Genomic DNA, 72,089 nt, shown 5'->3' with positions numbered 1-72,089 from the left:
TCTGGCTGGAAAAAAAACCCAGAACTAGTGGGTTGTGAGAGGAGTTTTTCAGCTGTAAAAACGCACTAACTCTGATAAAAGCTTAAAAACACTGAAAAACGCCAAAAAAATGCAGAAAAATGCAGCTATTCAGTGTTACTCAGTGTTTTTGAGCCATAAGCTCCCATGGGAGTATAGTTTTTGCTAAAAAGAAAAAGCTAAAAAAAAAAAACGCTACAGCTGAAAAACGTTAAACGCTATTGCAAAAATGCTGAAAAACTCCTTCTACAGCTACAGCTTTCTACTGGCATTTTGATAATGTCCAGTGTGCATGAGGCCTAAAGATCCATTGCATCCCTTTGTTAGTCTACCATACACAAGGTGGATTGCTAATATCTACCCTGTGAAGTGAATGTAGGTATGCCATAATTAACCTATAACTTTTCATTACAACTGCAGAATATTTTTTCATGCAACTGCCTGATCAGAATATTTACTTCTACGTATTTATTGCAAAAATCAAATTCTCTTCCCTTCCTTTTTTTTTTCATAAAGGAGTAATTTATCCCAATGCTCTTTGAAAAACACATTTCCCTTACACTGGGCTCCATTCAGAAAAGCATCTCGCATGTGGTATGTAGGTGTCCAGACACATTTTCCCCAAATACTGCATGCGATCCTGAAACTGGTAATTCACTCTTCTGTTCTGTGGTATTTACGGCAAAATGCTGAACAAGAAATGAGTTGTCAGCTGTCAGCGAGATTCCTCTAAGAAAAAAATGGCGTGGGTTCCCTCAAAATCCATACCAGACCTTTATCGGAGCATTTAGTCTGGCAGATCAGGAAAGGGAGGGGATGAGGCAGTGTCCTTCCTCCTGAACCATACCAGGCCACATGCCCTCAAACGGGGGGGTGCTTTGGGGCAGGGGGGGGCTCTGCCACCACTGGCGACCCAAAAAAAAAAAAGAAGCACCGCTTCTGACGAAAGCTCCCACCAATCAGTGACATCACTGGGTGGCAGCACCCCTTTGTTATTTAAGAACTGTCAGTGAGTGGAGCAGTCATATGGCAGGAGCCTTTGTCAGGAGGGGAGCTTTTTTTTTTCTTTGGGTCGGTGTTGGCAGAGAGCATTGCGATTAAAAATGGATCTACACCAGGGGACATTTTTTATTTTTGTTTTTTAAATAAAGGACTTGCCTACTGTCTTTTTACACTACACTTTTTTGGGGGTGAAAAAACACAATTTGCACACCAATTGCAGGTCAGGAAAGGGAGGGGACAAGGGTGTGCCCCCCTCAAACCATACCAGGTCACATGTGCTCAACATGAGGGGTGCTTTAGAGAAAGAAGTCTCTGTCCTCCAAAGCACATTATCCACTTGTTGATGGGGAAAAGGGACTCTTCCCCACAACCCTGACTGGTGGTTGTGGGGTTCTAAGGGTTCTTGTCAGAATCTAGAAGCCCCCTTTAACAAGAGGGCCTCCACCCCCCCCCCCCCATGTGAATGAGTATGGGGTACATAGTACCCCTACTCATTCACCAAATAAAAAATGTAAAATAATGTAGTGTAAAAAAAAAGACAGTAGGCAGTTTTTGACAAGTCATTCATTTAAAACGCAAAAATAAAAAAAAGTCCCACTGTATAGATCCATTGTCAATCATAATACCCGCTGCCACTTGAAAAAAAAAAAAGCTCTGCTTCTGACCAAGGCTCCTGACATCTGACTGCTCCACCATCTTAGTTCATAACTAAGGGAGGGTGCCAACCAGTAGCTGGTGGCGGCGGGCATCGTAATTGATGATGAATCTACACCAGGGGACATTTTTATTTTTTAAATAAAGTACTTGTCAAAAACTGCCAACTGTCTTTTTTTACACTACACTTTTTTGGGGGTTAATGAGTAGGGGTACTATGTACTCTTACTCATTCACATAGGGGGGAGACAGGATCAAGGGGCCTTCCAGGTTCCAATATGCCCCCCACCCGCAAACCCACACAACCACCCACCAGGGTTTTGGGGAAGAGGCCCTTGTCCCATCAACATAAGGACAAGGTGCTTTGGGGAGGAGAGCCCCCCTGGCCCAAAACATGCACCTATGTTGAGGGCATGTGGCCTAGTATGGTTCGGGGGAAGGACTCTCGCTCATCCCCTCCCTTTCCTGACCTGCTGGGCTGCATGCTCGGATAAGGATCTGGTATGGATTTTCGGGGGACCCCATGCCATTTTTTTAAAAATTTGGCATGAGTGTTCCTCTCAAAATTCATACCAGGCACTGATAACCTGCACTGATGACCACTGTTACCTGCACTGATTGGCCCTGATGGGGCTGCACTGATCATTAAAGCACTGATGATGAGTGTAAACAATGTACTCACTGTGCCCTGTCAGCTTTGCGTGTTATTGGCTCTTCTTTCCTCACACAGAGCCACCATGTGGGGAAAGGACTTTCGATAACTGACAAGTCTATTTACATGTGACTGTCTGTGATTGGACACAACTGATCACATGGTAAAGGGATGCTTTGATTGGTCCTTTACCGCAAACTGTGATTAGCTATATCCAAAAGACACAGCAGTTACAGAGCGTTGCCGATGCATGCCTCAAGGGGTGCACAGGAGGCAAGGTTCTGGGAAGACTTCCATTGACGCCCTCCCAGAACTGGAGAGCCTCTCTGTAGCCATCTTTTGGCTATAACACGGATGGGAAGGAGTTAATAGGAACACAATGGGAACATCTGAAAATTGTGGTGAATAACCCCCATGAGGGTACATGAGGGAGCTAAGCAGGTGACTTATGGGCAAGAGCAAATTTAAAAATATGTTTGTTCAGCTCTAACAGGCACATCTCATGGCTGTCTATAAAACTGTGCTTTTTAATCCAGCCTAACAAAAAAAATAATGTTTAAAGTAATAAGTAAATTTTCTATGTAGTTTGCTATGTAATATGTGCATGTAAACATGCTCAATTCTAGTAATTACAGTCTTTATGGTATATGTAAAAGTTGGCATTTCTTTTTAGATTCCTAATGACACCAGTAATAGTAACTGATTATCAAACTGAGGGAGTTAATCAGGTGAATCTCGAACAAAGCAAATTTAAAAATGTTTGCTCATCTTTAACGGGCAGGTCTCATAGCTTTCTATGCAACTGCTCATTTGAATTGACACTAACACATAAGCACATTTTCTTTAATACACATTCTGTGTATGTACTGTATGTTTCTATACATATGTACTGTACATGTATAAATGGCAATTTTACTAATAGACTTAACATTATACATAAACATTTGGATTTCCTTTTAAATTCATCATAACAATAGAAATAATAACTAAAACATTTCTAAGGCATACTTTTAGTTCTGACACTCAGCCTCACTAACTACCCAGTAGAATTTAGGATAGATCATTTAAATAATGATATAGCTGTCAAGATTCTGATGTGATCTTCTCAAGCTATTCATCTTCTATTACAGGTTTTATTGTACTATATATTGGGCATCTGTAAATCAGAGAACCATCTAAGCTAACTAATTTAAAAACGTAGCACGTAGTTTATAGCCCAGTTTAACTGACTTACTTTAGAAAGATCCTCTACTGTTGCTAGGAAACCTTTCTGTGATCTTTGCATTTGCTATAATGTAGCTCTAGTGTTTCTCTCTGAAATCATTCAACTTTCGGTAACACATCATTTAAGCAAATTCATGCCATAAAATGTACAAATAATATCAATATGACAATTAAATGTCCACCTATATACTAAAAGCAATTATTAGTTTTTCTATATTACCCAATGCCTGTTTAACAGGTTCCTGACCACCCGCCGCATTTTAATCGTGGCAGGCTGGCTCCCCTGCGCAAACTGACGTAGCCCTACGCTGGTACTGGTGGGCGAGCGCGCACCGCCGGCGGTGCGCTCCTGCATCCACTAGGCAGCGGGTATGCAGACAGGCAACCGCGATCTCTGTAAACACACCCGACTGTTCTTCTCTCTGAAATGATCACAGAGTGCCTGTGACCCCTCTATATAGGATCACAGGTCTCTGTGGTCATTTCACAAGCCCATCCCCCATAAAGCTAGAAAACAGTCCCCTAGGCTTTCACTTAACCCTTTGATCACCACTGTGTTAACCCCTTCCCTGCCAATGGCATTATTACAGTAACAGTGCATATTTTTAGCACTGATTACTGTAGTAACGTCACCCCAAAAGTCACCGCCATTACTAGTAAAAAAAAGAAATAAAAATGACAAATCTTTTACTTAGATTGTAGACATGATAACTTTTGTGCAAACCAATCAAAATACGCTTATTGCAAATTGTTTTTTACCAAAAATATGTAGCAGAATACAAATTGCCTGAAAGGATGAACAATTTTGATTTTACATTTTTTTGGGGGAATATTATATTGCAGAATGTGAAAAATATTGTTTTTTTTTCCAGAATTGTCGTTCTATTTTGTTTATAGCGCAAAAAAAAAAAAAACGCACAGGTGATAAAATACCACCAAAAGAAAGCTCTATTTGTGGGGAAAAAAAGGACATCAATTTTATTTCGGTACAGTGTTGCACGACCGCACAGTTTTTCGTTAAAGTATCGCAGTGCCGAATCACAAAAAATGGCCTGGTCATTAAGGGGGCAAATCCTTTCTGGCCCAGAACTGATTAATAAAACTAATGTTTAATTTTGTTTTATTTTGGCAGTGTTGTACAGTGTTCAGACAGTGTAGCTTTAATTTATGGATTATGGGGACTTGGCCAAAAAATTGACCAGTGGTGATGATTAGGGATGATCAAACTTTTCAAAAGTTTGGTTCGGCCAGAACATCCGAACTTCCCGAAAGTTCGGTCCGGATTTCAGAACCAAATTGAAATCAATGGGACCCGAACTTCAGTAATCAAAAAAAAAACATTTTGAAGCCCTAAAACCCAATAAATGCCCCTAAAAAGTGCCTAGGGTTCTGGGTCATGCCCCAGGAACTATTAATCACACAAAAAAAGTTCTTAAAAATTGTCATTTTTGATAGAGAGCCAATTATTGAAAAAAAAAAAAAAATTCTTTGGATTTAGTGTCTGGGGGGTCTAAAAAGTGTACCTGTGAAGTTTCAGCTCTGTAGCATGTCCAGAACCATAAAAAAGATTGTTTGTATTAGGTCACTTATAGAACAGGGATATGGCTCCGCTATTTTCACACCTTGCCGGTTTAGTAGCAAGCGTTTTTTTGGGCATTTTTTGGGGGACTTTGGAGGCAGGCAAAACATCTGAACTTCTGTGTAGGGGTATATATACATACACCCATGTCTGTATATATACACATACACATATATAGGTGTGAAAATAGCAGAAATCTATGCTTGCGCTAATTCACACTAATATGGCTTCTCTCCTATAACACCTATATATGTGTATGTGTAAAATACATATAAGTGTGTGGGTATATATAACCCTATACAGAAGTTCAGATGTTTTGCCTGCCTCCAAAGACCCCCAAAAAATGCCCAAAAAAACGCCTGCAAGAACACACCTGGGCATTTTTTTTGGCGCAGGCATTTTTTTGGGGTCTTTGGAGGCAGGCAAAACATCTGAACTTCTGTATAGGGTTATATATATATACACACACACTTGTATATATTTATACACATACACACATATAGGTGTTATAGGAGCGGAGCCATATGCCTGTTAATTATTTAATTAGCGCAAGCATATGTTTCTGCTACTTTCACACCTATATATGTGTATGTGTATATATACAGACATGGGTGTATGTATATATATATATACCCCTACACAGAAGATCAGATGTTTTGCCTGCCTCCAAAGACCCCCAAAAAATGCTCCAAAAAATGCCTGCGCCAAAAAAAAATGCCCAGGTGTGTTCTTGCAGGCGTTTTTTTGGGCATTTTTTGGGGTCTTTGGAGGCAGGCAAAACATCTGAACTTCTGTATAGGGTTATATATACACACACACTTGTATGTATTTATACACATACACACATATAGGAGCAGAGCCATATTAGTGTGAATTAGAGCAAGCATAGATTTCTGCTATTTTCACACCTATATATGTGCATGTGTATATATACATACATGGGTGTATATACAGAAGTTCAGATGTTATGCCTGCCTCCAAAGACGCCCAAAAAATGCCCAAAAAAAACGCCAGCTACAAAATCGCCCAGGTGTGTTTTTGCAGCTGGCGTTTTTTTTTTTGGGTATTTTTCACACAAATAGGTGTGAAAGTAGCAGAACCCTATGCCTGCGCTAATGAAATTATTTGCAGGCATAAGGCTCCGCTACTTTCACACCTATATGTGTATATGTGTATATATACATATATGTGTGTGTGTATTTATACCCCTATACAGAAGTTCAGATGTTATGCCTGCCTCCAAAGACGCCCAAAAAATGCCCAAAAAAATGCCTGCAACAAAAACGCCCAGGTGTTCTGGAATCCGGACCCAAACTTTCAAGAAGTTCGAGTGTTCTGGTCGAACCAAACTTTTCAAAAGTTCGATCATCCCTAATTGCTACCACATCAAGGACCAGATTCTCAGGGCCACCAGTAGTATTCCCACACTTCCGCTCGCATATGCAGGAGTCACCCTTTACCAGGACATATTGCCAGCCACGGCTCAAAGGAGGAGGGAATTTGGACTAGTTAGTAAAGTTTTACAGGATAATAGGCTGACATACAGATTGGGGTTTCCCCACGAAGCTACTTGTTACGCACCAGGGTAAGCAGGTCACCATAACCTCCCTGAAAGAGGGATACAAGCAACTCCATAACTGGGGCTTGGTCCCCACCCGACATCGCAATCCACCCGCCAGCAGGTGCCGCACAACCCAAAGGAAGCCAGAGGGCCACCAGAATGAGGAAAACAACGCTCTTCTCCCCCTTGATCAGCATTGCCAAATATAACCACTGGGCTTCCCACAATGGGAGATCCGGCACATACATCCTCCCTAGAAGCATGGCCATATCACATAGTTTCTTACACACCCCAAGTAAGAAGTGTGGTAAGCAAACGACATGCTGTTCTTTTTATCTGCTTTTTTGTTATCTGCTGTTCGAATTTACTGTTATACATCTTCTAAGTTTGTTCTCTACGCTGTATTTTTTCAAAAGGTAATACTACCTTCACATTGTTATACCAGGTATCCTTCATTCTCTACGCCTGATTGATTCTGCACTATTAGGACCTTTGTCCTGGGTTTAGCGGGCAACAGCAGTCCCTTGCCATAATGTCCCTTACCATCACCACTATCAAGAGAAAGGGCTCAATAACCCCTTCAAGCGATCTACATTCTGGAGGGGAACATTCACATGAGATAAAGCTCCCTCATGCAGCCACAGACTCTTGCTGCACCAATTCTTTGCTAACGCACCTAATAAAACAAAAGGGGTGATAATTACTATACGAAGCTCAATTGCATTCCCACTCACCATGTAAAAAGCTGACCCCATGGGCAGATACCTCATTGTCTCTGCTTCCTGAAGGTTCTTTAACTATCATAACCTATGGTTCCATGTTTTATGTTTCTTATATTTCACAATTCAATATCCCCACCGTTGGGGTACAACATCCATAGATAAGTCTTATCTTTAGTTTCGTAACTACATAGTTATTGAATATAATCAAGTTTGCATCCACTACTGTGTAGATGTTGATCGGATTTAACCAGCATTTTATTTGACTAGATATGTAAAATCCTATGTTCATTTTCATTTGTAATCTGTCAAAAGAAAATCAATAAAAATTCAAGTACAAAAAAAAATGACCTATATATTGACATTTTGTGTACATTTCTATGGACATATCCATAATGTTTTGGAGGCAAAAACAAATTGTGTGCCATTTGTTCATGTTTTAGCTACCAAAACATAATCAGGGAACAATTATTTATTTTTTGTAGTAAGATTTTTTTTTCTTGTTTTGTGCATTTCCTTTTAAATACTATTCAGGCATGGCATTATTTAAATCCATGACATAATTTCACCATTGGGACTAAAAAGACACATGCTGGCTTGTTAATGTTTGTAAGCTAAGGACCCTGCTTTTTATGGCTTCAGGTGACAGTGTATGATTGATAACATGACAGCATGCTTATATGAGATTTGTACTTTAAAAGCACTGACTTTGGCCTTAGTCTGCTTGGTAAGTTACCATCAGCTAACAGCTCCAGGGTTGCCATTTAAAAGCTATTTACAGCATTTAAAATCCTTAACCAGTACCCCTAGGTATAAAGCATTTTAAATGAAATATGAAAATATATGTTTTTGTTATCTGGTTTGAAAATGTGTTCTGCAAAAAATAAAAATGATATTTAAAGCTTGCAGAAGAGCATTCAAGAAATGCAGAGATATTGCTATAGTAAGCAATCAGATTTTAGCTGCATTTTTGTAGTGTACACTAGCAAACATCCAAATATTTGTTTGGTAGATTGTGTCTAAGCCCCGGTTCACACTTGTGCGAGTGCGGGGTTCGCATGTAATGTCGGAGCGCACTGCTCCTTCATTACATGCGATCGGCTGTGCGCTGCGAGTTTAGCCATACACTTTGTATGGCTAAATTCGCAACGCACCCGCAGCAAACACGCACAGGGACCCTTTTTGGCAGCCGCATCAGGATCGGATCGCACAGCGGTTCACACTTGTGCGATCCGATCCTGTGCGAGCTGCAAGATCGCACTGCGATATGCGATCAAACTGGGGGTGTCGTTAAGATTACATTGACACCCCCAGCGTATCGCATATGGCAGTGTGAACTGCCGGGGGTGCGTGTGCGATGCGGGAACAGGCTGCGGATTCGCAGCCTTCCCGCATCGCATAAGTGTGAACCGGACATAAAAGTGATTGACAGTTGTTACCGTTAGGGATGATCGAACGGTTTGGGTCAAACATCGGTTCGACCCGAACATTGACTGTTCGAGGTTCGGCCGAATTCCGAACTTTTTGCTGAAAAAATTCATAATTCGGCTACCAGAACCGACCAAAATGCAATGGGACAGAAACTGGGCTTTAAAAGCCCGTGATTGGACCAGAACCATTAGTAAAAGCCAATTGAGGGGGCAGGAGAATGCTAGGAATGTGATTGGAGTGACTAGGGGGTCGAGAGGCCGATCATTAGTGAATACGCCCCCCAGTATATAAGATAGCCCCGCCAAATCTCTACCATTTTAATACAGGGCTGTGAAAGAGAGTGGAAGCAGTTCTGTTACTTCTGCTCTCAAAGTGTCATTTAGCAATTATTAGTGTGAGGAAAGGGATATCTAGTGTAGATAGGGTACTATTTTCCACTATAGTTAGATTTAATAATCTAGTTTCTGTAGGGAAAGTGTTAAGTGTAAGGGGACCGTAGTGTAGTGTAGGGTTAACTGACTCTGACTGCTATGGCAGGGTGACAAAACCCTTCCATGTCAGGGTGACCGCTATAGAGAAAAGATTGTTTCTCTTAGAACACTTATAGAACCAGATAGTGGCTTCGCCCCTGTCACCCTGCTTTTTGTTGCAGGCGTTTATAGGGCTTTTTTGAGGACATGTTTGGAGTCAGGCATGGCATCTGAACTTCTGTGTAGGGGTATATATATACACATACACATATATACTGTAGGTGTGAAAGTAGCAGAAACCTATGCTTGCGCTAATGAAATAATTAACACCCTTATGGCTTCTCTGCTATAACACCTATATGTGTGTATGTGTATAAATACATATAAGTGTGTGTGTGTATATATACCCCTATACAGAATTTCAGATGTTTTGCCTGCCTCCGAAGACCCCCCAAAAAATGCCCCAAAAAAACGCCTGCTGCAAAAACACACCTGGGCGTTTTTGTAGCTGGCGTTTTTTTGGGCATTTTTTGGGGCGTCTTTGGAGGTAGGCATAACATCTGTACTTCTCTGTAGGGGTATATATACACACACACATTTATGTATATATACACATACACATACATAGGTGTGAAAGTAGCAGAAACCTATGCTTGCGCTAATGAAATAATTAACACCCATATGGCTTCTCTGCTATAACACCTATATATGTGTATGTGTATAAATACATATAAGTGTGTGTGTATATATACCCCTATACAGAATTTCAGATGTTTTGCCTGCCTCCAAACACCCCCAAAAAATGCCCAAAAAAAAGGCTGCTGCAAAAACACACCTGGGCGTTTTTGTAGCTGGCATTTTTTTGGGCATTTTTTGGGCGTCTTTGGAGGCAGGCATAACATCTGTACTTCTGTGTAGGGGTATATATACACACACACACACATGTATGTATATATACACATACACATATATAGGTGTGAAAGTAGCAGAAACCTATGCTTGCTCTAATGAAATAATTAACACCCATATGGCTTCTCTGCTATAACACCTATATATGTGTATGTGTATAAATACATATAAGTGTGTGTGTATATATACCCCTATACAGAAGTTCAGATGTTATGCCTGCCTCCAAAGACCCCCAAAAAATGCCCCAAGAAAACGCCTGCAACAACACACCTGGGTGTTTTTTTGGGCATTTTTTGGGGGTCTTTGGAGGCAGGCATAACATCTGTACTTCTGTTTAGAGGTATATACACACACACACATGTATGTATATATATATATACGCATACACATATATAGATGTGAAAGTAGCAGAAACCTATGCTTGCGCTAATGAAATAATTAACACCCATATGGCTTCTCTGCTATAACACCTATATATGTGTATGTGTATAAATACATATAAGTGTGTGTGTATATATACCCCTATACAGAAGTTCAGATGTTATGCCTGCCTCCAAAGACCCCCAAAAAATGCCCAAAAAAAAACGCCTGCAACAACACACCTGGGCGTTTTTTTTTGGCGCATGCGTTTTTTTGGCATTTTTTGGGGGTCTTTGGAGGCAGGCAAAACATCTGAAATTCTGTATAGGAGTATATATACACACACACTTATATGTATTTATAATTATTTAATTAGCGCAAGCATAGGTTTCTGCTACTTTCACACCTATATATGTGTATGTGTATATATACATACATGTGTGTGTGTATATATACCCCTACACAGAAGTACAGATGTTATGCCTGCCTCCAAAGACGCCCAAAAAATGCCCAAAAATACGCCAGCTACAAAAACGCCCAGGTGTGTTTTTGCAGCAGGGGTTTTTTTTATGCATTTTTTGGGGGTCTTTGGAGGCAGGCATAACATCTGAAATTCTGTATAGGGGTATATATACACACACACTTATATGTATTTATAAACATACACACATATAGGTGTGAAAGGAGAGAAGCCATATGGGTGTTAATTATTTCATTAGCGCAAGCATAGTGTTCTGCTACTTTCACGCCTATATATGTGTATATATACATACATGTGTGTGTGTATATATACCCCTACGCAGAAGTTCTGATGTTATGCCTGCCTCCAAAGACCCCCAAAAAATGCCCCAAAAAAACGCCTGCTACAAAACCGGCAAGGTGTGAAAATAGCGGAGCCACTATCCTGTTCTATTGCAATTCTAATACAAACAAACTTTTTTTTCTGGTTCTGGACATGCTACAGAGCTGAAACTTCACAGGTACACTTTTTAGACCCCCCAGACACTAAATCCAAAGAAATCTCATTTTTTTTAAAATAATTTTTTCAATAATTGGCTCTCTATCAAAAATGACAATTTTTAAGAACTTTTTTGTGTGATTAATAGTCCCTGGGGCATGACCCAGAACCCTAGGCACCTTTTAGGGGCATTTATTGGGTTTTAGGGCTTCAAAATGGTGTTTTTTGATTACCGAAGTTCGGGTCCCATTGATTTCAATGGGGTTCTGAAATCCGGGCCGAACTTTCGTGAAGTTCTGGTGTTCTGGTCGAACCCGAACTTTTGAAAAGTTCGATCATCCCTAGTCACCGTATCATTTCATCTGCAACCATGACCAGTCAGGAGAGTAAAACCTAACCAATGCTGCTACCATGGCATTCTTCCCATTGATCTGCTATTATGAAAATGTAACCACTATCACAATTGCATTCTCCTTGGATCAGTGGTAAATAACATTTTACAATGTTAAACCTAACTATGTAACTATGTAAGTCAATTCAGAGTTAAGTAGGAACTGCTGATCTAAATGCTGGTGCTTCATGACTGAAACCATTAAAATTATTAGATCAATGTAACAGAGGGAAAACTGGCATGTTCAGAAGGAGATATCAACAACAGCAGTATAGATATTTCCTCAGTATAGATTTCCTCCAGTTTCATAATTATTTTTAATAGTCCTTAAAGACACATCATGTTTACTTGTAAAAAACAATCTAAACCCATCAACCAGTTAAGGTAACATTTATACCTTCCAAAGAAACTAACATTCTCCCTTTTTTTTTAAATGAAACACCAGATCTTAGCTGGTGTTGTTTATCTGTATAGATGTATCTCTTTGTAAATCATGATACTTTATTTTTTTTCCCTTTTAAATAACATTTTAAAATTTTGACCTCAATTAACTTGCTGTCATCCCTGGGAAATAAATCCAGCTGTTTTCAGTAAGCAACATTTTAAAGGCTAAGCAGCCACAAAGAAAGTACATGTACTATCCCTGGTAAGTATACATAAGCGAATTAATAAAAGGCAGTACCTTTATCTATTGTTTGTGTAAAGCTTCTTTTGAGCTTTGTTAGGCGCATAAGAATATAGTGTGTATATATATATATATATACATGTATTATAGTAAGACATTGATTCTCAATCATTGTTGAGAGAATCAGATACCTACCCTCATCGTCTAACTCACATTGGTGTAACGTGAAAGAGACAAATGAGCTTATAATAATCATGACACCTCTTTTCTTTTTGGGAGCACTAGTAAAAAAGCAGTGTGGGTATAACTTATGTGAGCATGCAGGGAGTTTAGTCTAAGAAAAGTGTGTCTCCTGGCCGCAAAGTACATCTGCTTGTTGGTTTAAAGCTTCATTCCATAGAAGGCTTTGCTTGAATAAGGAGTTCAGGCCTTTAGCGTTAAGTAATGTGATTGTGATGGCCATTATGCTCAATGTTATCTTAAGATGTGAGCGAAGGGGGCGAGATCACACTTCACACACTTGTCAAATGAACACAGTAGGGGTACCAAACCTGTCTACAAATTACTGAAGAGCACAATATATGCAATAAGACACTGAGTAAACAAAAAACAACCAATATAGCTTGTCAGAATATATAACGTAGAATGTCTCTGAATAATACAATCAACAAGTTAGAACAAGGAGGCGTAATCAGCACACAGTAACCTGAGGAGGTGGATCAAGAAATGTAACATCGCTGGATCATAAATGGGACACATGGCATTAGTAGCATTTACCCTCTGTCCTTATCGGGTGTCATATTCTGTGAGGTGGGATGTGTTGGTTGGGAGCCCTTACCTTCAGTTGCATTGGTAGCAACCCCCAGTTGGTCAACTTTTTGTACCCATCCTTGGGTGTGAGGATGGGGACTGACTGCTGTTGATAGGTGACCAACAATTTGGCAGGGAAACCTCATCTGTAGATAATTTTATGCTCTTGGAGGATAGACGTGATGGGAGTGAAGGCTCTATGCATTGCCATCATAGCCAATGAGAAGTCAGTGCAAAGCAGGATGTTGGTGTATGGTGCTGGAAGAGGTTTAGTGGCCTTGGCAGCAGAGATGATTTGTTCATTTACATGATAAAAGTGTATCCAGGACAGGACATCCCTTGGAATGTCGGCGGGGAAATGATTGGGCTTATCAATTCTGTGGGTCATTGTAAGTGAGATCATGTGCGTTTAGGCAAAGGAAGTAATTTCGAGAAAAGTTGCTGCATATAAGGAGTGAGCTCATTTGCTCATGATGGCTACAGAGTGGTTGGTTTATTCTGGGAGGGTGTACAATGATGTCCTCCCAGAATCACGCTTTCGGCGCCCATACAGAAGTGTATGTGCTCGCTGGGTTCACCGGACCTGGGACACCATGAATTGTAGCAAAGGGCCAATTACATTGGCCCTTTAACACATAATCACTACGTCCAATGACAGAGTGATCAGTTGTCAACAAACCAGTTCGGTTCAGCTCTCTCCTCGCACACTTTACACACCGATTGGTACAACGTGTGAGGAGAGGAGGGAGACTTCAGCAGTTCTCACCCCTGCCTCATCTGTGCATCATTCATGTCTCATCCATGCCTCATTCATTCCTCATCTGTGCCTCATGTATTCCTAATCTGTGCCTCATTCATGCCCATCTGTGCCTCTTTTATGCCCAGCCATGCCTCATTCATGCCCATATGTGCCTCATCCATGCCTCATTAATGTCCATCTGTGCCTCATCCATGCCTTATTCATGCCCAATGCGTGCCACATCCATGCCTCATCTGTGCCCCATCCATGCCTCATCTCTGCCCATCCATAACACATCAGTGCTCATTTGTGCCTCATCCATGCTAAATCAGTGCTCATCCATGCCACATTAGTGCTCATCCGTGGCTCATTTATGCCACATCAGTGCTCATCCATGGCACATCCATGCCACATCAGTGCTCATCCATGCCACATCAGTGCTCATCCGTGCCACATCAATGCCACATCAGTGCTCATCTGTGCCTCATCCATGCCACATCTGTGCCTCATTAATGTTCATCTGTGCCTCATCCATGCCTTATCCATGCCCATCCGTGACACATCCATGCCTTATCTGTGCCTCATCCATGCCTCATATGTGCCACATCCATGCCACATCAGTGCTCATCCGTGCCTCATGCATGCCACATTAGTGCTCATTCATGCCTCATCCATGCTACATCAGTGCCCATCCGTGCAACATCAGTGCTCATCCGTGGTTCATATATGCCACATCAGTGCTCATCAATGCCACATCCAGGCCACATCAGTGCTCATCCATGCCACATCAGTGCTCATCCGTGCCACATCCATGCCACATTAGTGCTCATCCATGCCTCATCCCTGCCACATCAGTGCTCATCCATGCCACATCAGTGCTCATCTGTGCCTCATCCATGCCACATCAATGCCACATCAGTGCTCATCCATGCCACATCCATGCCACATCAGTGCTCATATGTGCCACATCCATGCCACATCAATGCTCATCCATGCCACATCAGTGCTAATCCATACCATATCAATACCACATCAGTGCTCATCCATGCCACATCCATGTCACTACAGTGCTTATCAGTGCCCATCAGTGCCTCACAAAAGTGTAATGGGTAGTCAGGAAATTAGAGCTGTAATTGTATGTTCCTAGAGCACCTGACAGTGCTCCCTGAATGTTGGGCCTCTGTATGTGGCTAGGCTGTGTAAAAGTCTCACACATGTGGTATTGCCATACTCAGGGGGAGTAGCAGAATGTATTTTGGGTTGTAATTTTTGCTATATACATGCTATGTGTTAGAAATATCTTATAAATGGACAAATTTGTGTACATTTTTTTTTTCATTTTCTTTCCACATTTTCCAAGAACTTGTGGAACAAAAATGGCACGTTCAAAAGACTCATTATGCCTCATAGAATATACATTAGGGTGTTTGCTTTCCAAAATTTGGTCATTTTGTGGGCGTTGTGGTATTGATATACTCAGGAGGAGTAGCAGAATGTATTTTAGGGTGTAGTTGCAAGCATGCCTATACAGTGTGTGAGAAATAACTTAGTAATTTGACAATTTTGTTAAAAAAATAAAAAAATAAATAAAAAATCTTCAATTTGCAAAGAATTGTGGGAAAAAAATACAACTAAAAAAACTCAGCATTCCTCTAACGAAATACCTTGGAATGTCTGCTTTCTAAAATGGGGTAATTTGGGGGGTATTTGTACTTTCCTGGCTTGTTAGCGTCTCAAGAATTGAGATAGGCCATCAGGTGTGATCAATTTTCAATGATTGGCACCATAGCTTGTAGACTCTATAACTTTCACAAAGACCAAATAATATACACTTATTTGGGGTTTTTTTTTACCAAAGATTTGTAGCAGTATAACTTTTGCAAACATTTATGAAGAAAAACTACTAATCTGCAAAAATGTATAACCAATGCGAAGAAAATTGCATTTTTTAACAAAACTTTTGGTCTTTTTTCAATTATAGCGCAAAAAAAATTAAAAACCCATTGATCATTAAATATCACCAAAATAAAGCTCTATTTATGTGAAATAAAGGACAATAATTTTATATGGGTACAGTGTTGCATGACTGAGTATTTGTCATTCAAGGTTAGGTTAGGAAGTAAGTGCCCAGTGGGTAAGTGGTTAACAGACTCTGGGATGCCCCAAAATGTAATATTATTTTGCCTGAAGCAATCTTCTAAATCAGAAAATTTTAATGTCAACATTTATTTATTGAAGCAGAATAAAGTATTACAAGAACAAAAAAATTGTACAATAGATGTTAGAATACACTATGCGATACAAACAATAGCATAAAAGAATAGTCAAAAATGTGACTTGCTAGTACAAACATAAAGAGAGGGAAACCATGCAAGGCACCTGTTATATAATTGGAAATGTGTATTCACCATAGATTAAAAGAGGGAAAGGAAAGGGAGAAGGGAAAAAGAGAAGGGGGAGAGGGGAAAAAGTAGAGAGAGGGGGAAGAAAGGAGGGAGAATTCAGGCCAGTCACTATAATGTAATCCAATAGGGCAGAGCATAGACTAGATTATGAAATACTCATAAACAACAAGTTATCAAATGTTAGTTGTACATTTAGGGTTGGATAGCCAGATTGCCCATTTGTCTCTAAAAGCTTTCACAGTGGAGTCAGTATTTGCCAACAATTCATCTGACACTGATAGTTGAGGGTAGAAATGGCATCAGAGGGAGATGGGAAATTTCATGCGTTTCACAATCTCACAATCACAAATGAGTTTTCGCTGCTAAAAGAAGTTGTGTAATCACTACTCGCATTTTGGATGAAAATTCATGGATATTAGGAGTAGGATGGCTAACTCAGGGTTAGGCAACACACTTTGGCCACATATTTATGATAGGATAGAGAAGATTTAATTTAAAAATGATCGTATAGATTTGCATGACCATAATATGTGATACAGTGTGCCAGTTCCTCTGCAGCTTCTCCAAGAAAGAGCTGTCTGGGAAGAATAATACCTAGAAAAGCTTGTACAGGGTAAGATACCATGAATGCCCCATTTTCTGAAAAGGATCCCAGGGATTTACACATTTGGATGAGGCATATGTGATAGAAAATCTGGAAAGATCATGCCCAAGGTTTCTTCCCATCTGAGAATAGTTGTGGACTTGGAGAAGGAGTCTTGGGCATTATGTATGTTGTAGAATAGTGAATTCCCCTTAGTGGGAAGATAGGATCTTGAAAGAACTTATATATTGAGGCTGGTAACTATAGTATGTAAGTATAGGGGCAATGGATTTTTCAAGATAAAATATTGGATTTGTATATTGGTAAAGTGAGAAAAGGGGGAGATTGAAATAGGAGCACAGATACTCAAAGTTGTAGAGGGAGGTGTCGTAATAGAATTCCTTTAAGAGGGAACTTCCAAAGGTTTAGGTCAATATAAGGTATGAAAAGTTGGAGCATAAAAAGGGGGTATGAATCTTAAATAGTGATCCAAAATGTGAGGAGGGGATTGGAGAACTCCAGCCACAGTTTAGTAGAGATCTGTATCGTTGGAAAAAGGGAGGTAGGAAATGAGGCTCCCAATTTAATGACTATAAGGCCCGATGTAGGGTCTTTAAAGGGGACGGTTACAGATTCCATATGTGCCCAAGTTTTATGTTTAGGGGGGTCCACCAATATCTAAGCTGGACTAATTTTCTTGGTCAGTATAGGCATCAACAAGGTCATTATATGCAGAGTACAGATCTGCTATTTTAGTTTCTAAATGATGGATTTTTTTAGTGTGGGTTTAAACAGTGTCACTCAGGGATGTAAACAAGTTAAAAAAATCCATGAATAAGTATATGATCGAAGCATATTGTTCATAGTGCTCTCTTAAATCGACTGGTCTGTGTCTGGGAACATATATCAATGTCAGGCTCTGTGCCTGTTTTGCATGATACCAGAGGAGATGGCAGCCTGCAGCCCAGGGGAGAGCATATCCTCCCTCCTAAACTGCCTTTATTTTGCTGGGTTACGTGTAGTGGGAGTGGAAGGGGGGGGGACTCTCCCAGCTCCTCAGGAGGATTAATGGTGTGTCTTTCTGCATTGTGGTGGCCAGGATGGGAACGGGCCATGCTGCAGGAGGTGGGGCTGGCGCCATCTTGCTACCTTATGAAGCTGTCACCAGGTAGAAGTCTGTGAGGCACGGGACCGGTTTGTTCGTCTTCCTCCTCTTAGACATGGTTACCAGAGGTGAATGTGGGTATAATGAGCAGGAGTAGGGCTCAGTGGATCTCTCCCTCCTGCTGCTATATCGTTGCTGAGAGCGTGAAGCTCAGTTATGTGGCCATCTTCTCTGCTGGCTGGACATGCTCCCAGCCAATTTTAATTTAATGCACTGAATTTCATCCTCCTGGTGGTTATGGGCTTCTAAGATCCCATTATGTGCTTTGGAGTATTCATGCATATTCTCTTCCAACACATCAGCCCTCTCTTTCAAACAGTCCACTGTATGGTATATCTGAGAGATGGAAATTTGCAGTTCTCTGTGTAAATCTTTCTGCAATGTGAGCAGCATAGATTTAAGCATTACTTCAGAGACAGTTGAATCACGGGATGGACAGTTGCCATGGGTTACTTTAGATCCGAGCAGTGGAGCGGAGCTTGTGACCTAAGCCTCCATCTTGGTCTGCAGCAGGCAATGCCCCCACCTTTATCTACCGTTTATGTGCCCATTACTGAAGAATTAAGTACATCATGTACCAAATGTTTATAAAGGGAAAAAAAGGTGCTTTACTATGTAATTGGGCACAAATCTAAACTCCTGCATTGCTTTCATTACATCATTTGGATTAACAGTTTGTCCTCACCGATCGGTGCTTACTGGGTTGGTGACATCACATGGGGGGTGATCTCACCAGGTGGTCCTGCCCCTTACCTATTTAAAAACTGTCAGATGGCAGAGCAGGCAGATGGTGGTTAGCCTTCCGCGCAGGCTGAGCATTTTTGTTTCTTTTTTCGGGTCTGGTGGTGGCAGCGGCGTCGTGATTGACGATGAATCTACATCGAGGGACATTGTTTTTTATTTTTAATAAAGGAATTGTTAAAAACTGTGCATATGTTTTTATTTCTTTTTGACACTTTCTTGGTGAATCGGTAGGGGTACCACATACCTCATACTTATTCACATAGGGGATCTAGGAGCCCAGTCTCCGATAAGCCCCCTGCCCGCAGACCCCCACAATCACAGCCCAAGGTTGTGGGGAAGAGGCCCTTGTCCCCATTCCCCATTAACATGGGGACAAGGTGCGATAGGTTGGGGGGTTCAGAGCCCCTCTACCCCAAAGCACCCCCCATGTTGAGGGCATGTGGCCTGGTATGGTTTTAGGAGGGGGGTGCTCACTTGTCCCCCTTTTCCTGGCTTGCAGATCCGCATGCTCGAATAAAGTCTGGTGTAGATTTTGGGGGGGGGGACCCTGTGCCATTTAAAAAAAAAATGGGAGTGGGGTTCCCCTTAAAGTTTATACCAGGCCATTGGGACCCCCACCCATTTATTTTTCTATTGCCAATGTTTTTTTTTTCTGTTCTTAAGGATGCAGCGGCCAGCTTCCCAGCCCATTCCTTAATAACCAGCTACTCACAATGTCCTTAATAGGCAAAACTTTGCCCAATCAGGGCTTAGAATACTCTTTGCAGCATGTGTTGCATTGTAAAGTGTTCGGTGGGCGCACATCCTGCCGAGAAACCTGCAAATTTGGGTATTCACTGAATGGGCGAACAGGCAATGTTCAGACCAAACATTTGCGCAGCTTGAACTGTTCGCTCAACTCTAGTTGGGGGCATGTTAGTCAAACTTTGTTAAAAAACAGGTGCTGAATTCAAACCTCATTAAAATAAATAGGAAACAAATTTTAGAAATCAGTAATGGCCATTATCTAGGATAATAGGCAGAGGATTGTCAAACAAATAGCATGGGAGACTGGGCACTGGCCTGGGGGACATGTATCAAAGCAAAATACATTTTTGAAAATAACATTTCAGTGGGGAGAGGGCCTCTTCAGGCAAAGTAACATTAAAATATAAAATCTCTTTGAATTACATTCTTGGGGAATACCTTAAAGCTCTATGTTGGTTTACAGAGCATTACAATTATGAGGAACATCAGTGACAGTGTATTATGGAATCAGATAAATTGCATGTATGACATTTAAGTTTACTTTTACATCTATGTGGAAGTATAACAAAATATAAAACCAGAGTTCACAATGCACCTCAAAACCACAACCCCCTACATTTCAGAGATGAGGCAGTTATTAGGGTGAACTTTGATGAACTTTACATTTTTATTAAGACCCGATGTAGCAAAGTAAGTGGGATCAATTTGTGCTTTTTACGAAAATAATAATCAGAGTATGCTAGTTTAAAGACATCAGCTATGAATATTGTATTGGCTCGCTATACATTATGTAAGCATTTATACTTGGCCACTATGTTGGAGGAAGAAATGAGGCATGTTTTATTGTGAAATAAAATTCAATTTATTATGTCACATTCAAGAGCCAGAAATATTTCATGGACATGCTGCACACAATAAAATATATATTTTTACAAGTTAAAAAAAAATGGAAGACAGAAAGACTGGTCAGGTTTTATCATGCAATAAAATAGTGTGCTTTTTTAGAGCCACAAGCCTGAAAAACTCAACTGATTTGCTCAACAGTATGTACTCCTTTTTTGCTAAAAAGCAATATCAAAGCAAAATAGATGGATTTTAACTGGAATAAACAAATACAGTACCAGTGCCTTTTTTTGAGATTTAAGACTATGTAAATATACACAGCGGAGTGTTTGAAGACTTTTTGATAGTCTACTGTATTAGATGGAGCAGACATATATTTTCTCCATCAGCCCATCCCCCTCAGATATTACCTCTTGTATCTCTTGACTGTCCCTCTTAGATTGTAAGCTCTTATGAGCAGGGCCCTCTGATTCCTACTGTATTAAAGTGTATTGCATTTGTACTGTCTACCCTCAAGTTGTAAAGCGCTGCGTAAACTGTCAGCGCTATATACAGGGAGTGCAGAATTATTAGGCAAATGAGTATTTTTGAGGATTAATTTTATTATTGAACAACAACCATGTTCTCAATGAACCCAAAAAACTCATTAATATCAAAGCTGACTATTTTTGGAAGTAGTTTTTAGTTTGTTTTTAGTTTTAGCTATTTTAGGGGGATATCTGTGTGTGCAGGTGACTATTACTGTGCATAATTATTAGGCAACTTAACAAAAATCAAATATACAGTATACCCATTTCAATTATTTTTTTTTACCAGTGAAACCAATATAACATCTCAACATTCACAAATATACATTTCTGACATTCAAAAACAAAACAAAAACAGATCAGTGACCAATATAGCCACCTTTCTTTGCAAGGACACTCAAAAGCCTGCCATCCATGGATTCTGTCAGTGTTTTGATCTGTTCACCATCAACTTTGCATGCAGCAGCAACCACAGCCTCCCAGACACTGTTCAGAGAGGTGTACTGTTTTCCCTCCTTGTAAATCTCACATTTGATGATGGACCACAGGTTCTCAATGGGGTTCAGATCAGGTGAACAAGGAGGCCATGTCATTAGCTTTTCTTCTTTTATACCCTTTCTTGCCAGCCACGCTGTGGAGTACTTGGATGCGTGTGATGGAGCATTGTCCTGCATGAAAATCATGTTTTTCTTGAAGGATGCAGACTTCTTCCTGTACCACTGCTTGAAAAAGGTGTCTTCCAGAAACTGGGAGTTGAGCTTGACTCCATCCTCAACCCGAAAAGGCCCCACAAGCTCATCTTTGATGATACCAGCCCAAACCAGTACTCCACCTCCACCTTGCTGGCGTCTGAGTCGGACTGGAGCTTTCTGCCCTTTACCAATCCAGCCATGGGCCCATCCATCTGGCCAAACTGGCGGCAAGTGGCATCTTGGCAGCTGCACGCTTGACTTTTCTCAGTTCATGGGCTGTTATTTTGCGCCTTGGTTTTTCCACACGCTTCTTGCGACCCTGTTGACTATTTCTGAATGAAATGCTTGATTGTTCAATGATCATGCTTCAGAAGCTTTGCAATTTTAAGAGTGCTGCATCCATCTGCAAGATATCTCACTAATTTTGACTTTTCTGAGCCTGTCAAGTCCTTCTTTTGACCCATTTTGCCCAAGGAAAGGAAGTTGCCTAATAATTATGCACACCTGATATAGGGTGTTGATGTCATTAGACCACACCACTTCTGATTACAGAGATGCACATCACCTAATATGCTTAATTGGTAGTAGGCTTTCGAGCCTATACAGCTTGGAGTAAGACAACATGCATAAAGAGGATGATGTGGTCAAAATACTAATTTGCCTAATAATTCTGCACTCCCTGTAAATACTATATAATAATAATAATAATAATAATATAGCTTTTATGTATCAAAAAGCACTTATTGGGATTTATTTACTAAAACTGCAGAGTGAGTGCAAAATCTGGTGCAGCTCTTTATAGAAACCAAGCAACTTCCATTTTTTTTTTTTTTTTTGTCAAAGCTTAACTGAACAAGCTAAAGTCAGAAATCAACCCCTTGTCTGTTTTCTATTAAAGACTGAAAAGTGCTGTGCAATTCCTCAAGAGCTTAGTAAATGAGGGCAAGCTCTGCTGGCTTCCATCATCCAATTAAGTGCAAGCTAAAATTCTGTTTTATTTTCCTTGCATATGATTGGGTATTCTTTGCAAAGCGAGGCTTTACCTCATTTACTAAGCTCTGGGGCAACTGCACTTGCAAATTGTACAGTCCACAGTAATTGCCTTTAGTAAATAGATCCTTATATTGGTCAGGGCACAGTCAAGTGATAGAGAAAATATATTACATCTGGAAATAGAAAGCTGAAGATGAAAACATGTTACAGATTTTCACCACAGCTCCCAAACCTTTTGAGTCAGGTGCCATTTTCAGAGTGATTGAGCAGGCAAACTGCATATAAAAATGAAACATAGAGCTTGATTTACTAATACTGGAGAGTGGAAAGACTGGTGCAGCTTTACATGATAGCTAATAAGCTTCTAACTTCAGCTTGTTTAATAAAGCTTTGACAAAAAAAAAAAAAAGGAAAAAATGGAAGCTGATTTATGTCTATGCAGAGCTGACACAAATTCTACACTCTCCAGTTTTAGTAAATCAACCCCATAGGGTTTTATTACTTGAAATTGAAAACATAAACATTTTACACATTTGCACCACAGATTTTAAGCTAGTATGGACAGGCTGACATTTCTGATAGAAGGAACATGAATTTTGCATCTGGAACAAATAATAATGTCTTGATTCAGAGAATGAAGATGAAAAAAAATTTACAGTTTTTCACCACAGCTATTGACCCTGTATAGACCTGTATAGACAGGTTACATTTTTTTTCAATAATTGAGCTGGTAATTTATTGGTTTGGAGAATGAAGATGGAAATGTGGTGCAAATGTGTGAAATGTTTATGTTTTCAATTTCAAACAATAAAACCCTATGGGGTTTGGAGACTGAAGATGGAAAAATGTTAAGGTTTTGCACAACAGCTATTGATCCCTTATGGACAGGCTGCAGTTTCTGAGCATGTTGCATGTTGCATCCTGAAAAAAAAAACAAAATAGATATTTTTTTTTTTTTAAGTAAAAAGAGAAAAAATGTACAGATTTTCGGTATACCATTAAAGCCTTTATTGAATAGGCTACAATTTCCAAGGAGGAGAGAAAAGAAATTGCTCCTGGAAATAGAAAATGTGTGCTTTTTTGAAGAAGGTTACTGCAGCTATTAAGCCTTTTTGGACAGGCCTCGATTTCTGAGGAATTGAGTAAGCATTTGCATCTTAAAACAAAAAATAGTTTCTTGATTCAGAGATAGATAAACATTTGTACTGCAGCTCCTAAGTGTAACACGCTCCAAGGTAAGGCCTAGGATAGTTAGGTAAGTGTTGATATGTGGCTGTAATTTGGGTTAGGTAAAAGCCTAATTTGGCTCACTGTACCCAGCAAGCTATGATTGTTTAGTAAGGTCTGATCTGTGTGCTCTGCTGCTGCTAGTCTTCTGGATAGCTCCCTCTGTATCCAGGTAACTTGAGAAGTTTCTGAATGATAGGTGTGGAGCTATGCAGATAGATAGAAAATTCCTGAGGGGAGCTGTCTGCCATAGATCAGTCTCGTATCACTGGAGGGCATTGCTTGGAAGATTGGAAGGGGGCTCCATCTGTCCTTGGGCCTTGTGAGTACAGACATTCAAAGATCTTGAGGACCTTGTGCTTTAGCTACCCATCTGGTGCCTAGTTATAGTCTACTGTGGGTCTGTAAAGGGGACACCAGCTGGTGTCCTGAAGAGCTCTGTCTAGACACTTTCCTACTTAAAGGGACTTTGCTCTAATTGTTCTACTACTACTTAAGCTGAAGTCTACTGTTGTACATAGTTCTTATCTTTAGACTATTCCACCACTTTTCTCATCCCTATCCAAGTTCTCCAAAAATAAAAACAACAAAAACAACATCCCCTAGACTGGTTTTTGAAGAAAGAGTGAATGAGCCTGTTTGTAAATTTCAACAGATTTACACCACAGCTTTTAAGCTTGTTTGCACAATTCACTGTTTAGCTTCATTCACATGTGTGTGCTTATGCATACACCTGAGTAAGGGGCCATCTTTGCATGCATGGGATGATCAGGTGTTCCATGCATCAATGCGCATGCAGTCCCATTCATGACTATATATGAATACATGCTGACACAGGTGCTGATTCTAATCTTACAGCTATGTGGATGTGGGTGTGGGTCCCTGAACCCACACTGACTGCATTTGGGGAAATGCACCCACACCCAAGGATTTCCTGCATTCAGATGCAGGAAATGCTTATGCATCTGGAACGGGTAAAGATGGACCTTCACATGGGTGTAGGCATAAGTATGCACAACTTAGTAATAAAGACCTTTTTAAGCTAGTGATAAGTAGTGATAAATCCATCAAGCAACCTAAACTTGCTCAGAGTTAGAGGAAAACAATGAGAAAAAGTTCTCACCAGAATTGATGCTAAATTGTACCTCCTTCCTATAATGGGATGGGTGCAGGAGGACAGTGAGGCAGGTTTCATGGTCATTACTGAAAAAGACATCAACAAAGAATCTGCTTATCTGTATATGGTTATAGTTTACTGAACAATAGCAGTGTACACTGGATCACAAAGGATAAAAGGCAGAGTGACAAGTTCCAAGAATAAACACACAGTTTTTATATGGTATCAGTTACATATCGTAACACTAGAGAGCAAGTAGAATGCAATTTAACATTTTTTATTTTTTTCAAAGATAGAAGAGGGAAACAATGGACAGATTTGAAGCACAGCTTTTATACTCTTTTGTACAGACAGATAATGTTGAGGTAGAGAGCAGGTAAACTGTATCTGAAAAATAAAAAAATCTATTTGTCACACTTTGAATGACATTTGCACGGTCATGCAACACTGTAACCATATGAAATTGTTATACTTTTTTTTTCCACACAAATAGAGCTTTCTTTTAGTGGTATTTAATCACAACTGGGTTTTTTTTTATTTTTTGCTCATCAAACTAAAAAAGACCAAAAATTTTGACATAGTTGATTTTAAAATTTTGCAAACAGGTAATTTTTCTTCTTCACTGATGTGCGCTGATGAGGCTGCACTGATGGACACTGATAGGTTGCACTGATGGGCACTGATGATGTGCCACTGATAGGTGGCACTGATGGGTACTGATAGGTGGCACAGAATGGCACTGATAGGTGGAACTGATATTCAGAACTAATAGGCAGCACTGATGGGCACTGATAGGTGGCAATAATATGCGGGACTGCAGGGTGACACTGATGAGGAGGCACTGATGGGCACTGATTGGCAGCACTGGTGGGCACTGATTGGCAGCCCTGGTGGGCACTGTTGGGAGTGCACTGATAATCAGGACACTGATAATCGGTGCCCTGATTATGATTGTAGATGTCCCTTCAACACAAGCCAGGTATCGTCTCTCTTCTCCCTCCCTCATGCTGTCAGAATGAGGAAAGGAAAGCCAATAACCAGCTTGTGTTTACATCCATGATCAGCTGTCATTGGATACAGCTGATCACATGGTAAAGGGGCCGCTGTAATTGGCCCTTTACCCTGATCTGTGATTGCTTGCAGTGTGATCACGGCAGGACATCATTGGACACCTTCCCGGCAAAGTAAGCCTGCACTGTAGCCATCTTTCGGATATAGCATGGGTTCGGAAGGGGTTAATGCAGACGCCTACTAATGATTTTGTGTTGACATGACATGTGTTGTATGGCATGTAATCAAATCCTTTATTTCAAAATGTTCACCATTAGCCGAGGAATAAAAGGAGGTATAGCCTCGCAGATGGGTTCGCACTTGCTTACAGGCCTTACAGCGACGGCATGCAAAGAAGCCTGTTCTATTGTCCTGTTCTATTTATGTGAGTGTAACCTTTGAAGGGTCTGGTTTGTTTGGGATGATCAATAAAAGTTTGAAGTTATACAGAATTACGCTATGTGGCTCTATTAGTTTGTTTACATGAGCCACGGCTATACTGAGATACTTCTGTATACCAATATGAGGAGAGTATCCCATCCAGGGTCCCAGGGTGATTGAAGATCTGTCATCCCTCTTTTTGAGGCAACATTTGGCCTGTATTAAGTGGCCTCTGGTAAGCGCATTACCTTAAGGCGTGCACAGCGGTGAGGTGGAGGCTTTCTTGGATCTGGATGCACTATTAGGGATTACTCTTTGGAATTTCACCTTAATTGGGACTTTTTGCATGAACTCTTTTCATATTGTTGTTCATCTATCATCGAGACTCTTTATTTATTTGACTGTTATATATATTTCTTAATATATTAGCGCTGCTAGTGTATTATTGGAGGTGGTGATATTTATGCTTTTACCTACTTTTAGAATACACCTTTTTGCCATAAGTTCATATTTAGCGTGCGTATGGATGATTTAGACGGTCTCTTCAATCTTTGGAGGGTTAGGACTTTTCCAGTGCCTGAGGAGGACTAGATGGGATGCTAACAGGATATGGATGAGTAGTGGTCTACTTTGCCTAGGTAGCTTTTCTATGCCCAAGGAGCAAACTGCCAAAGGGGGAGATAATCGGGATGGGAGGCCCATGGTGTCACGTATTAGGGTGGAGACATCCCCACAGTATTTCCACACTTTCGGGCATTTCCACAACATGTGATACAAAGAGCCAAGTTCCCCACAACCCCTCCAACATAATGGAGATGCATGCAGAGCAAATTTCGCTATACGTTGGGATGTAAGATACCACCTCAGGTTAAGTTTATGTGTCAGTTCCCACACATTTGTACATTTAGTGGCTGTGTATGTCATAGTTAAGGCCTTCTGCCACTCCAGGGCATAAAACCTCTGTCTGATCCCCTTTATCCACTGAGCTAGGAGTTTCCCCGCCCGATTGCCTTGGGTATAATGAGTCATCTTAAGCCTCCTAAACAGGAACTCAAATCCCTCCAACAAGGTGGACCGGAGCTCCAGCCTAGCGGCAGATTATCTACGTGAGATGTCTGGAGAGGATTTAACCTTATTGTTGGTGTCTAAATCATGAATTTCTTTGGTAATGTCTGCTATCCATTTAGCACGCTGCCTCCGCACTCTGGCCCCCAGTTTGATAAAGGTCCCTCTGACGAACGCCTTATGCGCATTCCAAAGAAGGAAAGGTTGATCGGCAGAGGATACATTATCCATAAAGTAATGTTGCAAACATTGAGTGATCTCTCAGTTATGCTCTGGGTTCTGTAGAAGCTTAGCATTCAACCGCCAAATACGGGTAGTATTGGTGGAGAGTGGATCTTCCAAGGTAAGCGAGACCGATGCGTGGTCCAACAACGTGATGTCATTAATCTTGGAGGACGACACTCTCAGTAGGGGATTACGGTCCAAAAGAAATAGGTCTATTCTGCTATAACTACGGTGAGGGGCTGAAAAAAAGCTGTAGTCCCTTTAAGAAGCATTTAAGCACCACCAAGCATTGTAAAGGTCATGTCTTTGAATGAGGGGCAACAGGCCCTGCGGTTTCCTCTTAGGAGAGGACGATAAGTCCACAGTTGGGTCAGGTGTAAGGTTAAAATCCCCACATAGCAGGAGGGAACCCTGCAGAACTTTCCAGATAACACGCATGAGTTTATTGAAAAAATGAAGTTGGCGGAAGTTAGGGGCATAGGTATTAATCAGGGTGTAAACAGCAGAGTTAATTTCACAAACCAGGATGAGATACTGTCCCTTGGGGTCTTTAATTTCCTTGAGCAAGGTGAAGGAGATGGTATCTCTAATAGTGGTCATAACCCCTCTTTTCTTGACATCTGCTTCCTTTTGAAAGAGTTCATCATCTGGGCAATTTCATCTTGGCTTTTGTATTTTACATTGGCTATAAGGATAATAGGCCAGAAGGGGCCTGGAAAGGAAGCTAGAGGCATAGAGGATGGAATTGCCTGCTGTGGATTTTCAAAAATGTTCACTAAAAAGTTAACCATCTGTGTCCTTGTGAATTTGAACATCCAAAAAGGTGATCTTGAATCTTCTATTTGACATTGTAAATTTTAGATTAAAGTCATTAGTGTTAATGGAAATTAGACTTTCCATCAAAAGGTCCACGACCCATAGAACAAAAATGTCATCATTGATATTTGGCACCATAACAAAATATGGTCCTTTTAAACATTGAAAAATGATCATTCATCAACAACGTACGCTCACACTCCCCCAGGTACAGGTTGGCAAATGAGGGGGCACAGCAGGTCCCCATTGCCACCCCCTGCACTTGTAGGAAGTTGGAGCTGTTAAATGTAAAAATGTTGTGCCTCAAGGTGAAATCAAGAGAGAGTAGAATACATTTGTTACTGCCAGTTCTGTTGGCTCCCCTGAGATAGGACATGGTGTATCACAGAAAGACCCTTGTCATTGGGTATGGAGCTGTAAAGGGCCTCTACATCGATGGTGACAAGAATGCACCCTGCAATTTGAGGGGATGTGGCCTGGTATGGTTCAGGAATGGAGTGCTTGTTTACCCCCCCCCCTTTCCTGGCCTTCTAGGCTACGTGGTCAGATAAGGGTCTGGTATGGGTTTTAGGTGGAAACCAATGCAGTTTTTTTTTATTTTGGCATGGTGTTACCCTTAAAATCCATATCAGACTCAAAGGGCCTGGTATGGACTGGGGGGGGGGGGCACACTCCATTTTCAATTTTTTTTTTATACCGGGGCCAGCTATTGCAACTGCGAGTCAGTTTAAATGTGGTTTAACTCATTTTTTTTCTTTAGAAATGTCATTTTTTCTGCATCAGGTTCTATACATGGTACAGATGCTCCACTTTACAGGCAGACTAAGGGGACCCCCAAGGCACTATATTTAGGGAATTTCTCATTTTTATTGTGTCACTTAAAGTGGAGTTCCCACTTTAAGTGAAACAATAAAAATTAAAAATGTGTTTAAATATAGTGCCTGGGGAGGAGGGCACTAAATCCATACAAGACCTGAATGACCTGGTATGGATGGGGGGGGGGGGGGCAGGCATGCTGTTTTTTTGTATTGCCTGCATTGTTTACATTTCAGTTGTCAGTGGGGAAACCCGCTGACAGCTGATGAGTTGTCGTTTGTTAAGAACGCGGTGGCCTGCTTGCTGTTTACTGCCTAATAAGCGGCTATTTTTCACACAGAATTAGAATCAGTCGATCATTATTTGAGCGATTTGAGTTCTAATGGTTCTGAAAATTTGGAATTTGTTAGAAAACTAATAAATGAAACTAAATTCAAGGAAAAATAAATTTAACAAAATTAATTCCAAAACAAAACTAAATTAGTTACATAGCAAATCTATCCAAAACAAAATATATTTTTCTGTCCTACATATGTCTAATAGGAGATTCAAGGAAACAGGAGGTGTAGCTGATAGAGCCTTGTGTAAAATAGACAATCACTCCTAAAAAGAAGGATTACATAGTTACATAGTTTGTGAGGTTGAAAAAAGACATCAGTCCATCCAGTTCAACCTATGATGTGTGTGTGTGTTTGCTGTTAACCATACATTGTATACCCCTGTATGTTGTGGTCTTTAAGGTGCCCATCTAATAGTTTTTTGAAACTATCAATGCTCCCTGCTGATACGACAAAGAGAATTCCACATCCCCACTGCTCTGACAGTAAAGAACCCCTTACGTATTTTTAGCTTAAACCGTTTTTCCTCAAGTTTTAGTGAGTGGCCACATGTCTTATTGTATTCCCTTTCTCTGAAAAGTTTGTTCTTTATGCTAGGGTCGCCAGTACAGTATTTGTACATTGTCATCATACCCCCCCTCAATCGTCTCTTCTCCAGAGAGAATACGTTCAGTGCTTGTAGTCTTTCCTCATAGCTGATGTCCTCCATTCCCCTAATTATTTTTGTTGCCCTTCTTTGGACTCTCTCCAGTTCCAGCACATCCTTCCTGAGGACCGGTGCCCAGAACGGACAGCATACTCCAGATGTGGCCGGACCAGAGTCTTGTAGAGAGGGAGAATAATCTCTTTATTTCTGGAGTGAATCCCCTTTTTTATACATCCCAGTATTCTGTTCGCTTTGCTTGCCTCTGGTTGGGGGGCCTATAGCATACGCCCAATATTACCTTCCCCATAGTGCCTTCCTGTTTAAGCTCAACCCATATTAATATCATCCCTCCTATTTACCTGTACACTGTTCTTAATGTACAGACATACCCCTCCCCCTTTTTTACCTTCTCTATCCCTGCGATAAAGGGAATACCCCTGAATGGTCACCATCCAATCATGAGAGCTGTCGAACCAAGTCTCAGTTATCCCCAAAAAATCTAAGTCCTCCTCAAACATCAGTAGCTCCAGCTCTCCCATCTTGTTGGCCAGGCTTCTGTCATTGGTATACAAACCTCGTAATTTTGACCAGTTGCCTATATCCTCATTCGATGTTGTTTTTAGGCTGCTCTTGTGATTTTTCCCCATACCCACCCTGGGTTTAGGAGCTCTGAACACCCTATCGCTAATGTCCCCATTTGTTCCCTCTGAATCTTGCTTTCTTCTGGCTAATTCTACATCTGTACCCTCCCCCCATCACCTAGTTTAAAAGCCCCTCTAACTTTTCGGCCATCTTCTCACCCAGTACGGCTGCACCTTCCCCATTTAGGTGCAATCCGTCCCTACCATAGAGCTGGTGGCCGACTGAGAAGTCGGCCCAGTTCTCCAGGAACCCAAAACCCTCCTTACTACACCAGCTTCTCAGTCACTTGTTAATTTCCCTAATCTCCCGCTGCCTCTCTGGTGTGGCTCGAGGTACAGGTAGTATTTCTGAAAATACTACCTTGGAGGTCCTAGTCCTCAACTTAGCGCCTAAGTCCCTGAAATTGTTTAGGACTCTCCATCTTCCTCTGCTTATGTCATTGGTACCCACATGTACCATGAAAGCTGGGTCTTCCCCAGCCCCACCCAGTAATCTGTCCACCCGATCCGCGATGTGCCGAACCCGAGCGCCCGGTAAACAACAGACTGTAGCAGATTGCACTGTCTGTCCTTCTAATAATTGGGTCCCCTACCACCAGCACCTGTCTTTCCTTTCCCTTTCTCCCGGCCTCACTGGAGGAGCTCTTCCCCTGGCAGCAAGGGGCATCACTCTGCTCCAGCAATGCTGGTCCCTGACTGGTTTTCCCAACATCACGCAACGGGGCGAATTTATTGGGGTGCTCCAGCCCAGGATCGACCTCCTTGCCTTTTTCCCCTCTACCCTTTGTAACTGTCACCCCTCTACTCTGCTCTGATGCCTGCACCTCCGTCAATCCGCCCACCTCTGTGCAGGCCCCAGCCTGCACCTGGCGGGTACGATCCCAGCTCTCCTTCAGTATGGACATACGTCTCAGTGTTGCCAGCTGCTTCCCTAAATTCAGGACCTGAGCTTCCAGGGAAACAACGTGCTTACACTTTGTGCATTTGTATTCGCCCTTGATCTCATGATCGAGGAACGTATACATACCACAAGATGTACACCGAGTCGCATCTCCACACCCGCCGGGCATTGTACCTACTAATCTAATCTAATGGGGATTTCATTTAAATCTGTCCTGTGTGGCTGTTTCCTAGCTTCCTAACTCTGCTTTCTCACCCTCTGGTACTCTGTTTACTCACAGATACTTACTGACACTCAAGGTCGCAGAGCACGGTCAGTCGCATCATCCCTGTTTATCACTAGGGATGATCCAACTTTTGAAAAGTTTGGTTCAACCGGAACACCCGAACTTCCCGAAAGTTCGGGTCCGGATTCCAGAACCCCATTGAAATTGAAGGGATTGAAGCCCTAAAACCCAATAAATGCCCCTAAAAAGTGCCTAGGGTTCTGGGTCATGCCCCAGGGACTATTAATCACACAAAAAAAGTTCTTAAAAATTGTCGTTTTTGATAGAGAGCCAATTATTGAAAAAATTATTGAAATAAAAAAATGAGATTTATTTGGATTTAGTGTCTGGGGGGTCTAAAAAGTGTACCTGTGAAGTTTAAGCTCTGTAGCATGTCCAGAACTAGAAAAAAAATATAATTTTTCTTAGAATTTTTATTAGCGCATGGATGGGGTTCGCTACATTCACACCCTGGCGTTTTTGTTGCAGGCATTTATTGGGCATTTTTGGGCGTCTTTGGAGGCAGGCATAACATCTGAACTTCTGTATAGGGGTATATATACACACACACATATATGTATATATACACATACACACATATACGTGTGATAGGAGTGGAACCCCATCCCTGCAAATAATTTCAAGTAGCGGAACCCCATCCCTGCGCTAATGAAATTATTTGCAGGGATGGGGTTCCACTCCTATCACACCTATATGTGTGTATGTGTATATATACATATATGTGTGTGTGTATATATACCCCTATACAGAAGTTCAGATGTCATGCCTGCCTCCAAAGACGCCCAAAAAATGCCCAATAAATGCCTGCAACAAAAATGCCCAGGTGTGTTGTTGCAGGCGTTTATTGGGCATTTTTTGGGCATCTTTGGAGGCAGGCATAACATCTGAACTTCTGTATAGGGGTATATATACACACACACATAAATGTATATATACACATACACACATATAGGTGTGATAGTAGCAGAACCCCATCCCTGCAAATAATTTCATTAGCGCAGGGATGGGATTCTGCTACTTTCACACCTATATGTGTGTATGTGTATATATACATATATGTGTGTGTGTATATATACCCCTATACAGAAGTTCAGATGTCATGCCTGCCTCCAAAGACTTCCACAAAAATGCCCAATAAACACCTGAAACAAAAACGCCCAGGTGTGAAAGGAGCGGAGCCCCATCCCTGCTCTACTGCAATTCTAAGACAAATGATCTTTTTTCTCTAGCGGTCACCCTGACATGGAAGAGTTTGGTCACCCTGGCATAGCAGTCAGAGTCAGTTCACCCTAAACTATACTACGGTCACCCTGACACTTAACACTTTCCCTACAGAAACTAGATTATTGAATCTAACTATAGTGGTATATAGTACCCTAACTACACTAGGTATCCCTTTCCTCACACTAATAATTGCTAAATGACACTTTTGCAGCAGGAGTAACAGAACTGCTTCCACTCTCTTCCACAGCCCCTATATTACAGTGCTAGAGATTTGGAGGGGCTATGTTATATACTGGGGGGCATATTCACTACTGATTGGCCTCTGGACCCCCTAGTCACTCCAATCACATTCCTAGCATCCTCCTGCCCCTCAATTGGCTTTTACTGATGTTTCTGGTCCAATCACGGGCTTTTAAAGCCCAGTTCCTGTCCCATTGCATTTTGGGCGGTTCTGGTTGCCGAATTCCGAACTTTTTCCACAAAAAGTTCGGAATTCGGCCGAATTTCGAACAGTCAATGTTCGGGTCGAACCGATGGTCGACCGAACCGTTAGATCATCCCTATTTATCACTTGAAAACACACAATCTGCTGGACTTCACATACAAAAAGGTATTTATAAGACAAAATGAGTCCAGAGAACGGCAACACAATGGTGAAAGGTCTGAAGGATAAAAACATATTTGGAGATACCTCAAAAACGTAATATGACTGAAACCCTTAAATACATTAAGGGGTGAATTTGGTTCAGGAAAGAAGTATTTTCAATATGAAGAAAAGATCAAGAACATGGGGACATGACCTCAAACTAGCAGGAGGAAAATTTAAAACTAATTTTAGAAAGTATTATTTTACTGAAAGAGTAGTTGATACTTGAAACAGACCCCCTGCAGAAGTGAGTCAGTCAACAGTAAGTGGATTCAAACATACTTGGGAAAAACATAGATCTACCCTCAAACAGCAAAAAAAAGTAAAAAAAAAAAAGAAGAAGAAGAAGAAAAAAATAATGTGGCAGACTTAATGGACCGTTTGGTCATTTTTCTGCTGTCACTCTTTCTATGACTGGAATAAACTGTAACATGCATTTTAAGAAGTATTTATTTCTAAAAGAGCAGGTTCCCTTTAACACATAAAAACAGTAAAATCACATAATCTCATACTGCAGTAGTTTATTAGGGAATTTGTCCTAACTACAGCTTTCCTGTAAGTGTATGCCTTTCCTTACAATGAGTCACCTCTTGATAAAACAGTTGATAACATAAAAATGTCGCTGAGTATTAAGAACAATTTACATTGGTTCCATGCTACTTTAGAAAATGCTGTTCTTGCCAATTAATCACTTAAGTAAGTATTGTGGAAAATAAATCAATTTTCCCAGCACACATTTTCAAAATCTATATTAATAAGTATGTCAAGAAAGGACATCTTCCAACTAACACTATGCTTACATCAGATAAATCACTTATCAACAACCTGTGTATAACCTCTGGTTACTCTTCTGTAAAAAATGAATTAGACCATTTTATGTGGAACACCTTCACACATGATGTTGAAATAACAACTTGATAAAAATGGTACATCCCAGGTATATTTCTCTGTTTGAAACTCATCCTTTAATTTGGAGCTGCACACTCAAGTATTTCTTGGATATTTTCAAGAGGTTAGATCTCTAGGTGAAAGTGGGAAATATAGGCCACAGGATACATTACCTTGACTGAAGTATTACAGAAGACACTATATGCCAAACTGTCAATCCAACTCCTTTTTACATTCACATTGCAACTCTCCACTATAAACCAGACTGCACATTACATAGGGGTATACAGTGGGTACGGAAAGTATTCAGACCCCCTTAAATTTTTCACTCTTTGTTATATTGCAGCCATTTGCTAAAATCATTTAGGTTCATTCTTCTTCCTCATGAATGTACACATAGCACCCCATACTGACAGAAAAACACAGAATTGTTGACATTGTTGCAGATTTATTAAAAAAGAAAAACTGAACTATCACATGGTCCTAAGTATTCAGACCCTTTGCTCAGTATTTAGTAGAAGCCCCCTTTTGATCTAATACAGCCAGGAGTCTTTTTGGGAAAGATGCAACAAGTCTTTCACACCTGGATTTGGGGATCCTCTGCCATTCCTCCTTGCAGATCCTCTCCAGTTCTGTCAGGTTGGATGGTAAATGTTGGTGGACAGCCATTTTTAGGTCTCTCCAGAGATGCTCAATTGGGTTTAAGTCAGGGCTCTGGCTGGGCCATTCAAGAACAGTCACGGAGTTGTTGTGAAGCCACTCCTTCGTTATTTTAGCTGTGTGCTTAGGGTCATTGTCTTGTTGGAAGGTAAACCTTCGGCCCAGTGTGAGGTCCAGAGCATTCTGGAGAAGGTTTTTGTCCAGGATATCCCTGTACTTGGCCGCATTCATCTTTCCCTCGATTGCAACCAGTCGTCCTGTCCCTGCAGCTGAAAAACACCCCCACAGCATGATGCTGCCACCACCATGCTTCACTGTTGGGACTGTATTGGACAGGTGATGAGCAGTGCCTGGTTTTCTCCACACATACCGCTTAGAATTAAGGCCAAAAAGTTCAATTTTGGTCTCATCAGACCAGAGAATCTTATTTCTCACCATCTTGGAGTCCTTCAGGTGTTTTTTAGCAAACTCCATGCGGGCTTTCATGTGTCTTACACTGAGGAGAGGCTTCCGTCGGGCCACTCTGCCATAAAGCCCCAACTGGTGGAGGGCTGCAGTGATGGTTGACTTTCTACAACTTTCTCCCATCTCCTGACTACATCTCTGGAGCTCAGCCACAGTGATCTTTGGGTTCTTCTTTACCTCTCTCACCAAGGCTCTTCTCCCCCGATAGCTCAGTTTGGCCGGACGGCCAGCTCTAGGAAGGGTTCTGGTCGTCCCAAACGTCTTCCATTTGAGGATTATGGAGGCCACTGTGCTCTTAGGAACCTTAAGTGCAACAGAAATCTTTTTGTAACCTTGGCCAGATCTGTGCCTTGCCACAATTCTGTCTCTGAGCTCTTCAGACAGTTCCTTTGACCTCATGATTCTCATTTGCTCTGACATGCATTGTGATCTGGAAGGTCTTACATAGACAGGTGTGTGGCTTTCCTAATCAAGTCCAATCAGTATAATCAAACACAGCTGGACTCAAATGAAGGTGTAGAACCATCTCAAGGATGATCAGAAGAAATGGAAAGCACCTGAGTTAAATATATGAGTGTCACAGCAAAGGGTCTGAATACTTAGGACCATGTGATATTTCAGTTTTTCTTTTTTAATCAATCTGCAACAATGTCAACAATTCTGTGTTTTTCTGTCAGTATGGGGTGCTATGTGTACATTCATGAGGAAGAAGAATGAACTTAAATGATTTTAGCAAATGGCTGCAATATAACAAAGAGTGAAAAATTTAAGGGGGTCTGAATACTTTCCGTACCCACTGTATTTATAAAGCAGAGAATATTACTTTTTTTTTTTTTTTGCATGAACATATTTTATTGATAAAAGCATAGAAACATACGAAGGTACAAAGTACTCATATAAAGGGAAGACAGTATAATATGCATTAGAAAAATATGCCGCACAGGGCATGTATTGTAGACATGTGCACTGCCTAAAAATGTTTTTCGTTTTGTTTTTGTTTCTGTTTCATTTGTTTTTGGTTTTTTTTTTGGTTATCAGATCATTTCTTATGATTAGCATTAGTTACTTCAGATCAGTTATATTTACTTTACTGCTGTGCAGCCAATCAGGTAGCATGACCAGCATGCACCACTCCCTTAAAAGGCCCCACCCAATTAACTATTCTTTGTGGGAGTTTAGTAACAGAGAGAGAGGATTTCAACTATTTTAAATAGTACTAATAATTTATTTCATTTTTTTTCTAACAAATAATAAAATAAAATGTAAAATAAATATAAAATAATTAAACAAATTAAATAAATCAATTGTATCAGGAAAAGAAAGGGATAGAGAAGGAGTATTACCACCCGGTCCTTAGAATTAGCCTGACTTAACATGAAAACAAAGATCTACCAATATCATTATCTAGTAGATGACTAACAACAACTAAAAATAATTCTGCAGTACAAACAGACAGCAAAATAAAAAAAAAACACACTGTCTCACAAAAGGAAAAAAAATAGAACTGCAGGAAATCCTATTTTATTACTAAGAAGAAATAGTAGTAAGCTTAACCTCCCTAGCGGTATTCCTGTGTGTGGTTTAGGGTTAATAAAGAGTACCAAAAGTGGTAACTCTGAGCCACACTGGGGACTACCCCACAATAAAACTCACCTTCCCCTGCGATCCCCCGCCGCCCTCCAGGCATCCTCCCGCTGTCCTCCCGCTGTGTGCTCGGCCAATGCCGAGACCTGTCTTCCGATTCCCTTCCCCGCGCGTGTTGCGACGCAGGGGGTGAAACCGGCGGCAATTTCAAAAATATAAATAAACCAAATGACTTAATACAAAGTTGTGATCCTAACGGATTACACTGTATCATGCCATTTCACCCCAGGATTTCACCTGGTGCTTTTTCCAGTGCCCTGTCTGTGCTGTTCCAGTTCTTTGTGTCTGGAAAATTGAGAACGACCATGGCATCCAAAAAGCATTCTTTTTGCGCAAAAGCGCTTTTAGATGAACTGGAAAACAGCGACAGCGAAACGCAGTTACTTGAAGAGCTGAACGATAGTGGTTTGTGGGAAAATTTGTCATCAGGTATGAAAAGTGATAACAGAGACAATGCTGATGTCTCCTTTGATATACTTTCCAATTTTTTTTTTAGTTTTGGTGCAGAATGAGTAGCTTGAAAATAATGAAGAATTTGATGAAACTACACATTCTGCACCAAAACTAAAAAAGTTTGGGAAGTATATCAAATGATGCTTCAGAATTTCCAATGGAGCTATGTGCCAGAAAGAGACATCTGAATCATCGCTGTCGTCACTTTCCATACCTGATAACGTTTTTCCCATAAATCGCTATCGCTCAGTTCTTCAAGTAACTCCGTTTTGCTGTTGCTGTTTTCCAGTTCATCTAAAAGCGCTTTTGCGCAAAAAAAAAATGCTTTTTTGGAAGCCATGGTCATTCTCAATTTTTCAGGCACAAAGAACTGGAAAAGCACAGGCAGAGCACTGGAAAAGCCACCAGGTGAAATCCTGTGGTGAAATGGCATAATACAGTGTAATCCGTTAAGATAACAATTTTGTATCATGTCATTTGGCTTATTTACATTTTTGAAATTGCCGCCGGTTACACCCCCCTGCGTTGCGATGCTCGCAGGGAAGGGAACCAGAAGACAGGTGGCGCCATTGGCCGAGCACACAGCGGGAGGACAGCAGGAGGATGGCTAGAGGATGGCAAGAGGATAGCTTGAGGATGGCAGGGGAGGGTGGCGGGGGGATCGCAGGGGAAAGTGAGCTTTATTGTAGGGTAATCCTGAGTGTGGCTCAGGGTTACCACTTTTGGTACTCTATATTAACCCCGAGCCACACTCGGAAATATTGCTAGGGAGGTTAATTACAAATTATTCATTTTTCTCTCTCCCTCCACAACTCACATGACCATGGGCATTGCACTGCAGGGAAGACTGCTGCAGACAGAAGGGAATAATGGATTAGCTCATTCGCCAGAGATAACACATGACTTAACTAACACTGCCCATCTGGAAGTCAAATGAATTTGAATAAATCCTAAAGAAATACAAATGCATTCATTATTTCTTTATATTCAGTGATAACAAATAGTCAGGAAGAACGAAAATAAGAAAAACAAAATAATCAAAAATTAATCGATTCGTTAAACTCGTAGGTTGAATCGTTTTTCGTTCTTTCTGATTTTCATTCTCACAATTCATTTTTGTACACATTCATCAAAGAGTCTTTCGTTCATTCGGATGCTCCTGAATGAACGAATATGCCGAATTTAGTCTGAAAACAAATTTGTAACAAAACAAATTACACATGTCTAATGTATTGTAGACACTTATGTGAACTGGAAAACCACCAGGTGCATGTTTTTTAATTGGAATGATTGATTCTCCACCAGCGAATGTTTGTGTCAGATTTCCTGCTTTATAAATTGACCCCTTACTTAGCAACCATAGCAGTTTTCTATTTCAAAATATAAGGAATCACATTAACTAAACTAAAATTGAAAACAACAGCCAAAAACAAATTGAGTTAACACACTACACATTTAAAAAGACTATAGAGTCAATAAGGGCAATTTACTGGAAACATATCACAAAACATCAGGTGAAGGCCTTGTAGTAAGAGATGCTAATGGCAGAGTTTGGCAGGGAAGCTTCTCTTGTTGGCAGAGCTGTGCCTAAAAGATGCTGGATTGGTGGAGATTGTGGCTGTCAATCTGGAATGCAAGCTCTTGTTGTTGCTAGCTTAGCAGCTTCTGGGATTGCTACAGTGGCTTGACCAGGATCAGCTCCACCTGGCTCTCCTCGTAGATCTTCAGTGGTTACAATGGGGATCAAAAGTTTGGGCACCCCAGGTAAAAATTTGTATTAATGTGCATAAAGAAGCCAAGGAAAGATGGAAAAATCTCCAAAGGGCATCAAATTACAGATTAGACATTTTTATAATATGTCAACAAAAGTTAGATTTTATTTCCATCATTGACACTTTCAAAATTACAGAAAACAAAAAATGGCGTCTGCAAAGTTTGGGCACCCTGCAGAATTTATGGCATGTACTGCCCCCTTTGCAAGGCTGAGACCTGCCAGTGTCATGGATTGTTCTCAATTATCATCTGTGAAGACCAGGTGATGTCAATCTCAAAGGTTTTAAATGCCCAGACTCATCTGACCTTGACCCAACAATCAGCACCATGGGATCTTCTAAGCAGTTGTCTAGAAAACTGAAAATAGTTGACGCTTACAAAGCTGGAGAAGGCTATAAGAAGATAGAAAAGCGTTTTCAGATGTCAATATCCTGTGTTCGGAATGTAATTAAGAAACGGCAGTCATCAGGAACAGTGGAAGTTAAAGCAAGATCTGGAAGACCAAGAAAAATATCAGACTGAACAGCTCGCAGGATTGTGAGAAAAACAATTCAAAACCCATGTTTGACTGCAAGATCCCTCCAGAAAGATCTGGCAGACACTGGAGTTGTGGTACACTATTCCACTATAAGGAGATACTTGGACAAATATGGTCTTCATGGAAGAGTCATCAGAAGAAAACCTCTTCTATGTCCTCACCACAAAAATCAGTGTTTGAACTTTGCAAATTAACATATAGACAAGTCTGATGCATTTTGAAAACAAGTTCTGTGGACCGATGAGGTTAAAATTTAACTTTTTGGCCGGAATGAGCAAAGGTACGTTTGGAGAAGAAGGGGCACAGAATTGAATGAAAATAACCTCTGTCCAACTGTTAAGCATGGGGGTGGATCAATCATGCTTTGGGGTCGTATTGCAGCCAGTGGCACAGGGAACGTCTCACGAGTAGAAGGAAAAATGGATTCAATAAAATTTTAGTAAATTTTGGATGGTAACTTGATGCCATCTGTGAAAAAGCTGAAGTTAAAGAGAGGATGGCTTCTACAAATGGATAATGATCCTAAACACACCTTGAAATCCACGGGGTATTACATCAAGAGGCGTAAACTGAAGGTTTTTCCATGGCCTTCACAATCTCCTGACCTCAACATAATTGAAAATTTATGGATAGACCTTAAAAGAGCAGTGCATGACAGACAGCCCAGAAATCTCAAAGAACTGGAAGACTTTTGTAAGGAAGAATGGACAAAGATACCTCAAACAAGAATTGAAAGACTCTTGGCTGGCTACAAAAAGCGTTTACAAGCTGTGATACTTGCCAAAGGGGGCAGTACAAGATATTAACTCTCTAGGGTGCCCAAACTTTTGCAGACACCATTTCTTTTTTGTTTTCTGTAATTTTGAAAGTGTAAATAATGGAAATAACATCTACACACAATAGCAACCCATACACATTACAAGGAATATGTATATATGAGAGCATATCACCAGCATTAGGTGCTGATCCAGAGAGCAATCCCTACTTGTTACAGTTTGTTTGTGTGAAGTCCATCCAGGTCGCTGCAGCTCCTCTTGTACTCCACTGGGTGGAGGATACGATGCAGATTCCAAACTATAAGGAAGAGAGCGCAGCAGACCTCGGGTGATAACATTTTATTAGTGGACAAAAACAATACAATAATGGTTGCACTCACATTCATGTCCTAACAGGACAGACACTTCAGTGGTAGCCTCCTGCTCCTCCTGTCCCTCCAGGGTTACATCCGATCTTGCCACTCGCAGCTCATGGACAGCTTGGTGTTGCACGCTGGTGGTAACGACTTGGGTGTTCGGTCATTGCGTCACCTCATACGTGACATTTAATTTGACTTTCTTTGCTTGCGCACAACCTTTCCGGACACGATTTTGGTTTGGTCAGAGATCGTCAGATGCACCTCTTGACGTCATCTAAGGTATGGAGCCCTCTCGTGGATCCCAGTTAATGGTGGTTTAATGGAAAGTTGGTATCTATGAGGCATCGGCGGTAATGTGTGTTTGTCCCCGAGCCGGTGTTGTGCGGCTGGGGACCATTTTAAGTTTAACGCTGGTACCAAATTCTAATTTGGTGTTCGATGCCTCCCAAGATCGGCAACCTGTATATTACAGGTACTGAGTTAGGTTTGCTTCTGTTTGAAGAAATGTTTTTCTTTCCATTGTTAATACATATGGCCTACCCGGCCAAATTTTTTCTCCAATTGGTGTCACGTGTTATTTTGTTAACAAGCAGTGGTATGGGTAGCGGTGGCAGAAGGTAAGAGGTGAGGTGCGTATCTGTAATACCTTAATCAAGACAGTCCCGAAGCAAAAAAAAAAAAATAGGCGTAGGGCCTCATGATAAGGTGTACAGTACACACTTATCACAGAGGGTTAAATAGCCAGGGGTGAGGGGATCATTTAGAGGTCAAGTGGCAGGATTGGTCAGAAGGCAGGATAGGTGGGAGTGTGCTATATGGGTCCAGGGTGCAGGGCAGAAAGTGCGGGATACCGAAGAGAAGGCTGAAGAAGAAGGAATCCCCGCCCACCCCCCTTGGAGTTTTCCTGGGTTTTGTTTATTGATGTTGTTTTTATAGTTATTAAAAAAAAAAACGCATGAAAATGTTTTGTCTAACAATGACGTTATATCTCCATGTGAGTTTTTGCGGTTGGGGTCTTTGGAGGCATTGAGATCCTTGGTAAAGTTCAGAGGGTGACCCATCTAAGTTATGGAGCCCTCTAGTGGATCCCAGGTAATGGTGGTTTAATGGGAAGGTAGTACCTATGAGGTATCGGTGGTAATGTGTGTGTTGTCCCCGACCTGGTGTTTTCGTGGCTGGGGACCATTTTAAGTTTAACGCTGGTACCAAATTCTAATTTGGTGTTTGATCCCTCCCAAGATCGTCAACCTGTATAATACGGGTACTGAGTTAGGTTTGTTTCTGTTTGAAGAAATGTTTTTCTTTCCATTGTAAATAAATACGGCCTACCCGGCCAAATTTTTTCTCCAATTGGTGTCACGTGTTTTTTTGTTAACAAGCAGTGGTATGGGTATCGGAGGCAAAAGGTAAGAGGTGAGGTGCGTATGTGTAAATGTGGGTGTTCGGCCAACGGCCGAACAGGCAAATGTTCGGTCCAATCTCATGCTCGGGTGGAACCGTTCGCCCATCCCTACCTGTAAAAATGTTTAAAGTGTCGCCTATGGAGATTTTTAAAGGGGTTACAAAGGCAGAAGGTTTTTTTTATCTTAATGCATTTTATGGATTAGTATAAAAAAAAAAACTTGTGTGTGCAGCAGCTCCCCTCAGCCCCCCTAATACTTACCTGAGGTCCCTCTAGCTCCAGCGATGTTTTAGGAATGTCTCGGCCATCCAGGACTCCCCTTCTCATTGGCTGAGATAGCAGCATGGTGCCATTGCTGGTGTTAAAGTCAGCCAATGAGAATAGAAAGGGGGTGGGGCCGGGCAGTAGCTCCATGTCTGAATGGACACACGAAGCTGTAACTCAGCTCAGGCGCCCCCATAGCAAGCTGCTTACTGTGGGGGCACCCAACTAGAGGGAGGAGCCAGGAGAGCCGAAGAGGGACCCGAGAAAAGGAGGATCTGGGCTGCTCTGTGCAAAACCACTGCTACAGAGTAGGTAAGTATAACATGTTTGTTATTTTTAATTTTAAAAAACTAGACTTTACAATCAAAAGTTTCAGAGTTTATTGTCATTGTACAAGCATGCATAATTTTAAAGCATGACATGTTAGGTATCTAATCTACTCGGCATAACATTATCTTTTATATTTTGCCAAAAATTGGGTGATATATTGTTGTTTTTGCATTAAAATGCAAAAAAGATTAAATGCATTTTCCCCCAAAAATTGTGTTCGAAACAGTGCTGCGCAAATACTGTGTGACAAAAAAATTGCAATGATAACCATTTAATTCTCTAAGGTCTCTGCTAAAAATATATATAATGTTTGGGGGTTCTAAATAATTTTCTAGCAAAAAACAGGTTTGGTCCTTAAAGGGTCCAGGTAGGCTCAGGAACATAAAATTATATTTTTTTGTGTCCAGAAAAGCAAATCTAATGAAAACATTTGATTTTTTTTAATTATTCTTTTTTTCTGAGGTTTATGTGTGTCCATGATACTGTCACAGTAACTAAGCTGTATTTTGTGGATACAAGAACTGTGGCATATGTGCAGTGTACACAGCGACTAGGCACAGATTCTGTTTAAGCATCGTCTTTTAGACCACTCCCAATGGCAGGTGAAATCTAATCAAGTCAACTGCACACTTTTCAACAGCAACTAGGCACAGATTTTGTTTACTTTTTGTACAGCAATTAGGCACGGATTCTGTTTAATCATTCCATTTTAACCCATTCCCAATGCTAGGTGAAGTCTAATTAAGTTGATTGTTCACTTATCAATAGAGCATGCTTTTTTACTTCTCTCCCAAATAATCCTAGTAATATTCACATTTTGCCATGTTTTGACTTTTTACTTGTAAAGCCAGGCAAACTACTTGTTATGAGTATTGTCATACTTTTGTATGTATGTTTACATATTGTTTTTACTGTTTAAATATCAGTTGTCTTGGTCTGTAATTTTTGTAGGTTGCCAGTAAAAAAATGTTCTCTGACAGTTAACCTTGCATCTTTTGTCAGTAAAAAAAGTCATGAGTGGTTGGCAACTCTAGTGCAGAGGTGGATTAGGCTGTACAGTGAGCTGGGTTAATGAAGAAAACTCTCTCTGTTATGGATATATTGCAGTATTTGTTTTGTAATTTGTTTATAAAAGGACTAACAAGTTTTGAATTTATATTATGGTAAGGTTATCTAAAATATGGGAGTCAGATGTTGGGACAGATGTCTATTTTCTATAGATGCACTCATACTAGTAAATTCTGTAGTTGTCTCTATCCTTACAATTACACCACACATGTACACCCCTCACATTTTTGTAAATATTTTAATATATCTTTTAATGACAACACTGAAGAAATTACACTTTGCTACAATGTAAAGCAGTGAGTGTACAGCTTGTATAACAGTGTAAATTTTCTGTCTGCTCAAAATAACTCAACACGCAGCCATTAATGTCTAAACCACTGGCAACAAAAGTGAGTACACCCCTAAGAGAAAATGTCCACATTGGGCCCAATTAGCCATTTTCCCTCCCCGGTGTCATGTGACTCGTTAGTGTTATAAGGTCTCAGGTGTGAATGGGGAGCAGGTGTGTTAAATTTGGTGTTATCGCTTTCATTTCTCATACTGGTCACTGAAAGTTCAACATGGCACCTCATGGCAAAGAACTCTCAGCGGTTTAACAGGACAGGTTCCACTCAGAACAGGTCTCACCATGGTTGACCAAAGACGTTGAGTGCACATGCTCAGTGTCATATCCAGAGGTTGTCTTTGGGAAATAGACATATGAGTGCTGCCAGCATTGCAGCCTGTCAGGATCAGCCTGTCAGTGCTCAGACCATACGCGGCACACTGCATCAAATTGGTCTGCATAGCTGTCATGCCAGAAGGAAGCCTCTTATAAAGATGGTGCTCAATGAAAACCTGCAAACAGTTTACTGAAGACAAGCAGACTAAGGACATGGATTATTGGAACCATATCCCGTGGTCTGATGAGACCAAGATAAACTTATTTGGTTCAGATGGTGTCAACAGTGCGTGGCAGCAACCAGGTGAGGAGCACAAAGACAAGTGTGTCTTGCCTACAGTCAAGCATGGTGGTGGGAATGTCATGGTCGAGGGCTGCATGAGTGCTGCCAGCACTGGGGAGCTACAGTTCATTGCGGGAACCATGAATGTCAGCATGTACTGTGACATACTGAAGCAGAGCATGTTCTCCTCCCTTCAGAGACTGAGCCACATGGCAGTATTCCAACATGATAATGACCCCAAACACAAAATAAAACACGTAAGATTGAAATGTAATGCTTAACTTTACTTTTTGGGGCTTTATATACAAACAGGAGCTAGATTGTTGGATTTTTCTTTTACAAACTGTTAGGACTGGATTCAATAAATAATTGTATTTCTTGAATCTTGTGTATGATAAAACCATGGGGATCATACCAATGCATTAAAAGAAAGAAGTTTTCAATAATAATTTTATAACAGGAACTAAGAAAGTTTTTTTTCAAATTTTTCAGTATTTTTCGCTAATATAGCAAATAATAAAAACCCGAAAGTGATTAAAATACCACCAAAATAATGGTTTGTGTAAAAAAGGATATAAGTTGAATTTGTGTACAGAGTGCATGATTGAGAAATTGACAGTTAAAGTAGCACAGTGCGGAATGAAGGGGATACATTTCCTGTAGGTCAAATAGTTAAGGTGATCCTGTGGGAATGCTATGAACATCCAAATTATGACATATTCTGAACAATCAATCCATCAATGCCATCTATATGCCAAAGCCAATACCTATATGTTGTGGAGTAATTCATCTTGAAACATTACAATAGAGACTCTGAAGTCGAATTGCAGTTGGATTATAGATGGCATATAGCATCCATTGTTTGTGTACTCTAGAAGGCTGGCATGCTCCATGCTGTCCATGCTGCGCAAAAAAAAAAAGGTGAGAGGAGTTTAAATTACTGTGCTTTTATTGTGAATATCCTACATTTGTGTCTCTATAATACCTTTAGCTACAGAGGTCCACAATGGCTTGTTTTGTTTTATGTTTTTATTATAGTAGTGACTTTGTTTTACATTTTTAAAATTACCTTATTGAAAGTTCCTGCAGCCACATAAGTCAGTGAGGCATGGTTTTAGACTCATTCACTGATAGTTAAGGATATGTAAAGATGTGCATGTCCATAGCCGGGTTCATTTGAAGTGTGTTGAAGTTGCTCATAAAACACTTACACACTGATAACTTGTTTACATATTAGTAAATGTTGATCGGCATATTGCTTAAATTAATGTAACTTTGTTAAATATAAAAAAGATGTTTCATGTGCTAGAGTAGCTAGATCCACATTCATTTTTTATGCTCTTGAGGTTAAATTTGTTTATGAAAAAGTGTTTCATTGATTTGTATCTACAATCACTGATTAAAACACTCATGTATTGATTAAAACCCTTTTTTTTTTTCACCGTTGAAAATTGCTTTCTAGATTATTATAAGTGTCTTTTTCAACAAGTTGTACTGAAAAGCAGTAGCACTACATTTATCATAAGGCATATGAAAGATAAACAAATGTTTAGGTATTTATTAAGTAAATATTTAAATCTTTTCCAGCATAGCACAGTTTGGGCAATTCAATTTAGATATACACTGTCATTTAAATAATAAAAGCCATTAGGGGGGGGCTGGGGGTACCAGACCTAGTTAAATACTACTATGCTGCCCAACTGACACAATGAATTTATTTCACTCCAAAAGACCATGTCCGATCTGGATGCAGTTGGAGGCCTCTCACCTACCTAATACCCAAATCAGTAATCTTATGTGGCTGAAAGCTAAAGACAGGCCGGGTGTATTGTGCCCGACCCTGTCCCTTTCATTGGGGATATAGGATAGACTATCTAAAAAACACAAATTCAGGTCTCCCAAAGCCCCCATGGCTCTTCTCTTGGGTAACCCAATGTTCCCTCCGGGCCTCAGTCCCTCCACACTTGAATGGTGGACAAACAAAGCGTTCCTTCAGCTAGCAGATCTATGCGATCATAGAGGAATGATTTCTAGGTACAAGAAAAATAGCCGCTCCCCTCTGGGGAAATGTATAGATATTCCCAAATATTACATCTTATTAATACCCTCAAGCGTACAAGTGACATCACTTCATCGACCCCCATTGAATATTTATGCGGTTCGGTGGATAAACAACCTGGTCACATATCTACAATTTATAATATTTTGTGCGAAGAGAAAACTAAATTACCATATATGATACAATGGGAGGAAGATTTGGGGGAGGAGTTTAACATGGGAGAGTGGGGTAAGTTAGCCCAACTCAATTCCAGATCATACATCCACACTTCTCTAATAGAGGCAAATTATAAAGTATTCCTAAAATGGTATATGGTCCCAGTTAGGTTGGTGTCCACTGTTCTGGGGGCCTCCTCCAAGTCTTTCAAGGGATGTGGACAGTAGGTAACAGTCCTACATACTTGGTGGACATGCAAAAAAGCCAGGCGGTTTTTGATCCACACATACAATTTTATTTATTCCCTCACCCAGATTAACCTGGTGAAGTCTCCACAACAGGCTCTATTGGGGAGGCCAGTCAAGGGGAGAATGCTTAATAGCCTTAATTTCAACGGCAGCCAAGATTTCTATAGTTCACTCCTGGCGGTGGCCGGTGGTCCCATTTGATTTGCTGAAGGCTAAGCTGACCTGGATCATGATTAATGAAAGAATAGTGGCCCTTCTTAAGGATAAGCTAACCCTCTTTGTTAAAAATGGGAACCTTGGATGAAGTACCTGTCTGGGCTTTCTTGATCGGGAGGGAGGGAGAGATTCCGATTCTGATTTCAACTAATTTTGACTCCTTCTATGGAGGAGCTATAGCCACAAATTTGGACACCGACATATTCTTATCTTTTCCTTTCTCTTTACTTAATTTCTAGCTCCTTCTATTCTCTACTTTATGTTTTGGAACCCTATTTTGTTTCAATGGACTTCCGTTTGTCCTAAGTTAATAGATTATGATATAATGTTTTCAGTAGGAGGGTATGAAGATAAACCTTTCAGAAATAGGATCATCGGAAACCTTAAAGATTACCATGGTGGCGGGGGCTGGGCGGGTAGTCCTCTGCTTCGGGACACAGTTTGTTCTCAGTGGGGTGTCGGAGGTGGGGGGAGACACGACCTGGTCTAGCAAATATTGCTACTGACTGTTTTGAACAGACTTACCAACGAAAGACAAACATTTTGCTGTGTTTTGACAGTATGTACTATGCCAGATGTTCTAAAAGACATCTAACATATTAACAGTCATTGAATGTATTGTACACTTGTCTACCTTTTTGAAAACAATAAAAACATTAAAACATAAATAATAAAAGCCAGAAAGGTGTGTGCAACTATTGGTGGTGTACAGTCACCTCCCCAAATATTTGGCATGAAAAAAAAGTCCCACGGGGATTTAAATGGGCATGGCCAGCCAGTTGGTTGTTGTCTCCTAGATCTAATGCTCTTTGTGTTGGCTTTTTCTCTTTATAACTACACATTGATATAGTCACATATACCATCCAATACGCTCTAAAATTGCTCTGAGGAAAAAATCTATATAGATTTTGAAACATGTCGGGATGTCTATAGGTTGCACGTTGGGCCAGTTCTCTCACCTTATGAGACTGATTACAGGCCTTAGCCCATGAGCAGGACCTGTAACAGTTTGGTATTGTGCCATATATGTATCGTGTCTTGATATTATGTGATGTTTATTGGATAAGATTTGCATACGATATTGGATAACATTTGATACATATATATATATATATATATATACATTTTTATCCTTTGTTAAATAGATTATTGTTTTTACTCTATTCTACTCTCCACAATACTTTTTTCACCTACTGGCTGGCCATGTCCATTTAAATCCCAGTGGGACTTTTTTTCTCTGTGTTTTTCCTGTCATTTAAATAAAGGCCATTTAGTAAATTGGTAGAAAAGTTTTCACATTTAAAATTAAATTCTTCCATTTTCTTAGTAAAAAATATATTTTTTTCATAGATCAGTTTTCAGAATGTATGGAAAGATATACAATTTGACTGCAACCTAAGACCTAAAGGAAGACTTTGATACTGTTTTATAATGACATATAAAAACAAATGACTGTAGAATATGCCATCACAAATTCATGCTTTATGCTTTCCAGAAATGTGCAGTAATTTACCATTTCATTATAGGAGAAAGCATTCTGATTTAAATAATATTCCCAAATTTAGCCGTGTGATGAATTAAGCATTATGTGATACCTTCTCTCTGTATAATGATATCTCTGAACAAATAGAGTCAAACTATGTAACGTAAAACATAGATAGGATTTTATTTTAACAGCAAAGTCAGTTTGATGTCACTTGGGATCAGTATTTCTTAGATAACAAAATACCATCCAGGCTGGAGATTTACATCTTTACTCCATATTTCCCTCTTGACGTTTTTCTTATCACAGAATTATAACTTCCAAACAGTTGAGCAAGAGATTGAAACTTCTTGCAGCTAGGCTGAAAACTCACTTCATTTTTATCTAGATACTTTTTATGGGCAAGCATTTTATATCTAGTCTGAGAAAGAACACAAAAGAGTTTTTGTCAATTAAAGGTATACCAGCAACTGTTAGAATAAAAAAAAAGACTAGTGCATATATAATGATTTATCATTATTTGTGCCAAATGCTGATATGCAGTATTTGACTTATTTCTATAAATCCGAATCTTGGTTAAAGGTTGAGTATTTGTTGATTTTGTCAAAGTATTTTCATAAAAAAAGATGGGCCACAGTTGCCAGCAGTTCTGAAGACATTAAGTTCCTTAGGTATACTGTGGTATATTTACTATAATAGATTGAAATAGGGATAAGGGCCTAGTATGAAGTTTGAGGGAAACATAGTTGGTCAGGTTAAAAAAAGACATGAGTCCATCTAGTTCAACCAATAAAAAAAATAAAAAAAACATACAATCCCATATACACAAGTTGTATACTCACAGTTGATCCAGAGGAAGATGAAAAACCCCAGCAAAGCAAGATCCAATTTGCTGCATCAATCAGATTTTCTCTGGATCAACATTACCGATAAATGTAAGTACCCAGTTATATTATAAACATTAGGAAAAGTATCAAGGGCTTTTTAAAGCAATTTACTGAGCTAACCAGAACTACCTCTGGAGGGAATCTATTCCACGCTTTCTCTTACTGTGAAGAAACCTTTCCGTATTTGGAGAATAAATCTTTTTTCCTCTAGACATAAAGAGTGCCTCCTTGTCCTCTGTGATGACCTTAAAGTGAATAACTCAACACCAAGTTCACTATATGGACCTCTTATGTATTTGTACATGTTAATCATATCCCCTTTAATCTCCTCTTCTCAAGAGATAAAAATGAATGTATCATCATAGCTGAGCTCCTCCATGCCTCTTATCAGTTATAAAAAAAAAAAAAAAAAATAAAAATAAAAACGTTGGACCCCCCTAAAAATCCATACCAGAACCCTTTCCAGGCATGTAACCTGGCTGGCCAGGAAAGGGGGATTGTTCATATTTCCTCCTCTGAACCATATCAGGCCACTTGCTTTCAACATTGGGAGGACACCATGTGAAGGGCACAAATTCCCTTTTCCCCACAAAGCACTTTGTCCCTATGTAATAGGAATAAGGGTCTCATCCTCACATACCTGGCATGATGTATGTAAGGGTCTGAGGAGGGGGAATTATGAGAAAGCTTTTAAAAAAAGGTGGCCACTCCTTTTATGTGAATGAGTTAAGTACCCCTTGTTTTATTTTCATTTTTTTTTTTCATTTTAATTTTTCAAAAAAGATTAAATAAAAAATAAAAACAATCACGCCGTGAAAAGGTCCTGTATTAAAATAAAATACATTTTTCCCCTGAGGTAAATCTGATGTCAGTTACATCGTCCAATGATGTAGATTCAACATCAATTACAATGAATATTGCCCCAAAGAACCACCAACAGGCAACAGGACATCCCATGCTTTGATGATCCTCTCTTGCTACTTGTCCCATCACAAATGAGAGTTCCCAGCACTGCTGGAATGTTAACACAGTCACACTGACAGGGAACCTGGATGGCATCATTGACAAAATACAGTCAATGAAATCATCCAGGATCTCTGCCACCTGCCTGATTGTTTACAATGTGAAATGTAATATATTGGTAATTGTGCCACTAAATGAATCACTCATGGCTCCAGTAGCCAGAGGTTCAGGCAGACAGGCAGCCAAGCAAACAAATCCGGCCATTGTGTTTGCATATTAAGGACATTGTAAACAAGCTAGGTTGGGGTCAAACTCATGGTCAACCCAAACCCAAAGCTAATCCCTAGATTAGAACTTTAGTAAATTAATGAATTAATAAGGGCCTAATTCAATCACAAACTTCATATAGGCATGGACTGAATTTGTTCCTTACGTCTCCTGGATAAATAGTCCTTTGCTGCCTATCTCCTTCCCTACCTGGGCCTTGGCTGCTAGTGTGTTATTTTTGTGGTGCCTCCTGCTTAGCTTTTAATACCTGCAGTGGTCCTTTCTGTATTAGAGTTGGTGACATCATCACTTTATCCAGGAAGTGAGGCAGCCATCAGGAGTAGTGGTGCTGCCGACTATTTAAGATCTTTGGGGGGGCAGTGCTGAAGCTTTTACTTGGTAGTGCATCTGATTAAAATGCACCAAAGAATGTGAGCTATGTTAAATTTTTAATGAAGAGAACTTGATTTTTATGGAAAGCGCAATGATGCACTTATGTCTGTTTTGAGCTATAAATCTGTGGAGGTGGTGGAGGGTGGAGATAAGGTTACCACTCTGGAATAAAGGGCTGTAAGCCATTCATGCAAGTTTATTAAATCTTGAGACATCTAATACCCTTGGGTTGTTGAGGAGAGAAGATCAAGGATTGTTACCCCTTAACCACTTCCGGACCGTTTATGGTATATTTACTGCGGCAGGCTGGCTCGTACAGACAAAACTACGTAGGTCACCGTCGCTCGCCTGGGGGCAGCTAGGGGGCGAGCGGGCACCGCCTGCGGTGCGCTCCTACTCCCCGATCGTCAGCTGGGAAGCCGATGTGGATTTCAGATGGTTCTGATTGCCGCCTGACACCCGCGATCGTTTCGCGCTGAGAAAGATGGATGGTCGGCTGTTGTAAACACAGCCGACCGTCCTTCTCCCTGGGATGATCACAGAGCTGATGTGATCCTGCTATATAGGATCTCATGTCTCTGTGATCATTTCACAAGCCACGCCCACCCACAGTTAGAATTAATCCCCTAGGATCACACTTAACCCCTTGATCACCCACAGGGTTAACCTCTTCCCTGCCAATGGCATTATTACAGTAACAGTGCATATTTTTATCACTGATTACTGTAGTAATGTCACTGGTACTCCCAAAAGTGTAAAAAATGTCAGTTAGGGGTCTGATCTGTCCGCTGAAATGTCCCAGTCCCGCAAAAAATCACAGATCCCCGCCATTACTAGTAAACAAAAATTAAAACAACAAAAATGACATAAATCTTTGCGTAGTTAGTAGATGCGATAACTTTTGCGCAAACCAATCAAAATATGCTTACTGTGATTTTTTTTTTACCAAAAATATGTAGCAGAAAACAAATTGGCCTAAAATGTTAATACATTTTGATTTTTACATTATTTTTTTGAGAATGTTATATAGCAGAATGTGAAAAATATATATTTTTTTTTCAAAATTGCTGCTCTTTTTTTGTTTATAGCGCAAAAAATAAAAATTGCACAGGTGATCAAATACCACCAAAAGAAAGCTCTATTTGTGAAAAAAAAGGACGTAAATTTTGTTTGGGTACAGCGTCCAATGCTGTATCTTGGCCTAGGCCAACAAGGCCCAGGCCTAGGGCAGCACTTTGCAGGGGGCGGCATAAAAGTCACCCCCGCATGAAAAAAACAGCCTTCTCCTGGCTCCTGCATGAAAAGAGTCCCCACCACTTGCACTATACTTATATTGTAGAGCCAGTCTAATGGGCCGGGTGGAAGGGGCCTAGGAGGCCATAAAACGGCCGCACTGCTGCCAGTATGAAAGAACTGTCCGGTGGCTGATGACTGGCCTGACGTTTGGACGGACCGGTGGCCGCACTTAATACAACTGGTGGCCGCCAATACTAATAAGTGTGGCACTGGCAGCGGGTCTTAGCAGCCTAATGCTCTGACTACTCTCCTCTGCGGCATACTGGGCTTTTGTAGTCTTCTGGAAGAGAAGTAAAGATGGTTTTTGCAACCTGCTGATTTGTCTTAGGTTTTTCTCTATAGGAACATCTTAATGCCAGTTAATACTTTTTTATTTAGCAAAATGTATTGTAATAAAACATACACAAGCAAAAGATCTTCCAGTCTGGGCGTTGTTTTATTTTGGGGTAATTTTTGGCCTGATTGAATCCTAATGCTTTGACTTTTAAATTGGTTTGTGAGTGTCACATGACCACCTTCAAATGGAACTGTAGTTGGGCAGGTCCCCATCCCCAATGTTCCTCCTTTGATAAGTGGCACTGACAGCCAAGAGCGGTACCTGTGTTGTCAGATCAGCATTGTATGTCCAATAATCCACAAATATGGATTTAGCCCAACCCTATCTGCTGGCCCAATGTGATCTCATTTAGGGGTATTTTAGCAGGGGAATATGAGCACTTCCAACAATGAAAGTGTTTTTGTTATTACTTAGCACTGACATTTGTTCTGACATCCGTTTAAGATGTTTCAGTGATCATTCAGAATTCATTGACAGGTGTACTTAACCTCCTTCTGACCTGCATTTACCTGTGCTTAATGCAGATTTTGCATTCCAATAGACTTGATGTACAAATGTGATAAACCCCATACAATAAATGTGACAAAATTATTATATCATGATAAGGGGACTACAAGTCCCAGTATAAATGAAAACAGTCCCAAAAAATAATAAGTCCATCAGAAAGGAAATTATAAGTGACAAAGAGAAGTGGTGCAACACATTTGGAAGGAACCACAAGTCCCAGCAGAGGTGGAGCATCCACAAAAACTTCACAGTAGACCAAAGGATCACCCGTGCTTCAGAGGATATAAATAGGCTGCTTACCCGGTCAATATGGTCACCCAACCTAATGGACAGACCATAAAAGGCTTGGAAACAGGAAAAATTGATCCCTTAAGATATTCCTCAAAAGATATAGGTGAACAATCCTCAATACACACCGAATCCTCAGGGAATGACAGGTGAGGCCCATACAAATCACATACTTAGGGAAGAGGACAAAGACACATAGCATAATACTGCTTGAACTAAAATCCCTTTATTTAAAATCACACTTACAGCATCCAAGTAGCAGGCGAGCGTAACACAAAATTGAAAAAACAAAAATTGTGGGGGTGGTCCAGAATGGAACCCTCCCACGGAAAACCAACTAAGGATACTCAAGCAATGAAGTAGTGCAAAAAGGTAAATTTTATTAAGGCACTGAAATGAAAAAAGGGACAAAATACAGGGCAATGGGGAGACACACTGCAATGACACGATTTAAAACCATATAATAAAAAGTGGCACTGAACACATATGAAAATTAGACTGGAGCATGTCAAATATTAGATGAGAATATACCAATAAAATAGCTGGGATTGCTGATACCCCCTAGGGGTGATATGAGGCATTAAATCCAGCTATTAGGTAAATAACTCGAAATGACCTAACATACCACCAGGCATATGTCGAACAATGAAGTCGGCACGATTGCCAGGTGGTATGTGATAACCTCTAAGGATGCATCCAATAACACAATCTAAAACGTACTCCTGTGAAAAAATAACCCGCTGTCACCTGTATAGCTCACAGTATTCCCGTGTGGGTATATGCATGAAGCAAGAAAAGCTGTAGGTCGTGCAGTCCTCTCAGATGAGAGATGTAAGGGGGCTGTGGGCTCCAGATGTAAAAGGGACAGAGGATTGATCACAGGGAGTTAGTGAAGGGATATGATGGTCAGCTGCTTGAGTCCCGTAAGACCTCGGATCCGCTGCTGCATGTGCCGGTAAGGGGAGGATATCCTCATGTGGTAAGCTGAAGTGCAGGAAGCAGGAGAAATGTTCCACAAGTATGTAAGTAAGTGCAGCTTTACCTGCAGGTGTTGGATGGATATGCGGTCCGACTGGGCTATAAGTGGGATCCATAGAGGTATGAAGCTTCTTCCCAGTCCCGTTGTGCTGTGCAGTCCGGTCCACTGACTTCTTCCGTGCGGCGTTCGACCCAAGTATCGGCTACCACGGCATATAGGATTCAGTAGCTTCCTGGTATGGGTGAAAAGCGTCACTTCCGGTTAGTACGATCCGCCGGGTGCCTGGTAAGGGGAACAGCCGCTGACAGTGACCATAGGGATGACAAACAGTGTGGACAATGCTGCACAGGGGGACACAATGTGCGGGGTGCCACCACGCCAACGCTGACGCGTTTCACCGACAGGCAGTCGGTTTCTTCAGAGCTAGTAGTGTTGTCCAGGGTGCCCGCCTTTATGTTGGACATAATTGGCTGCAGTGAATTAACCATATCATCACCGTTGCGGCGCTTAACCCATTCAGGGGATACCTATAGATAGTATCTCCCCAATGGATAAAAAGCACCCATATCTTTAAATAAGGTGAATGAGCCAATCATAAAGGGTGACACCGCAGGAATTGTCGGCGTTCATTTTGATGAACAAACAAGATAAAAATACTGCATAATACATGTACAATTGTACTATAAACACAAAATAAAAGATAAAAGTTAATGGTCTGTGTGATTGCCACCACCGTGGGAACTCATATAAATAAGGGGGAGGTTATCCATATCATGTGGGATCTAAATAGTACCTAGGTTAGACAGGCTGGAAGAAATCACAGTATTGATGACCTATAATAGAGAAGGTCTATATACTGAACTGTCTTGAAATACCAAGGAGTATAAATTACACAACAGATATGGGTACTAGATATCTGCATATGAAAAAGAGGAAGTATCGAGAATTTGGCTGAGTATAAACAGAACCGTACCCCTCCCATCCGGGCATCCGGGGAGTGCCCAGGGGGCCTGATTCATGCATTGAGAAAAGGCTGGAGGTTGAATTCAACATTTAAGCCGTGGGGTACCCGGGACCCCATCATGTATATCCACATCTTTTCTTTTTGAAGGAGGACATTATCAAAGTCCCCCCTTCTAGCTGGCAATTTTAATGCATAGATCCCCCTAACTTTCAGGCCCTCCGGGTCAGCCCCGTGATGTTCCAAGAAATGGAGGGGCACGGTTCTGTTATCTACCTTTTTCCTGATGTCAGAGATATGTTCCAAAATCCGCACTTTGAGCTGGCGTTTTGTCTTGCCGATGTAAGACTTTTTACAGGGGCAGATAAGTTCATAGATAACGCGCTCTGTTTGGCAGTTTATAAAACTGTTAATGGTAAACTCCCTCTGGCCATCACAGCTTGAAAAAGTTTTACATTTTAAGACCGATTTGCAGATCGTACATCTTCCGCAAGGGAACATGCCTTTCAGTCTAGGCAGTGAGGTAAGCCAATTGTCTTCCCCTCATGAGCGTGTGAACTCTGAATGACAGAGGTTGTCCCTAAGGCTCGGTGCCCGTTTAGCTGTAAGTAGGGGACGTGGTCCAACAATGCGTTCTATTGGGGGAGAAATTGTAAGGACCTGCCAATGTTTGTTCAACACTGTCCTAACCTGCTCCCATTGCGTGCCGAAAGGTGTGATAATGCGGGGATGGGTTGTCTCTTTGGAAGTTTTTTTAAAGGTTGAATTGTCACCATTGCCAAGGAGGGTTGTCCTGGGTCTCAAGGCCACTTTTTTGCGGGCTCGTTTGATAGTCTGATGTGTATAGCCCCTTTCACGGAATCTCTTATGGAGCTGTCTAGCTTCGACTTGGTAGTCCTCTGGGTCAGAACAATTCCTTTTATGACGGAGAAATTGACCCACTGGAATGCTCTGGACCAGGGATCTAGGGTGGTGGCTGCTTGCAGCCAAGAGTGTATTGGCTGCTGTCTCCTTACGGTATGTAGTTGTTTTCAACCTACCACTCTCATTGGAAATGAGCAGGTCTAAGAAAGGAAGGTGATTGGAAGTGGCATTAAATGTAAGTTTGATGTTGCGATTGTTGTCGTTGAGCTCGTGCATGAATTCCTCCAATTCATATTGGGTACCGCCCCAGAGGAGCAGGACATCGTCGATGTACCTCAGCCACATAAGTGAGTGGCTGAGGTACATCGGGGATGGATAGACCACCTGCTCCTCCCAGAGTCCCAGGTGGAGACACGCGTAGGCCGGAGCCCACGGTGCCCCCATCGATGTGCCTCTAATTTGTTGATAGTAATTTTGTAAAAATTGAAAATAATTATGTTGGAGTAAGAATTCGAGGAGCTCAACGACAAATTCATTATGTGCCCCCAGGTGTGGGTGATGCTGATCAAGGAAATAGGTGACTGCCTGTAGGCCCCACTCATGTGGGATGGAAGTATATAAACTCTCCACATCAATCCCAACTAAAGTGATGTTGTGCATAGTGGGGGTTTGCGATAGTTTTAGGAGGACATCTCTGGTGTCCTGTACAAAAGAAGGCAGGCTAGTCACCATCTCCTTGATCAGTACATCAATAAATTGGCCTATCTTTTCGAGTGGTCCCCCTATCGCTGAAACGATGGGTCTTCCTGGGGGGTTGTTCAGGGATTTGTGCAATTTAGGGAGGATATAAAAAGTTGGGGTGTTGTAACTCTTTACAGTCAGGTGGTCCGCCTCTCTCTTGGAAATCAAGTCTGCCTCTTTGGCTAAGAGGATCTTCTGGTTAAGGGCAGCGACAAGGGAGGGAAAGGGATTCCCCTGGAGCTTTGAATATGTGTTAGTGTCACTAAGTTGCCTGAACACCTCACGGGTGTACATTTCTTCGCTCATGAGGACCACATTGCCTCCCTTGTCGCTGCCCCTGATAACCACACCAGTGGCTTCTTTCAATTCCTTGAGGGCTATCCTCTCCGCCTTAGAGAGGTTATCCTGCCCCTCCGTTGTCCATTTTATTTTGGTGAGATCCTGGTGGACTAGATCCAAGAATATTTTTATATTTTTGTGCTTGGAAAGGGAGGGCATCTTTTTGGACTTGATCCGGAGGTTGGCATCCCTACGTATGGGCTCATCAGGTATATCATCTGCCTCCATTTCGTTACCCTCCAAGAGAAGGGAAGCCAAGATTTCCAATATCTCAGCGTCCTCCTCTGATGGAGGGGCACTTTGGTTCGGACAGCCATCTTCCCTGTTGTGCCACATCCTAAAAAGTACCTTTCTTAAGAACAGACAGATATCTTTGTAGACGTCAAACTCGGTCATGGAGGAGGTGGGTGCAAAAGAGAGTCCCTTACTGAGTAGTTTAATATGTCTCTCCTGCAGATTAAATGTGGAGAGATTCACCACTCTAAGGTCACTAGATGTAGCCTCTAGCGGTGTTTCCTCAGGGTGTTGGATCTGGTTTCCCTTTGGGGGCCTGGGTTGTTTTGAGTGTCCCCGCCCTTGCTTTTGGGGTTTCCCCTGCCTCTCTGCGACCCCCCCACCGGTTCCGTATGTTGGGTGTGTATTTCCCCCACTGTTGGGTCTGATCCCGGGACTAAAAAAGTGACCGACTTTTCAGTGCTGTCGGATTCGCTACCAGATGATTGTCCCCTGTGTCGGCTTGATTTTCTATTTTTGTTGTATCTACTTCTGGATCTGCTACGGTTCCTAGTGATTGTGGGATTAAATAGATCCTCACTTTCACAATCTACCAAATTCTGTCTAAACTTATTCTGTTTAGTCAATTTTAGATTTTTTTGAGTTTTCTCGACTTCTTTCTTAAGATTATCGTTTAGTCTCTGAAATTCCTCTTTTTCCTTAAAAGGTTCAAGGGCCGCTGTGGTGGCTTCAATTTCTATCTGTAATTCACCCAACTGTGTTTTCTCTTCGTCCACAATTAAGTGCATCACATGTAACCCTCGTTCAACACAATCCTTTTTCCACACCTCCAGAAATCTGGGGGTGTGGAGGTGCTGAGCTGGGAGTAATCTTTCTCTCAAACCCCTCGGAATAATACGATGTGCTATATGGGACTGAAGCGATGCTATATCCCACTTCCGGTTAAGCGATTTCAACACCAATTTCTTATGCTGTTTAAAGAGGTTGAAAAGGGGTTCTGTAGGTGAGGTTGTGGTATCACCTTGATTGGAAAACGCTACCTCGATCTCTTGCTCAATATCTAGATCAATACAATATGCCATATCAATAACACAGATCTCTATCTTCTCCTCCACCTAGTTAATGGTTCACACGGGTGGTAATCCACCAACAATAAAAATAATTATGCAGTATATAGTGGTCAAGCAGTGTTGTCGCTCAATTACCTCAAGGATTATGTTATTTGACATAATCCCGGAGCGTAACACAAAGCCGGGTAATGGAGAAGACAGTGCCGCGACGTCCTGCATTCACATACAAACACTGTGGCCGGCTGTGGGGGGCGTGGTGACATCACCACATGGATGCTATAAGTGTGATATTAAGTAAAGGGATTTTAATTCAAGCAGTATTACACTATGTGTCTTTGTCCTCTTCCCTAAATATGTGATTCGTATGGGCTTCACATGTCATTCCCTGAGGATTTGGTGTGCATTGAGCATTGTTCAAAGTGTTCCTTGGATCTATCACCTATATCTTTTGAGGAATATCCTAAGGGATCCATTTTTCCTGTTTCTAAGCGTTCTATGGTCTATCCATTAGGTTGGGTGACCATATTGATCTGGTAAGCAGCCTATTTAGATCCCCTGAAGCACAGGTGATCCTTTGGTCTACTGTGAAGTTTTTGTGGATGCTCCACCTCTGCTGGGACTTGTGGTTCCTTCCAAATGTGTTGATGAACAGTGTTTATATTATTCGATTCACAATTTTAGTGATCAGAATCAGTTTGGGCTATTCAAATATATTTTATTTTTCAGCATGATTTTTGCATATATTTTCCAACACAAAGGTTATTATTTCACCAAGGTACCTGTGCCTGCCAATAAAGTATTCACAAAAAGTGGCTGCAAAAGGTGAAGTGCACTGTCTGCAACAGTGGTTATCTGATTTTAACAGAGACATTACCCTTGCACCTACTTCCTATCCCCTAGCAGCACACTTGCTTTGGGAATTACAGCCAATATACCTGATGTAAATCAAGCCAATCTTAATTAGAGTTGGGTGAATAGTTTGGACTGAGCAAAAGTTCAGCCTGCAACATCACCCGTTCAGTGAACACCTGAATTTTCAGGGCGTTCGGCGGGCTGTCCCTGTGTTCGCTTCACAGTGCATTCTAAGCCCTGATTGGTCAGAAGATCAGAAGATGAAGAAAAAAAAACATTGCTGGCAATAAAAAAGTGAAAAAAAAAATGGCGTGGGCAACCCCCCTCCCCGTCATGAACAATATCAGGCCACATGCCCTCAACACGGAGGGGTGCTTTGGGGCAGGGGAAGCTCTGCCCCCCACCCCAAAGCACCTTGTCCCAAGGTTGCCCCGCCCTTAACTATATAAGAACTACAAACATCAACTCAACGTTCAGATTTTTTTTTTTAATTTTGGCGTGTGGTTCCCCTTAAAACTCATACCAGACTGAAAGGGTCTGGAATGGATGGGGGCACTCTGTTTTTTTTTAACTATTTTGAATTACTGACAATGGTATTGTATTTCCGGCAATTTAAATGTCATTTCACTCTTTTTTTTTTTTTCTTTAGAAATGTTTTGCTGCAGTAGGTTCGATACACGGTACAGATGTGACACTTTTCAGGCAGATTAAGGGGCCCCCCTGGCACTATATTTAAAGGAATTTTTCATTTTTATTGCTTCATTATAAACAGCATTAAAATCAGTGCTTCTGAAAAAAACATTTTGCATTGAACATATCGGTCTGTGTGGAAAACAAAATAACACAGGGATAATACATAAAAAAACTGGATAAAATACTGCATTCAAAAATACCATGTGTAGTAAAAGGATATACAAAACCAAAATAAATCATAAATGTGAAACAACAAATTAAATAATGGCACATCTAATTAATTGCCAAACTATTTATACTAAACATATAAGTGCAAAAAAAGTCTTTCATATGGCATCAATCACAACGTGTCCCTTCACCATGTGATAAATGCTGATAGGTACAGTATATAGTCCAAAAAATAAATCTTCAGGCACAGGCCGCTCAACTTACTGCTGTAAGGTAACAGCATTGGTTAATAATATCTTGTAGGTATGTAGGTTTGTAGGTTTTGAAGGTGCAAATCTTTCACTCTCAGCACCTCTAGCCAGAGGTCTAACAAGCCAAGTTGTTAGACGGTTAATGTGTCTCTCCTTGTGATATCATAGACTAATAGTGCACTAGCTGCTCCTCTGTATTATGAATCTATGATTGAACAAAATGATTCCTGACTGCATCCCCAATCTGAAGCTTTATCCATTTGCCGTCAATTGTAACCATTTGTGCACCCAATTCAACCCCAATTGTCAGGTTATGGACAGGCTGGAACCTCTTGTCTGTAATAGTAGACAAGATTTACCAACAGCGGTATCACCGATGATGATGTATTTGAAGAGATATGTGCCATTATTTCATTTGTTGTTTCACATTAATGCTTTATTTTGGCTTTGTATATTATTTCACTACACATGGTATTTTTGAATGCAGTATTTAATCCAGGGTTTTCATGTATTATCCCTGTGTTATTTAGTTATCCACACTGATATATTTAGCACTCTATGCATGATATAACAGCTCAGCACCCTACACATATTTTAGTAAATGTTTGTGAAGCACGTTTTACATTATTCGCTCATCTATGACATTCAAGATTAACTCCTGGGAAACATCAGCTGTACCCTTGAAATGGGGCCCTCCTGCAGTGCAAGGATTAAATCCCTGCATTGTTCAGGGTAACATTAAACAATACGTTTTATTTACCTGATCTCTTGTCAATCAGCAGCCAGTACTCTACTTCTCCCTATACCACTCTGGACTGTGGGCAAAGCTAGAAATTTTCACTTGCAATGAAGGACTGCTGGATCTGCATTGTACTTAAAAATGGTTTTATATGCTTTGTAAAAGCGTAACTCCGCTTTTGTTGAGAAAAAAAAACATTCCCCTCTGGGTGATATATGTACATTTCAAGGATTTTAACAAACTTTGTTTCAGATTCCTACCTTTTGTTATTCTGAAGAAATCACTGTTTGTTACTCTGTGCCCCTGTTCTCAGTAAGTCTAATGGCAGTGGTTTCATAGTTATCAGTCAGCTGCAGCAGCTGCAGGGCTCTAATGAGGAAAGCTGCTGGGTCTGCATCCCTTTAGATGGGTTCCTATTGGGAATATCTCTGACATTTTTGTTGCAAGGGATGCTAGAGATGCCTGAAATCTGACTTCCATCTTAGTGCAGACTTCTAGAAAAATCAATGGGCCAATGACACAGGCAGGAAATTATATTTCTGGGGGGCGTTCTGTGTACAGAACACCTCAAGGTAGCCATATTGAATTGCATTTTTAGAAAATTACATCGGCTGCAGATTGAAAAGGAAAGATATTTTTTAATACAATTTAATTACAATAGGACTTGTGTCACAATTGTATACGCTATATCATTTTTTCTTTTTGCAATTTTTTTTTTGCCACAAAAGTGGACTTACCCTTTATCATCAAAAATATTTCATTGACCCTGTTACGGGATCTTGATGTATATGTAATAGCTACTGTCAAAATGCTTCTTTGTTAAAAAATATACTGTAATAAAAACATATATGGTATATGTATGTCCATAAAATGTACCACATGAGAACTTTTTTAAGGAATAAAAAATGTACAATACAGGCTGATTTTTAATACCACAAAATACAGAAGATAAACTTTAAAGCTCATGTAAATTTACATTAATTAACTGGGAGACCTTCAAATATCAGACGTTCTTTTAGAACTGCTGTTGAGTCTAAATTTCTGTGCTTTGTTAACACATTTTTAAAGAAATAAAAAAACGATTGCTTTGCCTGTCTTTCATAGAAGTTTCTGCTACAAACATTTATATCTGATCAAAAATCTACTTTCACAATAGGAAATATGCAATCTATTTTATTAACGTTTGAAAGATTAAAATACTTTTTCAGTTAAATTAAAAACAAGGCAAGTACCCAAGGATCAGGCACTAGAGACTTATCAAAGGTGTAACTTTATTTTGGCCAGTACAGAGATAGACCAGTATTAAAAAGCAGCCATGAAATTAAAACCATGCAGGACCATAATCATGTATTTACCAAACTGTGGTAGATTTCAGGAAGAAAAAAAGCTACAACTCTTGGCAAATGCTGAGGGTACTGTGAATTCTGTTTTCTTTTAGTTTCAAGTAATCTTTATTGGGGTTTACAAAAGGAACATTTTCCCATTACATAATAGATGCACACAGATGTTCCGTCTAAGGCATATTCAAACTAATCAATGATTCAGATCCTGAGAATAACATTGGAAATTCAAAATAACGAAGAAAAACGCTATTGGCTAGGCCCATGTGGGTGCCCTACACAGGGATGCGGGAGGGAATATAGGTGGGAAGAGAGTGGGTGGAGTAGGAGGCGGAAAGGGTAGGGAACTAGTTAAGCAATATTAACTACTTAAGCCCCGGAAGATTTTACCCCCTTCCTGACCGGGCCCTATTTTGTGATTCGGCAGTGCGTGAATTTAACGGACAATTGCACGGTCGTGCGACGCTGTACCTAAACAAATTTGACATCCTTTTTTTCCCACAAACAGAGCTTTCTTTTGGTGGTATTCGATCACCTCTGCGATTTTTTGATCATGCGCTATAAACAAAAATAACAATATTTTTCACATTTTATTATATGAAATTCCCCAAAAAAATTTAAAAATCAAAATTTTTTAACATTTTTGGCCAATTTGTTTTCTGCTACATATGTTTAGTAAAAAAATCTCAATAAGCTTATTTTGATTGGTTTGCACAAAAGTTATTGCATTTACTAACTAAGGGAAAGATTTTTGTCATTTTTGTTGTTTTTTTTAACGAGTAATGGCGGCGATCTGCGATTTTTTTTTTGCGGGACTGTGACATTTCGGCAGACAGATCCGACCCTTGACTGACATTTTTGACACTTTTGGGGGTACCAGTGACATTACTACAGTAATCAGTGCTATACATATGCACTGTTACTGTAAAAATGACACTGGCAGGGAAGGGGTTAACTTTATTGGGGAAGGAGGGGTTAAGTGTGTCCCTAGGGGCGTGATTCTAACTGTGATTGGAGGTGGCTTTTCATGTAACAGCAGAGATCTACGATCCTACATAGCAGGATCGTATGATCTCTGCTGTTACACAGGGGAGAATGACAGGCGGCTTTGTTTACATTAGCCGCCTGCCTTTCTCCCTCTGTAACTGACAATCGCGAGTGACCGGCGGACATCGGGTCCGCCGGTCACTCGCGCGGAGGTGTCCGCGAACGAGCGGGAGCAGGAGCTCGCTCCCGGCGGCGCGCGCTCGCCTCCTATTGGCTCACAGGCTAGTCACTTTGCCTGCACGGGGCTTACCACCGCAGTATATGTACTTGCGGCGGTCGGCAAGCGGTTAATGTTGTGCCTGCGAGCTAAACAGGTCTAGCACTATTTTGTGGGAATTGCAGCGAGCACAGCACTTTCTCTTAAGTGTGTATAACTAAATAAATTGAATAATGCCGCGCAATAACAAGTCCTCCGAATAAATAAAAATATATATATATATATATATATATATATATATATATATATACACTTGTATTCAAAATTATTCAACCCCCCCAATGCTGTAAAGGGTTTTAGGGAATTTAGTGTACATTTGTAATTGTATTCAGAATGAAATCCTACAAGGACTTCTTAAAGAACCATATGCAACTAAAATGACATCAATTGGTTTTGTAATACAGTAGTAAATGTTTATTTTGTGAATTCTTCATTGACACAATTATTTAACCCCTTAAAGACTACCACTCTGAAGAACAGAGGTTCATTGAAGTGTTTTCAATCAGGTATTGAAAACACCTGTGGATGTCAGGGAGCAGCAATAAAGCCTAATAAGCACCAATTAGGCAGCTTTAAAATGACTGTGATACTCAGCTCCTTCTAGACATTTACTGGTGTGGTTACAAACATGGTGAAGTCAATAGAATGGTCCAGGAAGACAAGAGAAGAGGTGATTACTCTTCACAGGAAGGGCAATGGCTATAAGAAGATTGCAAAGATGTTAAACATACCAAGAGACACCATAGGAAGCATCATTCGCAAATTCAAGGCAAAGGGCACTGTTGAAACGCTACCTGGTCGTGGCAGAAAGAAGATGCTGACTTCGACTGCTGTGCGCTACCTGAAGCGTAGAGTGGAGAAAAGTCCCCGTGTGACTGCTGAGGAACTGAGAAAAGATTTGTCAGATGTGGGTACTGAAGTTTCTGCTCAGACAATACGGCGCACACTGCGTAATGAAGGCCTCCATGCCAGAACTCCCAGGCGCACCCCCTTGCTGTCTCCAAAGAATAAGAAGAGTTGACTGCAGTATGCCAAAAGTCATGTGGACAAACCACAGAAGTTTTGGGATAGTGTTCTGTGGACTGATGAAACAAAATTAGAACTGTTTGGGCCCATGGATCAACGCTATGTTTGGAGGAGGAAGAACAAGGCCTATGAAGAAAAGAACACCTTGCCTACTGTGAAGCATGGCGGGAGGTCAATCATGCTTTGGGGCTGTTTTGCTTCCTTTAGGTACAGGGAAGCTTCAGCGTGAGCAAGGTACCATGAATTCTCTTCAGTACCAGGAGATATTGGATGACAATGTGATGCAGTCCGTCACAAACCTGAGGCTTGGGAGACGTTGGACCTTTCAACAGGACAATGATCCCAAGCATACCTCCAAGTCCACTAGAGCATGGTTGCAGATTAATGGCTGGAACATTTTGGAGTGGCCATCACAGTCACCAGACTTAAATCCAATTGAGAACCTCTGGTAGGACTTAAAGAAAGCAGTTGCGGTGCACAAGCCTAAGAATGTGACTGAACTGGAGGCTTTTGCCCATGACGAATGGGCGAAGATACCCGTAGATCGCTGCAAGACACTTGTGTCAAGCTATGCTTCACGTTTAAAAGCTGTTATAACTGTAAAAGGATGTTGTACTAAGATTGAATGTCACTTGGGGGTTGAATAAAACTGATAATGATGTGAGCACAGAAAAGACATTTGTGGTTATTTCATTATAAATGTTATGTTATATTTGTCTCGTGCCTCTTTGATTTAATTGTAAGCAGGATGACTGAATCAGTGGTAGCCTCTGTAGTGACCTTCACAGCAACACCCTGTGTGTATGGGTCCTCACCTTCACTCCTGTGACCCAGCAATTAAGCAGGGGTCTTATAGCGCAGATAACCTTTTCAGGGTCACCTTTTACAGAGTAGATGGTGTGTCAGCCCCTCAGGAGAGCGTTTCACTCTGGTTGGCATCCCTCATAATACCATACAGTGTTACATAGAAAGGAAGGGAGGACTACAATAGTGCTTATATCTTTTTTGTAAGCGTTATTTTATTAAGAAAGTATTGTACTCACATTTGGTGGGTGCTTAATGTGCACCAAACATAAAACAACCTTAATTGCAATCCCAAGTGATTGTGTGTGATGGCAATCGGGTGGGAATGGAGAAACTCTGTATGCTGCTCCTTCACTTCCTAGTTAAGATAGAGACACCGTCCAGGCCCCTTCCCTATGCGTACGACACAGGGTCAACGTGTTTTGCAAGGGGGATATCCCCCATTCAAATAATATATCTATGTACAATCTCTTCAAGATTAAATTATGTTCTTTTATTTTATTCCACACAAGTTTATTAAGGTATAAAAAAGATACAAGGTACACAAATATTGCATGTACAATAACAAGACGGTAAATTACATGGGTAGCATTCGGAATGTAAGGCAAGATATGGCATTTTGTCATGTTTAATCCAGAAAGACAATTAACTGTGGAAGTATTAGTTGTAATGGGAAAGTCCATTCATAGGCAAGTGTAGTACATAGTTATACTTAACATAGAATTTGTCCAGTAGTTCACGGTGTAGGTTTGTATTTTGATGAGGGTTATATTATGCGTTTCGTTGTCGTATATTATGGGTATGTTGGTAGTTGTGACCAACACAAGTACTCAGGAATTTTGACCTTGCTTGGGGGGGTAGAGGGTTAGGGATGGGGTAGGTGTAGGTGTAGGTGTAGGGGAGGATTAGGTGTGGGTTATGAGGGGGGAGAAGGGGATGAAGGGAGTAACGCGTTGGGAGTAACCATGGATCTGAGTTGGGGGACTGGAGGTAAATCCATTTGCACTAATCCCTCAAAAAAATGGGAAAATAAAAAGGAGACTTGTGGGGGTGCACATGATAACAGTGGAAACAAACCATGCTGCTAGACCAAATGTTCAAAAAACAAATCTCTTGTATATCTATCCTTTTTTTTTTTTTTTTTACTATGAAGTTTTTAATTCAAATTGTTTTATGTGTAGAAAGGACTGGAATTAAAAAAAGATTTAATGCAATACAATGACCATAATTTGGAGATCTCACTAAGGGAATATTTTTTTTTTTTTTTTTAAGATGACTCAGCAAACTTGGGCTCGTTTTGAACATCTAATACGTCATGTAAATAACTTTTTCAGGAAGTTTTTTACATCTTTGTGCTACTGCTCACATCTGAAAAAAAAATCTTTTATGTTAGAAGAATTAAATCTATGAATCTATGAAGAGAAATCAGAATCAGCCATATGACATATTTTATCACCAAAATGAAAGACTAATTATTTAACAGCATATTTTTAATCTGCTCATGGTGGCAGTCAATACTATTTGTTATACATTAAAATGTGAATATTAAAAGTAATGATTTTCACTTGTGATTTATTACAGATCAGTATATCAAAAAAGTCATTGGCATAATCAAGTGATTAATATTGTGGAAATAGTTTTGTGCAGGCATACAGTACACAGCTATTAAATATTCCTTTCTTTATTCAAATTGATTTTCATTTTAGCACTAGAATGTTTTACATGGATAAAAGATAATGAGTATTTGAAGATGTTTAATAGATTGCATGTGGAATAATATGCAGGTCACATACTTAATCAACCATGTCCAAAAATGGTGGTCAGTCATTGATGGAATCACAGCTGCATGAAATGGTAATCTTTTTGTTTATTGCTTTATACATATAGTACATATTGATAATATACATCCAACACATTTGACTGCTTGCCACTTTTCAAATCACATAAGATTTTGTTTTTGGGCATTGGGAAATGGTGGTTGGTGTGTGCTAATTTAGAGGCATGTCGAAAATATTGCCGTTTTACAAATACAATTTAATGACTTTAAAATGGCAGGCCTTTTGGTGGGGTGGAAATGAATTGGGGAATTATATTTCTAAATACAAACAATGCCTTGGTAAAAAACTGATATAGATGACACTATAGCAATGGAATTGCACAGGCAATGCACAAGAAATAATGGTAACACACAGACAACTACATCAATACAAAGGTAATTGTAGCATTGCATGGGTAAATGTGACAATACTCTGACAATTATGATATTACAGAGGAAATCGTAGCAACACAATGGTATCTGTGACAAAACATAAGCAGGTGTGGCAAAGCACCGAAAGCTGTGTTACAACACTATAACTGTAAATAAAAAAAAAAAAAAAAAAGCCAGAAGGGGCTAGTGCTTAACATAAAAAAAAAATGTAAGAAAAACCCCAAAAGTAGACAAGACCTTTTGTTTTTAAGTTGGTTTAGTATCAGCAATCCTTGCCCCTCCTCCAGGGTGGAGTATGTGGATGTTCGTCCTTGTCTGATAAATACTGTATGAGCAGAAGTGACATTATCATATGTACCCACCAGGTCACTGAGTAATATATTCCTGTGCCATCTCATTTGCGATATGTGATTTCAATCATCGTGGGGTATTAAATGATGAGATGATCCTCTTTCCTTGATTTGCCTATATGGAGTGTTTTTCTCCTTTCTTAGTCAGACACACACCAGGTTTCACTTGATGTGAGGTAAGGCACTAAATCTAGTAATGTGCAATTTTTAGTTTTGTCAGACTTAGGCTAACATATTGCCATGTGGAAGTTGTATTTTCAATACTGGAACGAAAATGGAGGGTGGGTCACAATTGGTAAGTAAATAAAAAATAATAATAATACTAATAATATAGTTAGATTGTTGTTAGTAATACTTACCCAGGATTGGTTAAACTTAAAAGAAACGGTCATCTTGGCACCAGTGGTTGCCTATAAAAAAGACAGAAAATCGGTTAGAGTCAGTCAGTCAGCGGGAGCAGTTGAAGAAGAATCGTCCTTTCTTACCTGGCTATGGAGTCCTTGCTGCGGAGGTTGATGGAGCGGGTGGTCCCGGTTTTGCCACCACCATCTTGTCCGCCATCTTCGTCTCCTTCTGATGACGTGGTTCCTTTTCTGGCTGACCTGCCCGCTGACACTGTTTCCACTCTTTGCGGCCGTCGATTGGGAGCCGCCGCCTTCCGTGACCCCGGTGACGATTTCCATGATCGTCATTTCCGACTGGCATCCGTTGCCGGAAACGTTGAGGGAAGAGCGCGGAGGGTCTGCAAGAGGCCCGGGAGGTTCGTTCCAGCCCCCCCTTTGACAACGAGCATTGTTACAAGGAATGGGAAAAAAAGATAATGTAAAGGTAATGTTATTACCCAGAATAAAAATGAAGGGCAGGTCATAAAATGTACCTGACATTCATTTATGGGGACGTGGCATGACAGTTCTTTTAAAAAAAAAAAAAATAGAAAAATGTTATTGGTCATTAAATGAACAATATAACTGGTCATTATAACTCTAGGTTGATTGGTTAATAAGTCTAGTAATTTAATCAGTTAAATGGTATTAACTTACCTGGGATTGGTCCAAATTGTATGGGAAAGTCACCTAGAGACGTGGAAACTCCCCTATATAAGAAGGGAAGTTAATGGTTAAAATTCAGTCAGCGGGAGTAACATACAGAAGTCCCTCCCGCCCGCCCTGTATCTGTTTGTCACGGTCTTCGTATTTGTTGGATGTTTTTTAATTGTTGGTGTAGTCTGAGCTTTTGGGCTAGACTATTGTATTTATGTATATGTTTTAATAAATTAAAAATGGTTAGTTTGTGCTCTAGGGCCAAGCTATACTATGTTTTTATTATTCCCACAATTTTTTGGAAAATTTTTAATAAAAGGCCGTGGCCGTTTTTATCAATGCAAGTTTAGTGTCAGTGTATTTATTTTAAATGAGTAATATTAATTGCATATGTATTATTTAGATAATTATTTATCCCCTTTTGCTTGAGTTCTGCCTATGGCACCAAACAGTCTCCCCTGCATCTAACACTTTTAATTTAGAACAGGGGGAAGTTTCATCGGGATTTCATCATTCAAGTATTCCAGTGGTCTCCCGACCAGTCCCTATGCCATCTGCACCTACCTCAACGGTTTCTGCTCCTCCTCAACTGACATCTACTACTACTACTGTGGTCTGTAATGATGCAGTTACTGGAGGTGAGCAATCTTCTACTGTTATACTACAGGATTTTCTAAATTTATTGTCCTCATTTTGCTCAAAAGTTTTGCCTAATGATACTATTTCTGGTGATATTATTATTGGATCAGATAATTCTAATGTGGCCTCTCCTGCTGTTCCTCCATTGTCTACTGTTTGGGGTAATAAATTGCTTCCAAATATTTTACATTCAGGTTTAGCAAATGTTGAAGTTACTGCCCCTCTATTGTCTTTTAATAGTGTAGTGCCTAATACTTCCCCTTTGGTCCCTGAAACTTCACTTAAAGAAGTGCTACCTTGTGACATCTCCCCTTTAGGTTTCCATTTAAAAGACACAATTAAAGAGAACATTTTGAAGGGGGAGTACATCGATTTGTTGTCTTTGTTACCTAGCAATAGACCTTCTAAATCTGATGGTGATAAATTGGGGGATGATACAGCTAGATCTGTCCCTCACTCCTTTAATAATTGGCTACAAGGATACAGCATTTTTGCTAGTATATTAGAGGAAAGGCAGCCTCACTTATGTAGTGGTCTGTTCCAACACCTGGACATTGTATTAGAGGCTTATAAAAATTTCCCTGGCTTATCTTGGTTCGCTAACGATGAGTCATTTCGTTCAAAATTATTCATTCATAAGTCTTTAAAATGGGGTGTGAAGGATGTTGGCCTGTGGCTTAAC

Source organism: Pelophylax lessonae (assembly GCF_965119305.1).
Source record: "Pelophylax lessonae genome assembly, chromosome: 1".
In the NCBI taxonomy this organism is placed as follows: domain Eukaryota; kingdom Metazoa; phylum Chordata; class Amphibia; order Anura; family Ranidae; genus Pelophylax; species Pelophylax lessonae.
Note: the sequence above shows the minus strand (reverse complement) of the source record.